We start from the raw sequence: 72,089 nt of genomic DNA, 5'->3' as shown, positions 1-72,089 counted from the left end.
AAAGTGTTAGGTTGTGGAATTTAATTCAATATGATGACTAAACCCAGCTCTTCACCCTGTCTTACTTTTCCAAATCCTCATCAAGGACTGCTGTGATGATGACTTCCATTTCCATAGTAGGTCAAATAATTTTTCTTAAACTTTGTCCATGCAATCTCTAGACAGTAAATTTAATTATTTTTCTTTTTAAAAAAGAATAGTTCTGATAGTTCCGCTTACAGCTGGTAATAGTCACAGAGCCTTGCTTCCTCTGTTTACTGAGGAATTAAATTGGTGGTTTATTTTCAAATTGTGCTTACCCTTTAACTCTGAGTTTTTCATCCCCATTGCTGCAGTGTGAAGTCTGCAGAATGTCAGGCATTGAGGAAAAATACTGAGAACTTTAGTGTGGTGACTCCTTAGGAGTATTCTAAGAAACTTACCACATTCCTAGTCCTAGAAATGCTAGCCAACATGTATAATAACAGCAAGCATAGCAGATTGCTGAGGCATGTAGGCAGACATTCAAACTGAAAGGGATGCCTAAGACTACACTAACTGTTTTGCAGAACAGACCACAGAATCTCACCTAAATTTCAACTAATAATCTAAAAATTGGAAGTATTTCCAAGAAGATTTTGATTAATAAATTTCAGGGTTGAGAGTGTACATATATGATTTTTTTAACAAAAAAATGTACACTTTCTGTCATGAGACCTGGCCTGTATGTACTTTCTCTAGAAAACCTAAGGGGCGTCTGAACAAACAAGCAGATTTTTGTTTTAAGCAAAGGGTCTTTATTCCTTTTTTTTTTTTTTAAGCAGCGATGATAACTTATGTGTTTTCAGAAAAATGCCTTGACAATTCTTACAATTCTGCCACTTGATTCATCAATTTGAATAAAGATGAATCCACATGAAGTTATAATTTTTACTTAGCCTGTTGTTATTATTACAGGATATCAGAAACCATTCTCTATGGCTTTAATAGTTATTTTATTGCTGTACCTGTTACCTTCTTCATAATGTCTAATTTCTTGTTATTAAATTTACAATACAGTACACTTTCTTAATCATACTTGGAATTCTGAATTTGATCCAAATTTCTTTGACTTTAAAATTTATTTTCCTCTCTATATAAAGTTATAGAGTAATAAAAATAATTTTCAGATATTGCAGGTACAGAAAGTCCTTTTCAATTTCCCGAACTGAGGACAATGATGGCCGTTAATTTTACCTATTTCTATTTTAATTTCTCTTTTTGAAATTGTAGTACAGGTTAGTTTCCATTAAACTTTGTACAATGACTACTTTTTTCTCTTACATTTCAGTAAGATTCTCACTACCAATGATCAGGTTCCATCTAATGAATGTAAGAAGCATCTTAAATGTCATTTAAGATGTCCTAGCCTATTCTGTCTGCCGAGAGAGGGGTCAAGTGTCCTTGTATTACTTATGTCATGTCTGCTACCTCTGTGCATACATATCAGATGTGCTGGGCAGGAGTCAAACAGCACCAGAAAATTGTGTGTAGAAAACTGAATTGAGACCAGGGGGAATCCGTAATATGTGATTCATAATATCCAACATTACCCTGCTAATTATGCTCAAAGTAGGAGCTAAGAGCCAAGTAAAGTTTGTGAAGTAAGAACTATACAGGAAATTCAGTCCAGTCCAATATGGTGCACAAATCCTTGCCTAAGTGTAAATATTCAGTGACCCTTGTGACACCCTGTAATAATTTCCCAAGACTGAGTCTGCTTTAAGTCCTTTGTCAAAACTCCAGTATCCTTGTACCTTGGGTACTTTAGGGCATAAATTTTTATATGTAAGCAATTCCTGGTGGTTGATTCCTTGCCTGTATTCTAGGGTCAACTGCTTGTCTTGATCCAGATGTAAAGTCCAACAGACTCACCTGAACTTAGGTCTATGATGTCAGCTGAGAGGCCACAGAGAATCAGAAATGTGTGACAAGTATGACAGCATGACACAAGAACTGCAGGATATCCAGTATCCTGTATCCTTCTGGATCATCATGCAGAAGCCAAGTGCGATACTGTGGGTCTTCTCCGACAATCACAGTTACTAAAAACATCAAATCAAGTTTTGTGGCTGTAATGGTAATCCAGACCCTTATGTGCCTTCTTGCATCCCTTCAGATATCTAGATACCTCAAACTGAATTGTACTACCAGACTGATTTGTCTTTTTCCTCTAATATTTTGGAGTAAAAGAAATCATCCTTAATTCCCCATTCATCTCTTGGTTTTGAAGTTCATAGTTTCTTTTTAACCTTAAGGTAAAACTCATGAAAGATTCCTTAGCAATACACCTGAATGAACCTCATCATTGGTAGTGAGCATCTTATTGAAATGAAAGAGCAAAAAGCAATAATTGTACAAGGCTGCAACAGAAACTAACCTGTATTACAGTTTTAAAAAGATAAATTTATATGGCTAAGGTGAAGCATTGGTGCCCTCTTTAATGCTGAAGGACTATATAAATCAAGTGTAAATTAAACATCAGAATGTAGAAAAAATGCAGTTCTTCCCTTGAATTCATTAGTTTTAGGAAAGCAAAGCAAACATTGTGAGCTACAGTGGCAGAAGCATAATACAATTCTCTCTTTAAATCATTTAGGTAGAAAATCCCCAATAAAATATTATAAATTCTGTAGCATACCTGTTTGAGACAAAGAAAATATACTCCAGTCCGATCAACAAAATTACATTATGGTGGCTACTAAGAATAATAAAATACTTTTAAGTTGGGAAAAGTAAAGTAGGACAAAGAGTACATAAAGACAAATTACTAACACAGGGGGAGAAGGAGCTATAAAGATTCCTTAGTTTGAGTTCATAATTACACATGGGGTAACGCACAGCTCTTGGAATAGCGGACTTGGAAGATTTTCTGTGTCTGTCAGCAAGATGAAATTAATTAGGGATAAAGCCCAGGCAATCCACTTCTCTTCCTTAGGAAGAATGGCTGACTACACTTTTGAGGTGGCGTATCATTGGAACAATTTTGCTGTGGGGTATCCCCAATATTATTCATATTCAGGGAGAATTCATCAAGAAACACACTGATATTTCTCATATCTCTGTAGTTCCCTCACTGCACTGATTCCACAGCATCCCTGACTCATCCTTACGTTGTCAATTGAAGGTTAAGTTCCATTTTTATTGCTGTCAGTGTTGCATTGCTCATTTAGGGCTTATAAAAAAAGCTGGAAGTTATCTGAATAAAGGATATGTAGTGGGTGGATATACTGTTAGCTCCCACTCAGGCGTGGCCACTGTCCCTAGAAATTTAATTGATTCTCTTTCAACACTTGATGAGGTGAAAGTAGTGAAATTTCTATTTGACATTTTTCCAAGCTATGGGTAAATACGCTTATAAGAAGGTAAAATGAAGTTAAGCTACAGAATACCAGCAGCAAAAAAGTGATTGTGAAGAAACTGAAAAAAAAAAGTATCTTGTATCAACATATTAAAAAAGGAGGATTTGCAAAATAAATGAACATTTGGTTTAATAGATTATAATTTTATTTTTCTAAATGTCTTACAAATCACAAACACATAATGCAGTTTGCATATCCTATTAGAAAGAGAGAAATCTTGCTCAGGAAGAGTCCAGGACATTCTTGTACAAAGGAATATAAAATTATCTAAGAGTTATGAAACATGTAAATACGCAGATTCAAATGGCTGAAATGGGTGATTTTTTTTCCCCCCAAAGATACCTATATGCATCTTTGTCCTTATTCCTTCCCTATGCCCTGTTTTAGATTTTCATATATATCTACTCCCACTGTTAATAGATTATGGCATTAAACATTGCTATATTATTCTAAAGTCATCCATTTTCTTTCGTTGGAACATTGAATTGTATCATGAGGTTCACAGGATAGAATAAAGAATATTCATTATCCCTGCATTTCTTTAGTGTTTTATGTTTTAGCAAGGAAAATATTTTTGCAGAAAATTCACTCCCAAAGCAACTTCTCTCAGTAATATGATTATTTTCTCAAAGTGTTTATGCTTTATATCACCAAAAAATGCAATTTGTGTGAACTTCCAAGCCATATTAAAATACATATATTTAATATTGTATGGGATGTTATTGAATTCCTGTCTCATGCAACAATACAGTTTCTGATGATATGGAAGAAGAGAATATTATTCCAGTTTTTGTTCAGATTATCTTCACAGTACAGTTAAATTTATTGTGTTTACACTTCACTGCAGGATGACAAGTATCATCAAAAGGCTATTACTGATATAAAACATGAAAAAGAAGCCCTATTTTTTATTTCATCACTTTAATAGGAAAGGGAAACATATAAACTGATTTGCTCATCCAGATGGAATTCAAGACGAAGGTACCATGTATAGTTCAGTTTGATACAAGACCGTGGTGAAATTGTTTTGGGAGCTGGTCCTTGCCTCCTGAAATGAAATGCTTGTTGCTCGGATAATTACAACATCAGTCTGTACAGTCCTAGCAAAACAGTGGATGAGAAGTTTAGGTATGAGCTTGGACTTGATATTCTTAGGTCCATCTATTAAGGATTCATAAGACTCTGATTTCTTTCTCATTGGAAACCATACTTTTCTTTATCATAGAGGAACTTCTTCTGAAGAAGACAAGTTACTCAAATGCTTCTCTATGATTTCCATGATCTGGTAAGTAAGAATGGCCTGACAATTTCCACCATTCCCTGAGACCATTTTCCAATACACTGTGTTAACAAAATCTGCTTTCAGACCACAAAATTTGTTTTTAAACCAATGATTTCCCAGATTCTGAAGTGAATTGTTCATACTGATAAATTGTTTGTTTGAGGTTGTTTTTGTTTTGTTTGATTTTGGTTTTTTGGCTGAAGACAACTATTATTCTCACTGGCAGACCCTGGAACACCTTGAGGGTTACTGTGAGCCAGGAACAATTGCCAATTGTTGCCTGACTAATGCCATAATATTTTGAACCGTGATAGGTCTTATCTGTATGGATGCAAGCCCTGCAGAGCCAAATCACTTCAAGACAGGAAAACTGCTGCCTCTGGCCCAGTGTTTTTACCTTTTTCTGTTAGATGGATGTAATATAGCTCACACCTCTGTAATCATACTTTTCTAGATTCAGCAGTAATTTAAGCATTCTTTCATATATATATATATGCAAAAAAAAAAGACAGAAGGAAAAAAGCAAACTCAAATCTTTATCTCAGTCCATTATATGATTTATGATTTTCCCTTTAAGATCCATTAAGAGCATGTGCTGTGTTTGGCAAATAAAGCTGCTGAATATTTTCCATCTCTCATGGAAACCCATAGTTTGTGTTGCTTTGCAACTCTAGGGAATATTGTTGTGACTGCATTGTCAGAAAAAGTCTGAAACATGGATTCACTGGAGCCCTATAAAATCTCATAACTTCTCTCTGACATCCTAAAGAGAAATTTGAAAAGGAATAAACTTGCGAAACCAGTAATTTCCTAATGGAATGGAGAAATTTGTATGGCTAAGATGCACCTAGCTGAAAACAGAGGTTTAGATCAGATTTTGTTTTTTCTTTTTGTTACTAGAAGCAATTACCTTTCCATTCTCATTCGTTCCAAGAGGTTAGGAAGAATTATTGAGACGTCAGAAGAAGTTCAGAAGCAATTTGATGAACTTGCTATTGATTTGCAGAATGTTTTTAGTATATTCAGATCTTTTTAAAACTCAGACTTCACATTCCCTTCCTGAAGAGTTTGCACATTGATAAGAATCACAGGCTAAGTTTCTCTGTTGCTGTATATAATTGTTTCCTATATTTTTAGTTGATCTCCATAATATTCTATTCAAAGATATATTTAGAATCAAGTCTTTTACACAAAAAAACCCCCCAAACACTAAAGGCATATAGAAGAGCATAAAAATGTCATGGTGATTATTTAAATTTACAATTTTAATTTCCTACCTGTTCTTTGGTCTGGTATGTCTTAAACTCTTTCTCTTTAAAGAAAAGAATTATTACATATGAAGTGTGTGCAGAAAGCACCAGTCATTTCAGTTTATTGTATGTCAATACATAGGCTGTTGGAAAATCTTTGACCTTGCAAGTGGTAACGAGATTTTTGTATTACACTGAACTTTAGCCAGTCCTGCAACATATTTGTGTGCTGAAAAGGGTAAAATATGGGTGAAACTCTATTTTTATTCTTTTACAATGACCTTTATGGTTTTGTTTCTTAAACACTTATTTGGAAAAAAAATCCAAACAAAACATTGGCTGTATCTCAATTAGTAAATTAAAGGTGAATAGACAATTCTTTGTCATTAAACTTATATTTTCTGTTATCAAATGTTTTTAGCCTTAAAAGAGGTTGAGCTTTATGTAAACCAAGTAATGGGAATGGTTATACACTGTTCTTTTCTTCTTGAATTCTGCCTGGAGAGTGTTTGTACAAGGTGGCCTAGACAGTACCACATTCATCCTGAAGAACTCATGATATATAAGAGGGATTTTCCAGTGCCTGTGCACACTCCCAGGCACAGTTAAAATAGCAGTATAGACATAATCACTGATGCTATATGACAGGTTCTGGCTCCTCAGGCAAATAGGAAGGCCAGGAGTTCATATAAACAGCCAAATTTATTTTTATAATGCTCTTTTCTCTCTGTATTTATACCTCTGAATTGTAGTTTAGAGAAAATAATACAAGATAATATATTGTATAAGAAGAAATTGTGGCTGCTGTCTTTGAGAAGGGCAAGAAGAAAGATCCAGGGAACTTCAGGCTGGTCAGCCCCACATCAGGCCCTAGGAAGGTGGAATGCAGACAGCAGTTTGAGGAAGGTGATTTTTGCACTCTGCTCAGCACTGGTGAGTTCTGGGTCCAGTTCTTGGCTCCCCAGCACAAGTATGATATGTTCTTTTTCCACTGAAGTGGTTCCAGTGCAGGACCACAAAGGTTAAGAAGGTATGAGAGCATCTCTCCTATAAGGAAAGGCTGAGAGAACTGTGACAGTTTAACCTGAATCAGAGAAGGCTAAAAAAATAATCAGCAGAAGAGAAAGAAGATGCAGAAATCAGGCTCTTCTCAGTGCTACCCACGGACTGGACCAGACATAATAGGCACAAATTTAAAAAAAAAAACCCACTTGACATTTAACCAAATCACAGTCATTTTTTCCTATGGGAGTGACTGAGCACTGGAAAAGGTTTTCCCAAGAGGTTGTGGAGTCTCTATCCTTGGAGATATTCAAAGCCCACTGGGAAGTCTTGAGTGACCTCCTCTAAGTGATCCTCATGGAGTAAGGGGGTTGGACTAGAAAGTCTCCTCAAGTCTGTTTCATCCTCAACAATCCTGTGAAACACTGGAAGGGCATAGATGCAGCAGTTTCAAAATGTATTTAAAGGAACAATTCTGTACTTTAGCAAACAGACGAGAAACCAATCCTTCTAGATTTAATGCAGTTTTCAGTGAATGCAGAGCTTAATAAAACAAAAATCTGAATAGAAGGGATGATCCTGCAGACTTTGAAAGAGCAGACAAACAAGCAGAGAGCGTAAGCTTTTAACATCTGATCTTTAGAAACAGTTTCCTCATACAGTTCTTGATCCTGGAACATGAATACAATAGCATTATACAGTGCATTGCCATCCTGACCTTCACGGTACTCTTTGTGGTATTAGCTTTGTCATTTTCCCTTCTGTCAAAAAATAAAAATAAAAATAAACAATGAAATGAACCATACCAATAATACAGGAAGAAAAACCTACAGCTGTGGTCTGTCATATACCTTCTGAAATTTTTGCTCACTAAGCTATAGAAATCACTGTCATTTGTCCCATGTCACCAACCCTCTGACTCTTACAGTTGTCATTCTAAAATAAGTCAGCAGTAGCTGGAGAAATAAGACACAGCAGGTAACACTTTTCCTTCCCCGTTCTGTTCCTCATGCTGTAGTTTACAGGTCAGAGTATTCTTTTGACAAACAAGAGGTGAGATCTCACTCCTGAGGTAAACCACATTTTCTGCTTTCTGAGTGAAAATCTTAACCACTGGGCTTTAATGCACTGTCACTGTTCTGAATAGAACAAATCCAACTAACTTATGTCTTCTCCCTAAGGAAAGGACTCTTTGATAGAAAGAAAAACTAACAGTACTTAAGGATATATTCTAGATTTTTCCTCATGGAAAATGTCATACTGCCTCTGTTATATCCCACCATTTGGATTTTTGCCTCTGAAGAAAATCACTGAATAAAGATCATACTACATATTAAAGAAGAGAGAAAAATCTGCAGAGGAGCTGGTTAATTATAGCAATTTATCTTTTTGTTCAATGTGTAAAGAGAATTTTTTGAAGGAAGAACCATGTGGGAAGAGGAGCTGGAAAGAAAGAAAAATAAAATCTTTCATCTGCCCACATATCTCTAATGGGATGTAGGCAAGCTAAGAGGAATTCAGATAAATGACCTTACATTCTGAGTACAACAGAATATTTACTCTTTCCTACAAGATTAAGAAATATGTGTAGTAAACTACTACTCTGTTGTGGCAGTATCTTGCCTAACAAAAATGAAAGAGTCTCTGGCTTAGAAGGCAGAGGAAAATTCTAGCAGAGTGTCAGGAGCTGAACATCAGACTCTGATTTATTCCATTTTCCCTAGTGTTTGAAGTGAGAAAAAGAACAGTGCAGGAGAGACAGAATGGTGTTTATTTGTATTTGCTGCTCTCTCTGATTGGTGTTAGGGGCCATTTCTAAGACTGAACAAAGATATCTGATTTAATTACTTTGTTATAACAGAATGAATTTGCCACTTTTTTTTTTTTCCAGTGGACTATACTAATTGTGTGTTTTTGTGGAGATTTGAGAACTGTAAGGTAAATCTAGGACACCAGCAATGTCCTCTATCTGCCCTGAAAGCAAACAATGAGTTTTGTTTACTTGAAAGTACTGGAAGCTCTTACTCCTGGAAAATGCAGTCCTGGTGTATGCCTGTTCATCAAAACACTATGTAGACAAATACTACATGCACTTCATACAAAAATAATATAAAATAAATGTCAAAATTGTTTAGCAATATTATAGTCACACTGAGAGATCAATATTATAATATTTGATTATTTATATGAAGAATATGTAAAAAGTACATGCTTGTGCATGTGTTTGTATATGAGACTCACAGAACAGTCAAGGCTTGAAAAGACTCTGGAGATCATCTAATTAAACCATGCTGTTTAGAGTAGGGTCAGCTACAGCAAGTTGTTCATGGGCATTGGTTATTCCTAAGACACTGATATCTCTCTGGGTAATTCATTCCAGTGTCTGACCACAACCTCATGAATACTTTCTTCTTGTGTTTAAATAGAATTTTGTGTATGCTAGTTTTTGTCCACTGCCATTTGTCCTGTCACTGCATACTACTGAGAGCCTGACTCCCATCTTATCTTCCTCCTTAAGTATTTATGCACACTGATCCTTCTCTTCTCCTGGTTGAACAATCCCAGCTCTATCAGCCTCTCATATGTCAGATGCTCCTTGGTCATCTCCATGAGATTTTGCTGGACATACTCCAGGATGTTTGTGTCACTACTGAGCTGGAAGACCAGGAACTGAGCACAGCACTCCACATATATTTCACCACAGCTGAGTAGAGGGGAAGAATCAGTCCTCTTGGACTGCTGGCAACCCTCTGCCTAATGTAGCCCAGGATGCTGATGGCCTTCATGGCTGTAATAGCACATTGCTGCTTATCATCACCTTGTTATCTGACAGGGCTCGTATTTTTTTTGGTTTCTTTTTTTTTTTTCTTTGCAATGCTGCTTTCCAGCATGAGCATAAGGTGAAAATGGTTGTGTACAGTTATCAGTCATTAGTCAGACTGCTAACATTGCTATGTGCACCTGGAGATGGAGACAGTCAGTACAGAGCACAAGTCATAATTGCATCTGTACTAAGACACACAAAAACTAGTCACCTTTTCTCTTCTGATTGTGAAATTCATATGGCTAAACTCTTCTAACCTCCAAAAGAGGGTGTTGGTGTTTCGTTAGTTATTGGGAAAGGGGTATTTCCTGTGTTAAATAACAAACAAGGGATCCTTCCATTTTAAAAGCATAGATGACTTCATTGGTACTGTGTCATATGTATGTGTGTGTATATATATATATATATATATATATATATATATATATATATGTATATGTATATATATGTATATATACACACACACACATATAATATAATGTTTAAAGGCTTTAATGAGAATATCTTGCCTGGTAAGTGCTGAGTCACGCTAGTAAAGCATCACTAAATCAGTCATCTGTCATGTTTTCCTGATAGACTTCTATATAAAGAAAACTTATTAGCTCTGGGCTTAGGAACAGCATGGCTATGTCATCAAATGCTGCACATAGGCAAATTGAGTCTACTGGCAGGGATTATAGGATGCAAGCAGACAATATTCAGTCCTCCATGAGGTTGTTACCAGCTCTCTGTGCCTGCACATGCATAAACATTTCCCCATACTGAAGGAAAATCCAGCTCCAGAATATGTCAGATAGGCTGATAACTTAATGGAATGCAGAATGTGTTTGTGTGGTTAGAATATATGCATTAGTAATATATACAGATTGAAATGGACATTATATCAGACAATAACACTGCAGAGGCTTGATTCAATATTATTTGTGCTATATGAAATAGAAAAGAAAAAGAGGAAGGCAAGAAGGAAGGAAGAAAACCTGCTGTTTTGGAGAGAGATCCTCATTGCAGTGCTTATGATGCAGTAAAAACCAGTCATTTCCCAGCAGAAATAACAGATGTCTAAAGTCTAGACTGTAAAATAAATAAATAAATTCAATCATGCACTAATTTAGTAGAAAGGTTGCTTAGGAAGTTATCTATTCTATCCTTTGCTCAAAGTGCAATTAGATCCGTATGCTCAGCCTTAGACAAATTTTGGTCACCTTCAAAGATCCTAACTAAAAGGGAACTTGACAGACAGTTACTGCAGAAATGACTCAAAGTCCCATCTAATCAAGGAGGATCTGTCTACATCAATAAAATCAGAATCACATCCTTACCGGGGAATAGGAAACAACTGTTATATCAAGTTTGTAAGGATTTCTGCTTATTGAAGAGTCAACATCAAAAAAAAAAAAAAAAAAAGACAAAAAAAAAGACCAAAAAACATTAAAGAAAAGTAATAAATAAAATCCTCATGGATGGAGATAACAGAAGATAAGAAAGCTGAAATGGTTTGTGTTGCTGAATTCTTGGCTATTGGGGAGCACATTCATTCATAGATAGGCTAGATGACATTCAACCTTCAGTTTGTAGTTCATAAGACAAGTGAAACAAGATGTTCGTGGGTCTTATTGGGTGGTATCCTCATATTATGGGGTATTTAAGAGGCCATATGGAGTTATGTAAAACATATTATGGGATTTTTAGTGAAGGGGCCAAAGACAAGGAAAGGGAAGTACAAACCTGAATGACTAGAGAGAATGGCTACAGAAGAGTTCTTCTGGGTGCAAGCCAGCAGCTGGTCAGATTGTCCTGCACACTACTTTATAGTCTGTCCTCTCTTCTTAATAAATTCTATTCCAAACTGTTAGCTGTCCAATGCTAATGTGTAATCTGTATGAATGTGCACCAGAGATTCAATGAAAAACTTTAGCCTGCAGCAGCTGAGAAGTAGGTTAAATCAGCACCTGAAATGATCAATTTTCAAGTACTCAAAAGATACTTAAATTGTGAGATCAATACAAAATAGTGAATAAGGTGAGCAGAAATAACTCTTTCAGGGTCTTTCAAGGGGGAGAGGAGGGGAGGAGGATGGGGGGAAAAGAGAGAGAAAGAGAGAGAGAGAGAGAGAGAGAGAGTCCTGGTTTGAAAGGAAGTGAGTTTTTTGGGAGGTGGTGGTGGTCAAACCAATAGGTGCCCAGATGTGAATATTGGCACCTGGTTTGGCCACTGAGGATATGGATACGTCTCTGAGAACACAGGGGTTAAAAGCAAAGAACTCCCAGGGGAACACTCTCTCTGGGTTCCAGTGGATGGAGAGGTCAGATCTCCCCTGCCCAGCTGCGGGCTGGGCGGGGGAGGAGAAGCCACGAGGCTGGAGGGAGGTAGGCCGGAGCCTTGGGCAGAGAAGGGAGGTGAAGGCCCCTGGCCCCGGCAGGACAAGAGTGAGCTCCCTAAAGAGGTGGAAGGGTGGAAGAACTCTGAGAGACATCGGGAGGCCCCCTTTCCCAGGAGGGAGAGATAGAGAGAGAGAGAGAGCATGCCAGTGCTACCTTGGAATTTGATAGCACTGGCCTGGCCGAGAAGGAGAAGGGGGGGCAGCAAGAAGAGTTGGCAGGGCCAGCATGGGAATTCTGGACAAGTAGAGACTGTGATTTTAACCCTTCTATGGGATGATGGAAACCTTGCAAATGCTGATCCTCCGGGAGCTGAATGAGAAGAGAGACAGGGATGAAATAGGAGGAAATGCGCAAGTGTGATGCAAAGTTATGCAAGTGAAGAATGACCGAGAGAAGTTGAGACGAATCCTAGGTGAGAGGAGATGATGGAGTGGCCTTTGGCTGGACTTTCCTTGTACAGCCATGGACAGAACCATTTTTCCTGTAATACAGAGACTGCATTTTTGGGGGAGGTGATGGCTTGGTGCCAAAGGAGTGATGTGAGCAGAGACGACGGGTGAGGAGGGTGGTGGTGCCCTCGATTTTCAGTGGAGAGGAAGAGCTTTGCTCTTGAGACCCCTCGGCCCCAAGGGGTGAAATTTTTGGGGGGACTAGTGTCCCAAAAAAGTGAGAGACTGTCGTTTTTCTCCTGGAACTGGGCAAAGCATCCTTGAAAAGAGAACCCTAAAAGCAGCTCTGGTCCATGTGCAGTGGTGAGAGCACTGGACATGGAAGGAAGAAGTCACGAAGGTGGTGCTGAGTGACGTGGAAACGCAACTGGACTCGGCTGTGTTTCCAGGGGAAGCCTGTGGCGCAAGAGGGACTCCTCTCTCCTTGATGAAAAGAGAAGTTATTGTCTGAAGGGTGGAGACTGACTGAGAGCTGATTATCTGAAGGGTGATTATTGGGTAAAAATCTAAGGGTTGATTTTATGTTGTGGGAAATTGACTGGGGGGAGGAGAAATGTTTTTGAAAGGTTTCCATTTTTCTCTGTGTGTTCATTTTATTATAGTTGTAAGATAATAAAGGTTTTTTTTTTCCTTCTTTGTTCACAAGTAGAGGCCTGCTTTGCTCTGTTTCTGATTGCATCTCACAGAAGATACCAGGGAGAATATGTTTTCATGGGGGCACTGGCATTGCACCAGTGCCAAACCATGACAGAGAGAGAGAAAGAAGAGTAAAAACTTTATTTTATGTGTCTTACGTGAAACACCAATTCATCCATCCGAGTGTGACCTTTATTTTTCTACCATAATATTCTGCTACTGCAGTGTAGAATCTGAAACACAAAAATTCTCAGTCTTTTTCTACTGCTGCTTCCTAACCAGGTCTTCCCATTTGACATTGCCTAACTAAAATATATACTTGTCAGTGATTAATTTCACCATATTTTTTCCCAGGTCCTAATTCCTGTTTTTCAAAATAATTTTAATTCTAGCCCTGTTTTTTGCTCTTAAATTTCAATAACTATACTCACTCTTCCATCATACTGCTCATTAATATCAATATTCAACTATATTCAGCTCTGAACAGATGTCATCAAAACCTCTTTGATGTCTCCAGTTCTAAAAACAAATACTGTTTGGGGTTTAACAAAGTTGGAGACTGGCAGAGCTAGCTATCTCAACAAATACTGTTGTTGCAGAAGAAGAAAGCAAGCTTATTGACAATATACCACAACAGAGGTTTTATATATTATCAATTGTTCTAGCTTCTGAAATTGCATTGTTTATGTTCTATACTTTGTCACTTCTGTAGTACAGTTTTTCACCTATGTGTTTTGCTCAGGAATGAGAAAGAATGGTGTATTCCTTTGTAATAGTGGTAAAACTAAGCACTCCAGGTTTCAAAATGGGAGATTGGGATTGTAACAATGCAATTATTTTTCTAAGTGTAATTATTAGACCTCCTACTTTTTCCTATCAATTGCCACTTGAAGAAAGCATGATAAATATGTATCTGTGCTGAATGGGTATATGTTCAAAAAACATCTGCTTGACTTTATCAAATCGTCAGTTTTCAGGATGAATAAATATATCTGGAGAAGATCCTAGATATAAAGGTGCAACACCTATTTAAAATAGTTGAACAATTTAGATGCTGCATGAGACTTGCTGTGTTCTGGCAAGTTTTGAAACTCTGGTGCCCTCTTTTGGATTTCCCAAAGAGATAATGACTTCTTTTGAAAAAGTCCTCTTTGTCATAGGTGTAGGAGAGTAGAGTACCATTCCTAGGCAGTTTAAAAAGCCCAGACTCACAGGATGCCTTGCTCAAGGTGATCTGACATTTGGAAGACAAAAATAGAATACTGCTGTTTAGCTCCTGCTAAGCACCAGTACATTTATTTTATTGATTCTCTGTCATATTGCTTGCTTTCTAGAAAGCTCATTTTGACATCTTACAAACGAGATATCATGATGCTTTATTGTTGCACCCATCAATTCCATCTACCTCTGAGATATTTTTTGAACTGTGATTGTAACTATGATATTACTTATTAAGAAAAGCAAATGATATCTCTATATTCTTCTCCAGTGTAAAAACCTGCTGAAATTATAGGATAGGACAAGATCTAATAACCTTCCAGTCAACTGTAGACCTTGGACTTCTTGGATGCAAGGACAGCACTCCTGAGAGATTCATTCTATCTCATCTCGCATTTGGTGGTCCTCCTTCCTGACTCTGGAGTTTTCAATGGTTTCTTTTTTTTTTTTTTTTTAACCCTAATGACAAAAAAAGGTGTGAATATGCTTGCAATTGTTGCCTTTCCTTTTCAGACTGACTTTAGAGTATTACTTTCTTAGAAATAAGCTTGAAGAGCTTACAAGATTATTCTAACACTTTAAAGATAAACATGAAGTGTAGAACAACCTAAATCAATCTTTATTTCCAAAGTATGAAAAGTTTTCCAAAGAAGTTTGACAAATAGAATCAAAAATCATAAAAATTTTTAAGTTGGAAAAGACCTGTAAGATCATCAAGTCCAAAAAATTAACCCAGCACTGCCAAGTCCACAACTAAACTATGTCCTCAAATGCTACGTCTGCAGGTCTTTTAAATACCTCTGGGCATGATGACTCAACCACTCACCTGGGCAGCCTGGTCCAATCCCTGACAGCCCTTTCCATGAAGAAATTTTTCCTAATATCCAATGTACTCTGGCACAACTTGAGGTCATTTACTCTTGTCCTATCACTTTTCACTTGAGAGGAGAGACTGACCCCCATCTGGTTACAACCTCCTTTCAGACAGTTTAAGAGAGTGATAAGGGCTCCCCTGAGCCTCCTTTTCTCCAGGATAAACACTCCCAGCTGCCCCAGCTGCTCCTTATCAGAATTGTGTCCCAGACCTTTTGCCAGCTCCATTGCCCTTCTCTGGACTCACTCCAGCACCTCAAAGTTTTTCTTGCAGAAGGGGGCCCAGAACTGGGCACAGCACTCGAAGCACACCCTCAACAGTGCCGAGTACAGGGTGATAATCACAGTCCTGGTCCTGCTGCCCCACTATTGCTGATACAAGCCAGGATGCCATTGGCCTTTTTGGCCACCTGAACATGCCCTGGCTCATGTTCAGGTAGCTGCTATTGACTAGCACCTCCAAGTCCTTTTCTGATGAGCAGCTTTCCAGACACTTTTCAACCTGTAGCGCTGCAGGGGTTGTTTTGATCCAAGCACAGGACTCAGCACTTGGCCTTGTTGAACCTCACATGACTGGCCTTGGCTCTTCCAGCCTGTCCAGATCCCTCTGCAGAGTATTTTAATTATTTTAAATGGAATAGAAAGAAAGAAAAAAAAAAAAAAGATGCTCTTCTCCTTCTGGAGAAAAAAAAACATAGTTTCAGTCAACTCAAGAACTCTTAAGAGTCCTCACAGAACAAGCTAATACTATTTTAGGAGAACCTGTAAGGTTCTGCTATGTTGGTGTCATACATGATGGAATGCTAAATAATCTAATGCCTAAACAAATCCACTAAACTAATGTACTGGTGGGAAGGAAACACAGCTGATTAAACATGACACATAAATAACAGTATGGAGGTAGAAATTTAGCTAAGCAGATAAAACACAAAATGATTACTGTAATGTGCTACTGAAAGATAACAGCACTAAATAACAAAGTGGAAAAACTTAAAAATAAATCTTAGTTTTATAATATGGTCATCCTGGGGATTTCAGAAAGAAAAAATGTAATATAAGCTTTCAAAGTCACACTCAATGGACTTTGGAATGTAAACACAAGGGAGGTATCCTGTACAGAAACCCACTTCAGAAACAAATAAAGGAGCTCAAGTGTGGACAAGGTTATGAATCTGTGCTTAAATGTATCATGAAGCTGATAAGGTTATCCTAACAATCACAGCAAGGGTTTCTCTTTGAAAGACAGACATGTCTCTTCCTCATAAAAATGACAGAGGGCAAGATCTGTGCACCTTGAGGTTCTGAGAGATCCTGTCTATAAAACAGGAGGCTTGTGACTCTTCTGCCTGGGTTGCATAGTCACACTTAACCTATTTGGATAGATAAGAATTAAGATGTCTCCAAGTACGTGGGATACAATGAAGTAGGTGTGAATCAATTACTGTTGTGCTCTCAATAAGAAATAGATATGCACTGCAACTCAGATCTCTGATCTGCCATGTGATTACTGCACCTCTCGGGACTGTCCAATGATACTTGTAGGTATTGTTAAGTTTCTCATATATTCCATGACTGGCCATCAGATTGTCCTGGGTTTGCCTGAGATTTAGGTGAGGCTAGGTTCAAATCCATATTTTTCCTCTAGTTTATAGATTTTTGGGGTTTTTAGGTAAATTCATGTCTGGATAAAAAATAAATACATAAAAAATAAATAAAAAGCCGTAAAACACACAAACTTAAGAAAATATAAATAGATGAATAGTGTTGACTTTAGATTAAATAGTTTTATTTCATTTTTTTGTCTAGTGATGATAAAAGATAAGTGACATTATGCAGATTATTCATAGGAACATATATTGGAATGTGTCTGGAAGGGCTAACAGACTAATATTTATAAAGAGGTCTATGCTAACTGATATTTAATACTGAATTCTGTAAACTATGGTTAGTTTTATCTAACCTTTTCTCTAAGAACGGTTGCTTTATCTTGGGAAATATTTTTTAGCATTATAAAACCTTTAATAATATCTTTGTGTTGTTTATTACTAATATACTTAACATGAAAGAAACACTAGACATTTTTGTGGTCTTATTCTATAAGTAAAATGTCAAAATTTTACATATATATATATATATATATATATATATATATATGTAACAAATCTGACTATAGGTTAAGTTTCCACAGAATTGCTTTCATGCTTTGAAAAGACAAAAATAAAACCACTGAATTTTTTTCCCTGATGTGCAGGTAGTGTTACTTACTTATTTGTTTTGAAGCCTTTGTATGGCTACTGGGAATTCATGAAAAAATAGAAAATCGAAACAGTTCATAAAATTTTGCATGAAAAGTCATCCCACTGGTGCATTATTTGGCTTTGGTTTTCATCATTCTCCCATTTAAAAATGTTTATTTACTCATAAGCTATTTCATTTAGGTTAATAACCAAACTATAGAAATTGCAAAAATGAATATAGAACAGTTAAAGAACAGTCAGAATAAATACTTTAATTATAAACCAAAATATAAATTATAAATTTATATTTTTATAAAAATATAAATTATAAATTATAGTCTGGAATTATTTATGCAGCTCTTCAGCTAATACTAACAAACTACAAAAGCAAAGTAAAAGAAAAAAAGGTAGGATCTGTTTTTAAACTATTCATCATGCAAAAAACAGGCAAAGCAACATGTATTACTTGAAATTAATTTCTCAGTTGTAAAAGTAATTATAAATAGTCCAGGTTGAAAAATAATGATTGCAAAACCATAATGTTTACAGAGAAAAAACTTTGACAAGGTCAACACTCAAAGTGGAAATTAATTGGAGAAGGGACACCAGAAACAGTGTTTATTGTTAATCTTCTATTCTCTTTCCTTGAAGAAAAGTCTATTCTGCAGTGGTTTCCATGATACAGAATTTATTCTCTCTTGTACAAAAGAAAAAGATTTTTTTTTTCAATGTCTTTGAAATATTCTTGGTAGTTAGTAATGGGCATATATGTAAGCTGATGATAAACCATGTGTCAGAGTTTGGAAGTCTTGATGTCTCAAGACATTTTGGGGTGTGGGAGAGGGGGCAGGTTGGGCCTTGCCCGGTGAGACAGTGAACTGCCCCACACCCCCATCCCAGAGCCAGTACCCCAGCCTGGCAGAGCTGCAGTCATGGCACACCAGAGGCAGGGCTCCACTCTCACCTAGCCCAGCTCCTGAGTGGCCAAGTGATGGGAATTCCTGCCTAGGAGAGGTGCCCATGAGGGCCAAGGGGTATTTAAGGCCAAGCAGGAGGACAGCATGTGTCCTGGCTCTACCTTCCTCTTGGAGCTGCTATCTGAACACAGCTGGAACCCATGAGCTGTAGCTGTATGTGCGCTTTTCTGTATCTTTACTGTCTGCCTGTCTTTCTTCTAATTCCCTCTTCTTGGAACATTTTGGGTAACTTAACATCAAATGGGTTTAAAGCTTGCTAAGTTGAATGGGCCAAATTACTGCTGAGGTAAGTGTTTTGTGTGGATTGGATGTTTTACTAAATCTTTTGCCAAAATTCCCTGATTTTTCTACAGGTTGGCAGTAAACTTTTGTCTTGTTTTGACCTCCTGAGAATACTTGGTTGGTATTTCTCCCGTGCACTTTTACCCAGAGTATAAGGACCATTGTAGAGCCTTTCAAAACCTTCTTAGGGAATTGACTGGGGCCTTACACCATATGCATGAGTTAAATCCTATCTCTCTGGTTCAGTGTAGCTTTGCTTCAGAGAATTTTGGCAAGGACAAAAAAATTCAACCAAGACCCCCAGTGGATTGAGAAAACTACTAAAATTTTTTAACTTGCCTTTTGCCTTCTATTCTTTATCGGATCCCTATAAAATCACATCAGGAGCACAACTCGAGTGGTATTAGTACATTTTTGTTAAAAATTGTAACTTCTGTCTGTAATAATGTATCACTTCAACAAACACAACTGCAGTTAATGAGAAAGTCTTGCCATTATGAAAGGTCCTGACTCCAGGTAGGCTCACTTTTTCCACAAAACCTCAGGAGACACCCAGTAGAGTGTCTTTCTTTGAGTCCTGCATGGGAATTGTGGTAATGATTCTATGAAGAGTTTCAAATGAATGGTATTATTCACAAACCCATGTGGTTCACGACCTCACCATAAATTTGTCTGTTTTCCTGGGGACTCTGAGACCAGTCCAGCTTCTAAACAGAGGACAGATGACAACTGCTAACACAGCTGAGTAGTAATGACACATTTTATTGCCATCTCTTTTTTAAAAGCTTCATCTGTAAATCTAGTGTTTGCCACTCTGGGCTTAATAACTTTGGCATTACTTCTTCCCCAGCTGTTTATTTTTGCTGCTAATATTTTGATGTTCAGTATAATGAAACTGTGTTACTACATTCTTTAACCTTTGACTCTGCCTATAATCTCAGGCATTATGCATGCACTGTATAACAGGCTGTTTGAAAAGATATGTTCTGCCTTAATGTAATACCCAGCACAGCATCCTATAAAGATTAACGCCCTAGGAGGACCATTCTTGCCTTTTACCTTTTCCATGAACATATAGTGCTTGTTCTGAACTAAGAATTAGGGATATCATTTCTAAAATGAGTTTTTTAAAATGAATTTTTAAAAAACTGAGCCTCTGCATGGATCAGCTGTTTTGTGAACTGCTCACATGGGTTGTGACCTCCAGACATTCGATATCACAGTCTATTTACATCTTCCTGTAACTGGGCATTACCTCTGAAAATACATATCCCCATTTGTATATGTAAGGGCTTTCATTGTCCTGTTGGAGATAACTATGGTATTCACATGGTCAGTTTAACCTGTGTGTGTTCTCAAGCCACTGGCAGAACTGCTTAAGGTTTGTAAGATGATTTTTCCAGGTTGTGTTGCACTTGAAGACATGCAATGAAAGAAAAAAGAAAACCATAAAAATAAAAATGAGATCAAATTATTTTAATAGTTGTAACCCTTAGCTATGATGTGCACTGAAAGTAAAAATAACACAATTTAAAAGAAAAAATGTTTACAAAGTTAAATTGACTCTCATGTCTAATGTTCATTGCCACAAGTTTCCAATCCCAAAATCTTCAGAAGAATGTAAAATTAAACTTTATACAGTTAGCTGCATTTGGAGGAACTGTTATTAATGTCATTATCATCTTCATCACTATTATTACATTGATTGTTTTGCCCCGACCTGTAGCATTGCCTAACCTCATTAACTGAATATTGGATAGTGGAAACCAAAGAGATCTTTAAGAAAATGTTATCTTTTCTCTACACTGATATTTCTTGGAATGTACATGCTGATCCTTGGAGCAGAGCACTCTCCATTTCATGTGGGAGAGGCCAGAAGTGAAATACTCTGATTTTAATTTAGAAAGTAAATAGCAGCAAAGACAACCCCCTCACAGTGCAATAAGAGAATAGATATATAAGCTATTTATAAATTAAATTGTAGCTGTGATATATTAGCCAAATGTCACTGCATGAAAAGTTTGAAGTATAAAACTTTATAGCCAGTGTCTGTTACTTCAGCAGAGGAGCTTAACCAGGACAAAAGATTAATTATAGACTGCCACTATGTTAATTTTTATTTTAAAATATACTAGAAAAAAATAAAACCAAGCCACTAACTACTCTGATTTAATTTTATGAAAAAACTATATTTATTAAGTAAATATTTTGAAAATAACAAGACTTTTTGGTACTCCCAAGTATTACCAGCAGTGAAGAATTTAGTTCAATAGTAACTTCTTTGTAACAGGAATAGTTTACACATCAGTGAGATTTTAAAATGGTTTTCTGTCTCAGTTCAGTAATGCCCATTTTCACTGTTTTGAGACTTACTATAGAATGTCACCAACACTGTCTTTATCTATAATTTGAATAATACAACAAAGGGATCTTGCACTGGTTAAGGCAGAAACAATTCTATGAATTGCTGTGGGATTTGCCAAGAGGTGATGTGCCTAATCAAGTACCTTGTATTTTGTATCTGACAAAAACACCCATCACCCAAGGTTAAAATAAAGATGCACATGCTGTTGACATCTTTTCTTAGTTGCCACCTCTTGTTCTTGCAAATGAGAGCCTTGAGGTTATAAAATGGAGGAATGTCTGTGATTTCAGTTGCTGAGAGATTTGTGAGCTGTTGATTCTCATGTTAAGGAAGTGTTTATATCTGATGTTCAGTGAAGACAGCTATCATATTGACATTTAAATTATTTAACTTTTCAGAATAAGTGGTTGTTCTTTTTTCTTGATGTGTTTAAATAAAAGCTTAAAATACTTCAAGGATCCACTTTATTAATATTTCCATGCAATATCTCAGTGACATTAATGCTTAATTCTTATTTCACTAGAGTATAATTAGCAAAAAATAAGAATAATTACTTTCACAAAGTGATGATGGCAGTCAATTTGGCTTACAGAAGCCCATTTTTTGTCCATTACACCAGCAGTCATTGATGCGGTTCTGAACATGAATACATTTTAGGCAAATTATCAGCCAAATGGATAACTTTGTGTTTGGGTTTAACTGTAGTATCTTTTTTTTTTTTTTTTTTTTTTTTTTGTAAATATGTATTTATGGATATCTGCAGATATACTGAAAGTGAGGGCATGTTTCTGAAGGAATACCAATTAAAGGGAAAACCTTTTATGTTCCTTCAGAATCAATCAGGGTCAGTGCTTAGGGGGTTTCTAATTAGAAATTTGTGAGAACAATCAGTATTTGTGTCAAAATGGTGAAAATATAGTAAAAAGGGCACAGTATTTAATTTTTCCGTTCAAGTCTTCAAACATTAAATTCTAAAGTGAAAAGCATTGCAATGAAATATTATATAATATATTATATTTCTGTCCATATCAAATTTAATGGACACAAGTGAATTGACTTATTTGAGCATTAAAGAAAATAACCATTTTATAAATGCTTTTGCTTTAACATTAAAGTGGAGCAAATATTAAGTGGCAGAGTACATAGCAATCCTTCCCCCCTAAAGTTATGCCAGGATTAATCTGAAGTTGTTCAAATAAAGAAAATTTGCTTATCCAGCCCTTATGTTATCAATTCAGATCCTTAGTGAACACATTCATCCTTAAAACATAAGAACTGGAAGTCTTGTTTGCAGATTCTTATGTGAAATTTATCGTGATCAGACTTTGGTCTTGAACATTAGTATTCCCTGTTCTTTTTGTACCAAATATGCAAAATTCAGTTTCAAGCACACAAGAGACTTTTCTGCTGATTCAGTTCACAGGTATTTTTTGTGCAAAGGCTTCTTCTGTCCAAGAACAAACCTTACAGGAAATTTTCTGCCACATGTTTCTTGTTCTTCAAATAAATCTGAGCAGAAAAATCATAATGTGGTGGAAAACAGACAAGAAACCACTGATAAGAAAATTTATCATTTGTATTTCAAAATAAAAGCTTGAAACTCATATGTTAGCTGCCACATCTTGTTCATGTGCTAAAGTAAAAGTACAGTAAAAACATGTGCAAAAAGTAGTTAAATTTACCCTGTGAATAGATATTCTTAGTCAGTTCCTTATTTTATTTTCATTACTTTTACACAAAACTTTGGTTTAATTAATCTCCATTTTTGATTTTTGACTCACTCTTGGGTGTAACAAAATGCAGCTGATGCTGTCATTTACTTTGCTCTCTGAAAAGTTTCTTTTCAGTATGAGACATAATTAGTATTATCTACCTTTTCCCCTTAATTGTAGGGGGTCTATAAAGCAATCGCTGTATATGCCACGTGGCAAGGTACTCTTTTTAGTTAGAGTTTTTCAGGTTCCAGAGGAAAACCTACTTCTGTGGAATTAATGGCTTCTGCTATTAAGGTTCACTGAGAATCGTATCTTAGTTTAGCATTCCAAGTGGGCAGATTGCTAGCCAAGACACCTTTATTCCTCATATCTGCCTCCCACTGAAATGATCAATGCCTCATTTGGAGTTGGAATGAAACTTCATATGGGCTTTCTAAAGAATTATAGAACTGTGCATGTTGTGCACAGCCCTATCAGTTGCCAAATAAATGAAGACCAGAAAGCAAAGTTTGCAAGCAAACAAAAATTATATCCTTTACCACATGAATACTGCTATCTTCCTTGTCCAAAAGTGTGCTTCTGTTCTTGTTATATTGACAAATACCTTTTTTTCTCAATCAGATTAGCAAATAAGTAATTCAATCCATATCCTGTGCATTGGCTAAATGTTAACCACCTGTCTTATATCCCCACCTCCCACATAAAATGACTAAATAATTTCTATGTAAGGATTTAATATTATCAATTCACAGAACAAACCAGATGGTAGGTTTCTTTAAGTTTTAAATAAATATAAAGTAATAGTTTGGTTCCCACCAATTCACTAGGCAGAACCACGCACATAGGATGTATTAATGGATGAATAAATAATTGAAAACAGAGTGGAATGTTACATGAAAAGACATGAGGCATCTCAAGAAATCCATATGGGAATAGAAGTTCCACAAGTTCTTTAAATACTATTGTATATAAGGGATTTTCTTTCATGTATACCTACTTGAGGAAAGTGTATTTTATTTCTAAATTTTTATATACATAGACACTGTTGAAATGCCAGTACAAGAGTTAATGTATTGTGGTTTAGTCCCACATGGGCAGCAATTATTTTACCAATGTATGTCTGATTAAGAGGACTTTGCTCTAGTATAACTGTTTTTTTGCCTGAACTTCATAATTCACAGAGACTGAAATGCCCAAAATCTTATTGAAGAGGAATATACCACATTAATTTTATAATCTTTTTACTGCAGTCTGAATAGATTCCTGCCAGCAGTGTGAGTATGGGAGTTTTTCTGATCTGCTTGGTGGTATCAGATGATTTATCCACATCAGAAGAAATAAGTGACTGATTCAAACTTTTCTGTTCTGTTCCTACAGACACGCAGCCCAGCTGGTGCTGCTTTTTTCTTTTGAAGTAATTTTCAAGGGGAAACCTAAAAGTTTAATGACTGTACTGTCCAAATTTGGTTAGGATTGTGACTGACAGTGAGACCCCACCTGGAGTACTGAGTTCAGCTCTGGGGTCCCCAGCTCAGGAAGGGCATGGACTTGCTGAAGCAAGTCCAGAGGAGGCCACCAACATGATCAGAGGGTAGGACCCCCTCTCCTATGAAAGCAAGACTGAGAGAGTTGTGTTTGCTTATCCTGGAGAAGACAAGGCTTTAGAGTGACCTAATTGCAGTCTCCAGTACCTGAAGACAGCCTAAAAGGAAGATGGAAAGAGACTATTTACAAGAGCATGTAGTGGCAGGACAAAGGCCAATGGCTCCAAACTGAAAGAGAGTAGGATTAGATCAGATATTGGAAAAAATTCTTTACTGATTGTGACTGTGCAGTGGAACAGGCTGCCCAGAGAAGCTGAGGATGACCTATCCCTGGAAGCGTTCAAGATCAACCTGGTCTAGTGAAAGATGTCCCTCTCCCCAGGCCATTCTATGGTTCTATCATTGTTAATTATCTTTGTGTTGCACTTCCTGCAGTACATCTGGATTCAATGATTCTTGCTTTCCTTTATTCTTTCAATACTTATTCCAATAAACTACATGATTTCATATGGTTAAGTGAAAACAGCCTGAGAAGAAGAGACCAACTTCGGTTCTCTCAGTTTCTATTAAGTGAGTGCCTTGGTTCTGACCCAGACAGGGTTGATTTTTTGCAGTACCCTGAGAGACTTTGGCTGGAACCTGATGGTTTTTCAGTACCACCTCATGGTCACTACCAGGTGTGGGGAAAAGGGACTCTCTTCCAAGGATCAGGGGCTCCTTTCAGTCAAGAAAAAGTTTTTGGAGGGGAGGGGGGAGGCATTTATTGCGTGTTCTGCCATGAGCATTTTTGCATGTGAATAATTTGCTCCTTTAGTTATTAATATTGTGGCTGTTATTGGTTGTTTTCTAATTGTATTGCTGTTTCTAATTCCATTGCTGTTATTGTCTCAACCCATGATCTTTGCCCCTTGTGCTTGCAGTTCCTGCCACAGCAAGAAGAGGAAGGAGAAGGGAAAGGGAAAGGAAAGGGAAAGAGGGAGTGAGTGAGAGCAGCGTGTGGTCTGAGAGAGTCTTGGTGGGGTACTGAGTTGGGGAGTACCATTTCTTAACCACTACAGTGATCTCATCAACAGACTTGAGAAACACGTTCACCCATTTCCTTGATATATTAAGTTTTCTGTTATTCTAATCAGAGGGAAACAGCTTCAGTAGAAGTGGTGCAGAGAAGCCTGTCTCTACTTTTCCCTCAAGTCTATAAACTAGGATTTAGGGTGCTTTTGGAAGGTGTGCGGAGCAGATTAGAAAGTCTCAGACACAGCTGGGAGTAAACCTTAGTCACCTTAGTCTTCCAGCTCTTGGTTCCAACTTGTATTTAATGGTGCAGCAACTGGTCTTTCAATCACTTGTGGCACAGGGGTTTAGGTAAATCTTGCTTTGGCAGGCAGCATTCATAGGGCTGTCACCCATGAGAATCCCACTGAAAACTTGTGATTTGTGAATCCAGAAAAGTCTTTAATGCAAAGAATCTGTTGAGCAGCCAGCCCATACAGGACTGAAATGCTTCTGGGTATTTGAAAAACCCCGAATTTAAGTACTAAGGGAACTCACACGAAACTCAATGAAGTTCTTGGATTGTGCATGATCTTGCAAAACCTATAATGTCAACATTGTCCAAGTGATTTGGCCATCATGTCCCAAGTTTTATTAAATGAAGCTGATGAACTAACTGAAAGGCCTTTTTTGTGTTTCTTTGTGGCCATACTTTATGACTGTTTAAAGTAGTAAATTTCTCCTTTTGAAGCAGGATTCAAATTTAATCATAACACCATGATGATATAATAGCATTTGTCATCAATTTCTCATCAAAAGTAGTGATTTCCACTCAAGTTTGACAGGGGAAAAATATAATTAAAAATATTTGCTCTTAATAAGGCAAAAGTCATTGTTTATATCTCTGAATCTGGTTATACAAGCAAATTATAAAAAAGCAACAAAAATAAATTCTTGGAGGTTTAAAGTCCGTCTTTCTTCTGTGAGTGACAGAAGAGTGCAAAAAGTTCTCTGATGCACGGGGGTTTGCCTCTTTTAGCAGTTCAGTTACTAGATAGGAGACAGTGCTTACAGCAGCAGAAGAGAGGAAATGCATGGTATTTATAACACACATAAAACATTCAAGTGTTTAAAGGGATGCTTAAAAAAAAAAAAGGAAAGAAATAAAAAAAAAGAACATTTTATCTTCTTGCTTTCTTGTGCTGGAGACAAACAACCTGTTTACTAACAGAGAAACATAAATCTCCCTCAGCAGTAAATGATTGTTTTTGTTTTCCAATCAAATCCAAATAAACATAAAACCTATTTTTTAACAGAAACACTTTGTGGAGGCATTATTTTATTTGTAATGCTTACTTAGCCTATAGAAAGATTTCTTCTGTTTTACCAAGATACATTGATGCTTATATTATTTTTCCTAGAAGACTGATACTTCACTGGTGATATATTATCTCTTAGAATGACATCTCTACTATCCTTTCCATGAAATTAGAATAAGAATGCATTTTTATTCATTTTAACCAGAAATATGCTGGGAGAACATGCTGAAAATTCCACAAAATTAAAGTAGTTTACTCTGTTCATTCATAAGTGTCTGAAGAGATGTTAGTATATAAGCAATACACTAATGTATAACATTTTTTCAACATAGTTTTCAAATACGTTGTGTTGCATAAAAGAGCCAAGACTTTATAGTAGTTCATATTCATATTAATGGCCAATGTGTTCCTGATGGTCCAATTGATGTTAAATGTCCCATGTGCTTTTCTTAGACATTCCTTTTTTGCCTTCATGTAAGGCCATTTTAAAAGGTTTTCAGTATTTCAACCCATGCTAGAGGAAGACTGGAATAGACACTGGTTGCAAGGGTGCTGGGGATTTTCTGCATAATGCATGCATCATCCAGCAAATTTTGCCCTGGGATATACTTGTACTACAGCATTTGTTTAAAGGGCAATTTCCATTCTAGTGTTTTTAACTTTCTACAAAAACTGACTTAAATATAAGTATTTCATGAAGTAATGCCTGGAGGTTCCTGTCAGTCTTTATTGTATTACCTTTTAAGCCTGAAATAATTTTCTGAGTTAAGACTTAGTGCTCTTTTTGATAAGCCTCATCTTCTATTTTGAAACAGTCAGACTGAGAATAAATAGTCACAGTTGATGAATTTTCAGATCTCTCACAATTTAATAATGCAAAATAATAAAGAATATTCAAATCCATGCTTCTCTTATTTATTCATTACCTTTTCTACACTAATGAATGATTTAATTATGAAGTTTTAAAATATTTTCTGACCTATACCAAGAACATAACTGATCAGTGATTGCATAAGTTCTTAACATACTTTCACAAAGCCTGTTTTCTACCTAAAATATTTTGTGATGAGATTTGTCAAATGATCCCTTTACTGTCATGTGTTATGGCTTTTGGGATAAGAAAATTAATATTTACTTTTAGTCTTACTACTTAATTGCTTTTAATTGTAATTTTTTGCATGTTTTGCAACAATGTTTAACTTTTAAAAGATAATTAATATGACAGTTTTAATAATCCCAGTTAATAATAATCCCAGTTTTACCCTGGGATTTACTGGTGACACAAATAATGTTGTGTAAAACTGTAATTATTTTATCATCTAGTTAAAAATAGAAGTACAAAAAAGTATTCAAGGCTAACTCAGATGGGGCTTTGAGCATCCTATTCTACTGAAAGGTGTTTCTGCCCATGGCAGGGGGTTTTGGAACTAGATGATCCTTAGGGTCCCTTCCAATTCAAACCATTCCGGGATTCAATGGTACACAGAATCTATCTAAGAAACAATTTTTTACAGTTTTTCTGGAAAGAAAAGTCTACCAGCTGTATTGACAGCAAACTCAAATTTGTGCTAAAGTCACATTCTTTTGCCCAGAAGAGATTTGTTCCTGAATGTCTTTTGCAATTAGGTAGCAAGTACAAATTTATAAAACATAAATCTCCTTTTGAGTTTCTTTCTCACAGACAGCTTTCTGTAATCGTCTTCTCTGCATTGTTTCCTCTTAAAATCCTCCAAGGGTTCCTCAGCTCTGTTGTCACAGAGATTACTATCTTTACAGATGTATTAAACATGCAGTAGTGAAATTGACATTGTAATCCACATTTTTATGTGATTGGATGGAAGTGTTCGAGAGTACATCTTTTAGAGAGAGATAAGTGATAAATCTCACATATTCAATCTTGATATTTAGCCTGGGAAATTGACTCTGTTTCTTCTGTACCCAAGGGTACATTTTAAAACTTGGTTTGAGTTTTGAAGAAATCTTCTTAATCACTTTGGGCTCCTCCTGTGAGTACTGTTATAGGAGGCTTTCGGATTTCAAGGTTTTACTTGATTTGTTGTGTTAACTATGTACAAAAAGCGAATAGTAATTTGCATTATCGTCACTATTAAAAAAAAAAAATCATGCTTTACTCCTTTATTCCTTGCAACAGGACAAATCTAACCAGATTTTAAATACATCAGCAAGATGTATTAGTGTCAGGGATGACTACAGTGTGTCCTACACTTATATGTGTTAGAAACTTCTTCCCCACACACCTTGGTGATAATGGGTAGTATAGATGGCTTAATACAGTAAATAAATTACCCTATTTTATGGTATGAAAATATTTGAAATAAAATAAAGTTTTTCCAACCAGAAAGGCTTACATTTTGTAGGAAGATAAAGAAGATATACAACAAAAACATGCCAAATTCTGCATCTGGAAAACAGTAATGTTTGGAACAAGTATAAGTTGGAAGTGGAGTGCTGGAGAGCAGCCTTGCAGAAAGGGATCTGAAGCTGCTGGTCAGCAACAAGCTCAGTATGAAAAGTGTGTCCCTGGGAGCTGAGAGGGCAAATCACATCCTGGGATGCACCAAACAGCATCACCACCTTATTAACAGATATTATTTTCCTGCTGTATTCAGTGTTAATGAAGCTTCACCTTGAATCCTGTGTCAAGTTCTGGACACCGCAATTTAAGGGTGTTAAGGTACTCAGATGTGTCCAGAGTAGGGCAAGAAAGCTGGATTAGAAAGGATGTGTTATAAGAAGTGGCTGAGGACTCTGCCTAGCCTTGAAAAATGAGGCTGAGGTGTGACCTGATTGCTCTCTGCAGTTTCCTGAGGAGGGGAATTGGAGAGGGAAGTGCTGAGCATTTCTCCCTGGTATCCAGTGATAGAACACAAGGGAATGGTTCAAGGTTGCATCAGGGCAGGTTTAGACTGGACATTAGGAAGCATTTCTCTACAAAGAGGTTGGCCAAATACTGGAGCAGGCTTCCTGTAGAGGTGGTGGGTGCCCTAAGCCTGTCAATGTTTAAGAAGCATTTATAAAATGACCTTAATAACATGCTTTGACTTTTGGTCAGCCCCACAAGGGGTTAGGCAGTTGGGTTGGATGTTCCTTGAGTCCCTTTCAGCTGAAAAATTCTGCTCTGTTCTATTCTAGTTGTAATGGGTTTTTTGTTAGGGTGGTGAGGTTTTTTTTTTGTTTTTTTTTTTTTTTTTTTTCCTTGAGGGCAGCCACTGGCTTGGATAGTGAATAAATCCAGGCTTTATAGCCTTGAAGTTTAAGTTGGGTAAACTAAAGCTAGAGAACATGTATACCATGTAAACCAGAGAACATGTATATGTACCCAAATGTGTAGTACCCCCTTCAGTTGAAGAATAGTTGAAAAAATAATCTAAAAATAAACATAAACCTGGAAAAATGTGTCTTAAGTAAGTCCAATCCATGCTTACATTGACCCTTCTAATGTCTATCTTCATTTACTTTACATCAATGCAAATGACCCTATATCATGCTCAGTTATGGCTGATTTAGGATCAATTATTTTATAATGTATCCTTTAAATCATATTTTACACAAGTACTCTCATCTAAAATCATGTAAATATGAAACCTCATACAGACAGTGGTAGAAAATGGGAATGATTTTTATGCTGCTGACCTTACTGCTTCCATTACACATTCAAGAGTGCTCAGAAGTCTTATGAGTCTTTTAAGTGTAAATGTCACAATTGCTGCAGGCATTTTAAGTGAGTTAATCCTGTTGTAATATTCATAATGATTCCTGTAGCCAAGTGGTTGCTCAGAAAGGAGAAAGATACCAGAGCTGTGTAAATTATAGCAGACACAGAACAGACTAATGGGTGTCTTTCAAGCTTGCCAGGCGATACTGCTGATTAGGCAATCATTTTGCAATGCCTTTACCAATTTTCTGAAGCTGTAACTTACCACAGTGGTGTTGATTTTCAGGTGTATTTTTTGGTGTCTGAAGTCAGGTATCCCATTTCCAGCTGTGATTGGTTCTTTATGGTTCAAAAGAAGGTGAACTACTACAATTTAAACAGCTTTGATATCTCTTGCCTGCTCGAGCAGCAACACTGAGTAGTCCAGAAAACTGAGTGGGAGCAGCTGGACCAAAATCACCAGCAAAGAAAGGAGGTTTTTAAAGGAAGTGCAAACTCTTAAATGAATGGAAATGCTTTGACCTGGAGATTTTGCTATTTTCCTCAAGCAGTGACAATTAAATGAAAGTAGAATAATATTGAGAAGACAAGTATTTAATTAAAAAGTTATGTTAAGCTTTAGTTACCATTAACATTAATTTTTATAGACAGATATAGAAGCACATAAGCTTTATGTGTTTAAGTTTAATATAGCTCAGATGGAGTGAAATCTCTAGGCTTTCAGTTCTGCAAACATTGTTATATGTCCTGATAGATAGACTTCTTTTCTCAAAGAAATTCTTGGTATTCATAACTTCAATGAGCAGTAATTTCTTTCTCTTTTTTTTTTTTTTTTAATTTGGATACTAGTATACCAAGAAGATCCCAAAAGAGGCCAAAAGGCCAAAGTCTGCTTTTCCTGAAGCAGAGTAGCAATCTTGCTGTGTACAATCTTCACTGACCGAAGGACCTCAATCTCCACCATTTCATTGTCCCTGCAGCCCCAGCTGCCTCGAGTTTCACAGTTGCCACCAGCCCCTCCTTGGTGGTGAAAAAGTCCAGCCTCTTCTCATTGCTACTCAATCAGAAGGAAGATGTCAGCAGTGTGTGCCAGGATCCTCTTTGCTTGCCTGTGCCCTGCTGAGCTGTCCCTCCAACAGATATCAGGGTGGTTGAAGACCCCATGAGGACAAGGTCTCGTGATTTGAGGCTGTTCCATCTAAAGAGGCTTCATCTTCTTTAAACTTCCTGGCTGGGCAGCCTATAAAAGACCCCTCTATAATATCACTATTCCCTGTCCTCCCTTTAATCCTGACCCACAAGCTCTCTATCAGGTTCTCATCCATGTCCAGGAGGAGCTTCGTTATCTCCAGCTGGCTGTTGACATACGGGGCAGCACGGCTGCTTCATCTCTCCGGCCTGTCCTTCCCAAAAGGCCAGTGCCCTTCCATTCTAGCATTCCAGTCATAGTAGCCGTTTCACCACATCTGGGGGGCCGATAATATCACAGCCCTTCAGGGGAACATAGGTCTCTAACTCCTCCTGTTTATTCCCCATGCTCTGTTCATTTGCAGAGATGCATTTAGGTTTGGCCTCCAGCAAAGCTGACTTACTGGCTGGAATGGCTGGAAATCCTTTGTGATTCTCTTCAGGTGCTCCCCTGCACACCTGCCATACCACTCCAGGCTCTGGCACTGGCACCAGACTGATAGGAGTGGGATGGATTGAGTTGGCTCTCCCCTGGCAACTTTATTTTAAAGCCCTCTTGACAACCTTGGCAAGCCTATGACTAAAGATGTCAGAGACAATAGTGGAAGATAATATTAAGAAGGTAATAGTGATGTGAACGAAGAAGATAACACTCTCACAAATAAGCAAAGAGTTCATATTCCCAGACTGTTGATATGACTTTACATATAGGTTACAGTACCTTTGGTCCGGTGTGCTGGCTGTTAGGCTTTTCAGCCTTAAATTGCAAATTCTGTGCCTGGTGTGATTTTATCACAACACACTGTTTTAACTAGGCCCACTGGACTCATGGAATTGGCTTACTTTGAAGGCTGGGCATATCACAATATTTTACAGCATAGGAGTTAGGAAATTACAGTGCTCTCATTTAAACTCAATTTTTTTTTTTTTTTTGTACAGCAGACGAGCATTAGTAGCCTCTATATTCATTCTTTTTCTCAGCTATACAATTTGCTAAAGGCCTTGGGGAGTTAGCTGTAGTAACTATCAAGCTCTTTCTAGTCAGTATTCTGCAAACCAGTTATACCCTATTTAAGCTCCTTTTTCATCATTTTTTGCTAAACTACATGTTTTCTTAGACTCATTTGTTTGTATTTAATTGTTGATTTCTGCAAATGCTCCACAAATAATTCATCTCACCTCCTCCAGAGCTGTTCATTAGAGCTACCCCTTCCTACAACTTCTAAATTAATTGCAGCACACTTACTAATTGTCCCTGTGCCAGTAGTTACATTTTGTTTCAGCAACTGCTGGGTTGTTCTCAAATATCCAGCAATTGTTAAAAACACATGAATCAAAGTATGTGTTTTCCCCAGTGTGGCATTGTTATTAACTCAATTCTTCCATGCTGATGAAACTCTACCTCAAGGACAGCATATTAGCCTAGGGGAGCAGTTCTGCCTCTGTACTGTTCATCCATGGGAATATTTATGAATATGAGCAGAGCCGAACTGAAACTTTCTAAGGTCAAAACATTTTTGCATCTCCCTTCAATGGCAATTCACTATGATGCTTTTCCCTAAGCATCATTTCTTAGCATTTTTTCATTGCCTCAACACTGTTTAGTAAAAATTCCTTTTTGTTTTGTACTTTTTTTTCTGTGCCTCCATTTTTGTGATATCATTAACAATGTGCAATAAAAGTGTAAAAGGCTGTCACTGCCATACAGAGACCAGAAGGAGTACACATCTGTTCTTGCAGTCTCTACAAGTGCTGAATTTTCCTGGACGCTTGTTTTCAGTATTTATTTGCTGCTGCACTTTCCTTTAAACTCAGCTCTTTCAATGAGATTTTATGATTGAACACATTGTGTCTCTGGCACTCTGCTTTATACAAAAGCCTGTATTTTCTTTCAAAAAATGTATTCAGTGACACTAAATGCCTTTACCTTCGTGTTCTTCACTAGCTCTGTGAATAGCTTACATCTTTTCAGCCCGTCGTCCTGATTACCACATTTTTGCCACATAACATCTGAGACAAAGCTGATCAATAGGATAATGGTAACTGCACTGCAGCCTGTGAGGAGGATTTGCAGCTTGGCCTCCATAAGGTTGTCATCATCAATAGCGAGGGAATGGTTGCACAGCTGATTTGCGGCAGTTCTCAACGTCTGTTAATTAAATCTGTAATATAGCTGCTAGGCAGCCAGATTTTCAACCCTCCTGGACAGTGCTCATGTAGCAGTTCAAAATATTGTAATTAAATCGAGATGCAATGACTAACACATATATAAAAATTTAACATTATTCCACATTCTGTTTTTAGTTTATTCAAGCCATCTGAATGCCAAACTACTGTTCCAAAATCCTTCCTTCTTCTCTTATTCTGTGTAGTTCTATTTGGCATTTCACAATCATGTTTCAAGAGGCAGACCCTCATATCAGTCAGTCATCCTCAAAAAAAAATTACATTGGAGTTACAATTTTCAGCGTAGACCTTCAAAAGTTGTAACTTATAAAGAATAATAATTTTAAAAAACCCAAACTGTTGCAAATAGTTTTAGTGAAAAAACTACTGATGAAACACCCTGATTCAGAAATGGGTATAAATATAATTAGGAATAGAATCATATGAAGACATTTATATAATTGCATAATAATATAAATCTTAAACCACTTTGGCTACATTTAAACTGTTACTTATGAATTTGCTTATGATTACTTCTTTCTGATTGGAAATTTTTACTTTTATATATACTGATATTTGGATAAGTCTATATCCAGACGTGTGTTTTATAGCTGCTTACCAAACCATAAACATGAATTACAAGGAACAGAAAACTTCAGAAGTAATTAAATCCAGTAAGTAGCAGCACTAAGAAACAGAGGTTGGATGGGGTGTTTGAGAGTTCAGGTTACCAATAGCCCATCATCTGAAAAGCTTATGCAAATTATTTTGAGTATTATGTATGTTTGGGTGGAGGAAAATCCAGCCCCAGGAATTAGAAAAAATCCAGCTCAGGAATGTCTGAAACATGCAATTATGGTCCTGTTGGATGTAAAAGAGAAAAGTGGTGACATTTGGTTTTCCCTAGAGAAAACAGCAGTAGAAGAAGTGAGGCACAATACCTTGAGAAGAAAAAAATAGATCATTCCTTTACAAGGGAGGGAGGAATGATCTATTGTTTTCCCTTCCCTACCTTTCGGGAAGGGAAATGGAATCTTGCGATTTCAATGGGGACCAATTGGGCTATCTTTGCTCCATGTCCCTGCACTTGATGCCATCCCATGCCTTTCGATGGCTTTCACTTTGGCCATGAAATTTTTTGCCTTTTTTTTTTTTTTCCTTCAGTATCCATGCCATGTCTCTCACATCCTCCCATCAAAGTTGTGTCTTCTTTCTTGATTTTTTCTCCTGATTTTGCCCCCTCTGTGAGCTTAGTTTTGCCATGTTTTGGCCCTTTGCACTGCACCGCAAGGAATCCTGGTCCATTTTCTTGTAGTCACCCCATCTCCCAATTTTTTTTTTTTTCCCCTTCAATTGCATTTCCTTTGATGGTCTCTCCATTCCCGAGTGTTTGTGAGTCCTTCTTTGCTGTTTCCAGGATTTCAATGGCGATCAATCTTGGCAAGCTTTGCTCCATATCTCTTCAGCTGATGCCATTCCATGCTTTTTGATGGCTTTCACTTCTGCCACGATTTTTTTATTTTTTTTTAGTATCCTTACCTTGTCTCAGATATCTTCCCCACAAAGTTGTGTCCTCCTCTTTGATTTTTCTCCTGATGTTGCAAGATCTGTGAGCTTCATTTTGGCATCTTTTGCTCCTTTGCACGGCACCTCATTGCCTCCCAGACCATTTTCTGGTAGGCTTTCACTTCAGCCATGAAATTTTTTACTTTCGCTTTGAAATCCTGGAAACAGCAAAGAAGGACTCACAAACACTCGGGAATGGAGAGACCATCAAAGGAAATGCAATTGAAGGGAAAAAAAAAAAAAAATTGGGAGATGGGGTGACTACAAGAAAATGGACCAGGATTCCTTGCGGTGCAGTGCAAAGGGCCAAAACATGGCAAAACTAAGCTCACAGAGGGGGCAAAATCAGGAGAAAAAATCAAGAAGGAAGACACAACTTTGATGGGAGGATGTGAGAGACATGGCATGGATACTGAAGGAAAAAAAACAAAAAGCAAAAAATTTCATGGCCGAAGTGAAAGCCATCGAAAGGCATGGGATGGCAACAAGTGCAGGGACATGGAGCAAAGATAGCCCAATTGGTCCCCATTGAAATCGCAAGATTCTGTTTCCCTTCCCGAAAGAATGAAGGGAAACAATAGATCATTCCTTTACAAGCAGATCCTGTTTTGCTGAAGCAAGCCTGGCAAAAGGATTCAAGGAAAAAGTTTTCCAACAGCTGGTCAAGGACTGTTCGAGATGACCAGAAATAAAAGTAGGTCTCCCCACTCTGTTACAGAGTTTAGGCCTAAAAGATGTGGCTATCATGTCTTATGTGCCTGAGTGGAAACTTTGCATACTGTGACTGAGCTCTCTCAGATTCCTATTCATTGTATTCATAAAGCATTTCTGTTGCCTCTCTACAACAGAACAGATCAGGAAACAGATATTGCATATATTGCACTGTATAAATAAGCTCACCAATCAAACCTTGATTGGCATTTTCTCTACTGAATAGTTGAACTACTGCTGGCAATAAGTTATGAGTAAGAAATTATTCTAAATTTGTTTATGAAAAGTATTTGTTATTCAATTGAAATAATGTAAAAACTTCTAGACACCATTAAGAGGCTAAATTAGTGTACGATCTGATTGATGTCAATAATTTGATTTGCTTTAGTTGTTGAGATGTATATGCTAAAGTATTAAACATTACACACACTGTTATAATGAGCTTATATCTATGCTTATAAAGAGGAGAGTCTTCATTTTTGGGCTAGTTTTACAGACCAACAGGCAGTTAAATCAGGTATTACATGGTACTTTAACATATAATATAATTAGGATAGTATTTATAGGACATTATTAACTCCACAGCTGATAGATTTTATGATTAATATTCTACCATATAGCAATTATACTATTACAGAGTAATTATATTATTTAATTTATTTGTGCACCTAAAAAAACAGACTTTCTTTTACTTTGGATTTACACAGTGGACAAAACCTAACTCAGTTTTTTAACTGTTTCAAACTATGCTGTTTATTAGCTGAGATCTCATCCCTATTATTGACCACAACAGAAAGATATAGATACAGATAATCTATAAATATAGATTATAGAAATTTTTGACAAATTTATATAGATTCCTAACATACGTGTGCATAAATTCCTAAAATATGTCTGTCTTCTCACATGTATGTGAAGCGCTAACCTTTAGAACTCTGAGCTGACGACTCACATAGTAACTGAAATAATTTAACAGCAATTTTTTTTTCTATTATGGTACCATGAATCTAATGACATGTAAATTTGAAAGTGTTTTGCAAAAGTTTTAAAAGGTGATCAAAAATTCAGAGTCCAAAAATTAAGAGTAATTTGCCTTTGTTTTCTCCCCAGATATTCTATGTCTCCTCCCTCTGCATTGTACTTTGTTTCTCCGTGAAAGGTTGTTGAAATACAGCTCAGAAGAATTAAATTAGCTGTTTCTTCAGGTTAGTTTGCTTGCTTCGTTCTTCGGCACAACTCAAAAAAAAAACCCCACAAACCTGTGCATGTGTAACACAGGAATTGGATACAGAAGATGGAGAAACAGACGGATGGGGCAGAATAGGAGGACTCGCCATTTCTTAACCTTCTAATTTTTGAAGTAATGCATTGGCAGTTCTGACTACTCTGATTAACTCACATATCTCTTGCTTCTCATAGTTTGTTAATTCTGTTTCATATTTAAATCTTCCCTTCTACATTTTGAGCTATGGGTTAGAAGGCTGGGCACATGATAAAGTACTAGCGCACCACACTGTGTCCTCAGCTCCATCAACACCCCCCCAGCTGCATGCACAGAGGGAATCGTGTGCTGGGGTGCAGCCCTTCAGTCCTGAGAATGTTCTGAATGGGTGGGGTGAACGCTATGACATTTGACAATTGATGGTTCGTACCACAGACTCTTTCCCATCCCTTCATACTATTTAAATCCAAATTTAAGGAATAATTTGCTGTTTCTGAAAATAGTCAAATCAATGGATTTGAAAACTTAAGGAAAGGAAACATCTATTAAGTTTTTCACTTCTTGATAATCACTTGGATACTCCTCTGGGAAAGCAGTGACCAAAAGTTAATGCTGTTTGTGAGTTCTTCGAGGACCTGTGTGGAATGAGTTAGTGTTCATTTGTGCCTGTTCCCAGTGGGCATCCTTAATCATCACTACTGCTGTTTGCTTGTATATTTTTAGCAAGAATGTGAAAATTGAAGTAAAAATTTAGAAAGGAGTGAAATTTTGAACTAAAATTTCATGGTGAAACCTCATACCACTTTTGAACAGAATTTTTTTTAGAGTAAACCACAAAGGCAATAACTCTTCTCTGGACTCTTAGGTCATGAAGAGACAACTTTTGCCCATTTCTCTGAAAAAGAATGGTTTATCTCTTCAATACTGATCTGAGGGAGCATCTCAAGGGCTGAGAGTGTAATTGAGATTCCAAGCTCACTCAAGCTTCTACCTTTGGGGACAGGAGCATAATTTTCCTTCCTTCTTTTCTTCCCACACTCCAGTTGCTACAGAAACTTCTACTAATGCAGTTTCTAGTCCATTCCAAACACTGCTTTTGCTTTCAAAGTGCACTTGTTTCTTGATTTCACTCAGTGCTCATGGTCCTGTCAGCTTCTCAGTTTCAATTTTTATCTTGAGAGAATTTTGCCTTTCCAGTAGCTGATGATACAAACTGTCTCTATATACTACAAAATATTATACAAGCTCATCATTTTATCTTAGTTCTTTGTAATGACAATATATCTGAATTTTCTAGCCTCTTTTCAAGTGGTAGTTATAGCCTCCAAAATGATTAATCATCCTTTTCTCATGCAGTTTCCAAGTATTTGGTCTAATTTCTTTAACAAAGTGTCCAGATTAATGTACAATGCTCCAGGTAAGGTCTCAGAAGTATTGTGTACACATTGCCATTGTCTAAAATGATTTCTTCAGGTACGTGCTTTTCTCCTGTATTTCTGCTGCAGACTTTTCGGGTATTCTGCTTATTTTCTTTAATTGCTTCTAAATTTGTATCTGATGGCTTTACAAATTACATCATCAATCCTGCCAACACCGGCAAATCCCAAAATGATACAACAAGCCAGACACTTCCCATTCCTGACATACTTATTAATCACTGTAGATCAACTCTGCTTTGCACTGACAAGAGACTTGTTTTTGTGTGCACTGTGTTGGTGCTGTGTGGTGTTTCCTGATGTCCAGCATCCTGGGCTGATGTCTGTGGACATTCATTACTGCAGCTTAAAAAAACCCAAAACATAGTGATTTTATGGTAAAAATTATATTCCAATGAGATTTGTTAGCTCACCATCAAACGTTCATTTTTTCTAGCCGATATATTAAAATTATTCAGTAGATCTGATTGTTCTTAGGACAGGAAGAAGGGAGAACCTTATCAAACTTATATGGCTGTATAGCAGATGCTGACAATTGGACCTCACCACAGTTTTTCCTTTGCGTGTTGTTTGATTGTTTAAGAGAACTGCAGCTGTGTGGTATCACAGACGATAATCACACTTCTAAATTAAAATTTTAATATTTTGCTGTCGGTATTTTAGGAGGCAAGAAACTTTTAACATCCAATTCAACCCCAAGGAGCAGAAATTGCCAACAAAGAAGGCCATCAAAAATCAAGATGATGTTTTTAAACACAATTGTGTTCCTAAAGCACTTAACAGGACCTTGTGTTCTAAATCACAGAAGAAGATACTCAAAATGGATTTTCTTTTCCCAGAAAAATACTTTGGTCTCCATTGTCTTGTTTTGCATGGACCATTGTTGTGATATTGTTCCACACTTTCATTCCCCTTTTTCTCACTGCACTTCAAAACAGATCCTTAATTATAAAAACACCTTTTTTTAATTTTTATTTTATTTTCAGATGTATAACACAGTCTTATGTTGAGATATTTTATTTGAATGTGTAAACTTGGGTATTTCACCTCATTAATATAACCAATTAATCAAAATTTCCTAGTTTGAAAGCTAACTCATTCAAATAATTCCTTCTAACCTAAGCTTTCAGGTCTGTTGCAGTTTTGTATCCACTGACAATATCCCTGGCGTCCATCTGCAGATTGTGTTCCCTGAATGTACCAGCTGATTCTCAAGAGACTTCTCAAAGTTAATTCAAATGACAGTGATAAAAAAAAATTCCTAGAGACTATTGATTATTAACTACCTTATTTCAGGCTCTCACATGAGCAATTATTTATGCCTATAGATGTGTCCTCTGTGAAACCACTTCAAAGAAGTTTACTTTCTACCCAACCTCAAATACCTCAAATATGATGGCACTACTGATGCATTGAATGAGTATGTTGTTCTGGAAAAGATACAATAAAGCTGAAATTCTTTTATTTCTACAAGTTGGAGATGATTTTTTTCTTTTCCTTCGGTGACTATTGAATATTTTTACTTTGATAATGGAATGCCATATTTTGCTTAAAGATTTTTTATTTGATGTATTTTTGTACATTTCATATGTAATATATGCATTCAATTTTGACTTGAGTGGGATTGATGCAATATTCCAGGCTACAAGCGTGCAAAAACTTATGTTACAATGCTGTTATACAATACTTTTGCAAAATTTTCTTCATTGCAGGAAGGCTAAGTTTTATGATAATATTTTATATGTCTAAGAATGTGGTTTGGCTTGATTGAGTAACTTTGTCAAACTCCAGCTGATCATTTGAAATTGTTTTATGTCAGAAAACAAAGATTAGAAAGTTTTGTAGCTGAAAACTGATGAACCAAATAAAAAAAAAAATTAAAAAGCCCTAGAATAATGTACACTGGAAATATTAAAGGAATTGACTACTTTCTCATGGTAAAGGAATAAATCAAATACATCAGAACTTGTCAGTTAATCAAATTAAATTGAGCATAGAGACATACAGGGAAAGATAGTTGCAGAGTGGAATGACTGAGACCTAGGAACTGGAGTCATATATCTTTGGATAATCCAAAATGCAACGCTATCACATTACCAGTGAATAGTAGTTATTGCCAACTGTACGTACATGCCAACTGTCTTCTTAAATTTAAAGGGAATATAATGAATGTCCTGCATTTCACCTTAAAAAAGAGGAAAAAAACCCTGTATTACACTAACAATAGATTGCAAGAGTGCTGAGAGGGATTTGGTTTTCAGTAAATGTTTAGTCAATACTAAACTGATCGTTTGCAATATTTATTGTGAGACATATGTAATGGATGCCAAAGAGACCTGCAAATTTCTTTTATTAGTTTATTCTGCTGGCAAATCTGGCAGGTACCTCGGAGATGTATCATTTTACTCCTTCCTAATTGGTGTTTTTCATTCATCACATTATACAGCTGTGCAGTTGTGTCCCTATTGACGCCAGGAAACTGATTAAACCAGCTGGTTTATGGTTCCTCCTGGCTGTAGCTGAGAATATTCTGCTCTGTAACATATGGCACCTTAGGGTAGGGAGTTTGCATGGAGCTTGGGAAGCAGGGCTGGGTTCATGGTGTGTTCGTTTGCTGAAGCATATATTTGTCCTCCCTTCTAAACTGACTGGCTGTGAAACCCTTGTTTAAGGCTCTTATTTACAAAGATTTTCTGCATTGTTTGCTAAAGATATTTAGCATCCAGTTGATATTTGTTTGATGACATCCTTTGACTTACACTTCCACTAAAGTAAGCCAGTGGTGGATAATTCTCATACATGTTCTGTTCTTCTTGCACTTCATCTTTTTGCTATGAGAATGATTATTAAAAAACAGATCTGGTCTGTGGTCCTTTCCCTTTAACCCAGATCTGATCTGTGGTCCCTTCCCTTTTCTTAATTAAATAGGAAAAACAAGAATATTTTTGTGTTTCTTTTTCTCAGTGTGACAGAAAACTTATGCTCATATCTTGGACTTTCTCCCTCAATCCATTCTTCTTGGCTTTCTCTTTTAAACAGGATTCTACAACACTGTCTTCTCTATCATGACATATTCATTAGAATTCTATGATTTTTGTCATATTTGATTTCCTTTAGTTTATATATTAATAAGGACTTGATAGCTTGCTACTTGATATCTTAGATGTCTATTGCAATATCTAGTGAAGACAATAATCTTATTCATACATCTGCATTTTAAGAACATCCAGATTGTTTCAGTGATTTTTTGGTTCTACATCTACACTCTCAGATTTGAAATAATCCTTGGCTATTTTCTCTCTCATATGTCAAAGAAATTATATCTCATTTTGTTACTATAAGTAGCAGCATATGACTCATGTATTTCATTGTCTTTTGCATTATGACTAGCAGATTAAATAATATTTTTTTTCTTCTGTAATATATATTTTATTATACAGTAATGCTTGTTCTTTGGGTTCTTTTGCCTTACAGCTAATTCCTAACATGACAGATTCTACAGCTTAGATATATATAGGTATAGTTAAGAATATTCATAAACGACCCTTCATTTGTGGTTCCTCTAAGGGTTCTCATCTTAGTGATTTACCTTCTCTAGGCTATAAAGCTATTACCTTATTTCCTCTTCTCAACAATTCCTTCTACAGGACAATATATTCTTCAACATTTGTCTGTATTTATTTTTATTTCCCCATTATATTTCAGTTAAATAGTTTTACACTCCCCTTCTATTCATGAGTTTAGTTTTAAACAATTCCTTAGCACTGTCATGATCACTTTATCAGACTGGACAGAATTGCTTTTGTCTGGGAGTGCCAACTTTGGTCTCAGCTGCAGGCTTAAATATCTATCAGCTGGAAAAATCATACAAGCAACAAAACTCCACTAGGTGTTCCTTAGAGAATTCTCTTTTACTTCATTCAAAATTAAGTTTACATCATTGATTGAATTTGGAAAACTAATTTTTTGTCTCTTAAATGTCTTCTGATAGCAGACATAACTATGCAGAGGCCCAAAATACCTATGCCACTTTCTATCTCAGTAACACTGATGTCCTTCCTCACAGAGAACAGAATTTTTTTCTTTTGAACTTGCAAAAGCTGTTGAATTTTTCCTCTCGGAAACCCTAACAGGCTAACAAAGTGGTAAATCTCCTTGCAACTTCCTGTACTTACCCTTATGAACAGTTTTACAAAACCCTGTTAGTTTCTGTGTCTGAGGAAAGTTATCTACTGCTGTGTATTTTGGATTTGACAAGTTCCCTTTCCCGAAGTATTTCCCTTTGTACCCAAACATTTACTGGTATTTAGGTCCTTGTTCTGTGTACTTTGGGTGATGTATGAGTTTTCTTCCCTAAGAAGGACATACATGTTTTTGGAAATATTCTGCTTTGAGCATGGGGAATTTCTCTGATCTGAGGGAGTCAGTAAAATGCTTGTTTAAAATACTTTGTTTTTATAGAATGAATTTGTTCACTGTTACTGATGTTACTGAAAGACAAAGTCACTGCTATCTTACAAGACTGAAAAAAATTTAATCTCAGTGATTCAATAGGAGTTAATGGTTGCCCTTTCTTCACATTTTATATCTTTGTACTGAAAATAGATCTTATGCTGTTCACCAGCAAAGATGAAATGGCTTTCCTTAAAGCAAAAGAAGATATGAGATATTATCAGATGTCTGTTAGCTTTTCTACTGGCCTCTTTTTGTTTTGTAGCAATGGGATGGGAATACTTTCCAAGAGAGAACAATAATTGTTAATAATAGTTCACAATTCTGCAGGCTGACTATCCATTTCTTTGAACGAAATGTTTGAAATTCTTTTCACTAATGATTGAGTCACTCTTAGTACCTTGCAGGTAAAACTGTTTTTTGATTCATGTAACTAAGAAAAGCCAACAGAATTAGCCTTTAGGAGTTGTTCCAGGGCTATTACTCATTCAGGTGGTCATGCTGACTTCAAAAGGGCTACAGCAGCTTCTGCATTATTCAGCAAGGTCTGCAAGACTGAGCCTTTCAACTTATGCTGCCACGCACTCAAGAGGTTTTTAAAAGGTGTTTTAATTGTAAGATTGAACAGAAGTGTCTGTATCAGACATTTGATTCCAAAGTATCTTTATGGGGTAGACAAAAATGAAACATAGTAGCTGTAATCTCTTACTGTCGGGAAAAAAGGGACTTGCCCAGAGCAGAATGGGTGACCAATTTGGAGTAATAATTAAAACAAAGTAATTACTTCACATTCCTGCATTCTTTTTGGTTTTTTGATTTTAATGTATATGTATCATTTAAAGACCGACTTAAGCTTTTCACAATGAATTCCGTTAGTAGTATCCCTCACTACTTCTATCTTCTCTGTCATTTTTCTATTCAGTCACAGGTTTTCATTCTGAGAGGAAATTGATTTCTATTGTGGCTATATCAAATGGTGAATTCTTTAGAAATTTTTTTTCTGTGATGAATTCTGCTGAAATCATGCAGATGAAAATTTGCTTTTCAGTCTGGAATATTTATCTTTACAGAATCTGATATAAGATAGATTTTTGCACCACTCTATTTGAAATAATCTTTGTCATTCTTGTTCTGTATAAAATATTTGTTTTCATTGTATTCTGTTTACTGAATGAATATTGATGATCATTAATTAATAGAAAAATATTTTTATTATTCTTGTAAACTTTGTTGTCAGCAGCTTATCAATTTGTTGAAGGCATTATGAATTTTATTTTATTCATCTAAGTAAATGAGCTTGCTAAGTATTTGTTGGTTGGTTTGGGGGATATAGACAGGGTTGTAAATACTGCCTTGTCACAAAACCTTTCATAAAATACCTGTGTGTTTAAAGTGTAATACTCATGTGTGCACAGCAGCACCTGACTTTTACCCTGATCCATTGGGAGTTTTGCTTCCATCAACTTTGGATGGGGCAAAAGAAGAATTTCTGCCAAGTAGAGTCATGGCACCATCATCTGTGATCAAACCAGCTGTGCTCTCTTTCCAGCCAAACAGCAGAAACCTTCAGTGAATCCTGGTTCTTTCCAACTTCAAATTAACTGAATAAATTCAGTGAATTTTTGAAAGCATCACTAGCAATATTGGCAACCACAGACTTTATACAGCTGCATATATTTTTCTCTCTAACATGAGATGGAAGAAATATTTTCTAACACTTTCTTTCCTCTGTACCTGTGATGTAGTGGCAGTATAAAATGCTTTCTTTCTTTTTCTTTTTCTTTCTTTTCTTTCTTTCTTTCTTTCTTTCTTTCTTTCTTTCTTTCTTTCTTTCTTTCTTTCTTTCTTTCTTTCTTTCTTTCTTTCTTTCTGTACTTAATAGAACTTTAGGTAATTTAAATAATTTTTATTATTATATTCTGTAAATAACAAGTATATTTATTGCATAAAAGGTAAGAACAAGAAAATTCTATTTTCCATTTTGTAGAGCCTTTGGGTCAAGTCCCACCTGGTGTGAGAGTGTGGCACAGCTCTGACAAATAAGCTCTTATGCTTATACCATCGAGTGGCTCTTTTCATTATATATCAGAGTTTCATTTTACACTTCTTGTAGTGATATTTGGTACCAAATTAATCAAATGTCAGTTCCCAACTTGAAAGCTTTAGACAGTGCATCTTCAGCATTAGAGAAAGTGCTTTTTGCTCAATCCCATCTGTACCTGTTGGAGCATTCAGACAGAAAGCTAACTAAATGACAGGGGTTTTTAGCTGTAATGGACTCACAAAGTAGTGCAAATTGAATGTTTGCTTCTAGCAGATAGCCTCTCATTGCTCTGTATTCTCTGACTTTTTTGTGTAGGATAATCCAAAAGTCAATTTCTACTATATCTCATCCACATCTTCATTCTAGATTCAAATGGATTTGATTGGTAGACTAAATTTTGAGTTTGAAAAAAGTACTTGTATTTTTTCTTAGAGCCATTGTAAATTTAGCTAGATCTGTTCAAAGATTTTATGTTCATTACATGGAGCGTTATCTCTTCACTGACGTAGTTCATAGTTCGTTCTGAAGCAATGTTTCTATGTTATGCGTGCTCCTTTTTTACCCTTTGAATAAATGTATAATTACACCAAGACTACATTCAAAAGGAAATTCTATTTCACCTTATGAAGACTGTAAGGAACCATATGTTCTCCTGTGACCTAGAAATGGAAGAGAGTTATTATAGCAGGTCAAACATCATAGCAAAAATTATCATGCTACAGATATTGGAAAAGTTTTTTTAACAAGTGAAGATAATTCATAACAAATACTTTTTTTTTCTGGTTAGGGAAATTTTCAACACATTTGAACTGCCCTAAATCAACATCTCAATAAGAAAAATTATAAGAAGAATTACTACTGATAATCAAATCATTTATTATTATTAAACAAATTAGTCTTGAGGGGATAAAAAAAAAGCTTTTGAAGATAAATGAGGAGGTTATAAGAATGTATTTGAAGAAGAAATAAAATTTTCAAATACACAGCTTGTCATCAGTCAAATAAGTGTTAATTCTTCAAATTAGTTAGCTGATGCTCATATCTATTACTCAGTCTGAAACAACAGCACATTTCACTATATTTCCCAATACTGCAATCTGTTCAGTTAGTTTTTCTTCTGTTATGTAATGGACAACCTAGTCAATGTCAATACAGGTAAGTTAATTGGAATTTTCTTGGTAAGAACAACATTATCAGACTTTTATCAGTGTTTATTGAGAAAATATGGAAATGGATTATTTATTAAGAAACATTTGTAATGGTCACTCAATTTTCTAACAGTAAGTTTCCATGTTTATCTTAGAGTGATTGTCTGCATAAATGTTTCATTTGCACAAAAGTTTCAGATTATTTATGTTGTTTCAGATTATTTATGTTTATTGATGCTGTGGAATGGCCAGTCATCATCAAGGTTTGGATTCAATTTGTGCAACATGAGCTTTCTGCAATGTCTTTCTATGCAATCAAAGCCTGTCATCCTAGATTCCCTTTTTAGTTGATAAACAGAGTCAGGGCCTTTTATGGAATGCTTTGACACATTTCCAGCATCTTTGGTAAGATGAGATTCATTTCACATCCTAAGTTCCTCTGTCAACATTTACTAAAGATTCACTGGTTTTAGAGTAAACTGATAAAGGTGTAATCAACTACTATGTGAATATTCACACTTGATAGGAAGTATTCCACCAAAGAAATTAGTAACTTTGCCACTGTCTTTCTCAGTCAGGGGACACTCCCTTTTCTGAGGGTGTTCAATGATTTTTCTTTAGAGAACTTCATGTAGCCTAGTGACCTTGACAAGCCAACAGGCTGTGAAATGTCACCCAGTAAGTGATGGAGAAGTTCTGGGCTGTGAAATAGTTGGGACACTTGAAAACTTGTCTGGTCACAGTGTTCTGTGTTGCCGCATTTAATTTGTCACAGATATTAGCTGTAACATTCAGAAGTGCCAGACCTAAAAGGAACCTAATCTTCGTCCTCTACCCCTGCACTATAGTCTTCTAAACAGGCAAAGAAAGGGTATATCTTCTACTTCTGTCACATTCCCTAGTCATTCATCTAAGTCATCAGAAGGAAAAAAAAAACCCAGTACAATATCTTACAGGAAAAAAAAAATGGAGATGATCTTGTCTAATAACCCTAGCTACCTGAAAGTAAAAATCTGTTCAAAGATACTTAACTAAGCTCTGTTCAGGATCATATTAATCTTAGAATGCTATCTAAAAGAGGGTTAAATCCTCCTGTAAACATTCTTCTTTTTTTACTAATGAGAAAATATTAATTCCATGTTTAACTTTTATGGTGTGAATGGCAGGCAGATATATTCCAGCAAGGGAGTATTTTTCTGGGATTCATCAGATAAGAGATGCAAACTGCACTAGAATGGTCCATCCTGAAACTTAGGAAAACAAGTGAACTATGCAAAAACTGTCTTAGCTAAATGGGTAAACAATGAAATTCCAATACAAAGAAAAATCCATGGAAACAGGAACAGAGTTCAAAGGAAGAATTTAGAATCCCTGTCTGAGTGTGAGAACGTGTTGCTTGGAAAGCCAGAGCTCATGCAGAGTTGTCATTTGCAGCTTCAGTTGCATCAAGGGTTTGATCTTCTATTACTATATTAATAGACAAATTCTTAATGTGTGAAATATGAGCCTGGTGCTGAAAGGGACAGGAGATATAGTAAAGATGGACACTGCCTTATACCAGACTGAATATAAGGTAAATTTTCCTCTGTGAGGACAGTTGAGCAATGCAAAATGTTGAATGGAAAGATTATGCAGGCCTCCTCCTTGGAGATTTTCATGACCAACTCAAAAGCCCTGAGAAACTTGTTCTGACTTTAGATTGATTAGGCTTTGAGAAGGAAGCTGGAGTTAAGACCTGTAGAAATCCCTATCAACCTGGATGATCCTGTAATTATTGTAATTATTTTTTTTCGTAGGAAAGAAATTTTCATAATCTCTCCTTGGTGAATAGCTCTCTAAGGTGTTCAGTAAGATGCAAAAGATACTATAAAGAAAAAGGTAAATATGAGTGAAGACCAGACTCTGGTCTTACATCCAGTAGTAAAAATTCATGCTTCTGAGGAATAGATAGGATTCCGTCTTTGGCTGTCTTTCATTTTAAATATCTGTCAAAAAAGCTCAATTTTGACCTCAATATCAAGATTTTGTTCAATTCCCAAGTGGGTTCTTCCTACTTGCTTGCCTTCCAATATAGTTCAGAAATTCTTTCCATTCACTTGGCTGTTTTTTGGCCCAAACAGACATCTTTCATAACTGATCTGCTCCTCTCAGGCAAACCTTGACAGATGCCTAAATAGATGAAGGGTTACAGGGGAATGGATGCAGCACTGGAAAAAAATTTAGCGACGAGCTGATGCCCTAATGAAATTTGAAGCAGGTGAGAAACAGAAGTGACCTCTGTTATGCTTAGTCATTAGATTACTTTAGAAAACTACTAACTAATAGGAATAAGGCAAAGTGCCTTATCTGACACACACTGTACAAACAGAACAAAGATAAATATGTACCAATGCTTATCTTTGAAGCAAGCACCAAGATACTGTATGTCCTCATTTTAATAATGTATCCTTTCTACCTGTTTTATTGTTTTCAAAAGTAGGGTAAGTGTATTTCATTCCAATTTCCCAAATTGTCAATAGATGGTAATCAGTGAGATTATGAGTCTGAAAATTTACATATTTATAGGGAAAGTGATGGTAATTAACGTGGAGAGCCTTCTTTTATTGATCACATACTGCTGTCCTTTAACAATGAAAGTAAATAATATAGACAGCATTTTAAAGTGAAAACATGGCAAAAGTAAGCGAGGGCTGACAGGGATTTGTGTTAAAAGCACATCTAACCAGAAATCAGACAGCACTTAACAGGATAGCTTGGTTTTCAGATGTACAGACCTTGAGCAACTCTATCTGAAGCCAATAAAAACTACCCGCACTTTCCACCCTTCAGACAGTATGTATTTAAAAGGCTGGAATACCTCTAAGAAGTTTAGTTTACCTACTTCTTAACACTTATATAGGGGATTAACATGATCTTAATATCATACTGTCTATGGACATCCCAGTCATTAATTGCATTTATTAATCTTTATAGCACTCCTGAGAAGTATGAATGTACTTTTATGCCTCCATTAAGGAGAGTGAACTGAGGTGCACACAGATTGAATTTCACCATTACAGTAAAACTCAGTGGTGAAGAAAGGAATTGAATCTATGCTATACAAACTTGAGACTACCATTTTCTCCAGGTCTACTTCCCCAAGTGATCAGTTATTTCCTTTTATTTCTTCTGATTATTTGAAACTGCAAATGTGTTTAGAAATGAAAACACAACATAATATCATGGCAATATTTCTTAACTTTCAGAGTTTTAGGACAGATCTCAACTATTTAATCTTTCACTGTAGGTCTTGGGTCTTTTATTATAGTAAGCTTGTTTTATGTCCTGATAATTTATTTTTTTTTTTTGTTATTTGGTTCATCTTAGTTATTTTGCTTTCTTGGTTCATATGCCACTCTCATTTGACAAACTTGCATGTGGTTTAAACTTCCTCTGTAAATATTTCTCTGTTCAAAGGTAGGCAGAGATTGGCAAAGTTAAAATTTAAAACATAAATTTGGAGTCTACAATTATCTATTAATCTAGGTTTTGGACTAACAGTGCCTTACTAAACAAAAAAGAACCAAAACTTTCAAGAAGCACAAATCTTTGCACTTACAGCTTTATTCTTTATCTCTCTTTCTTATTTCTTTTTTGTGGTTGTTTTTGACAGGAATTACAGTGAGTGTTGTACAACATTATAACTGATTTAGATCTGTTTCATATTTCCCATGCTTTTGCTTTTTTCTGTGTTCACATACTTCACTCGTTACTGTGTGTCACTGAAAATGGAATGCAAAAGATTTCCTGAAAATTTGGGAGTTTATTTGAGAAGCAAAAGGTAAGGGAGAAGAGCAGCACCCCAAAATTAGTTCAACATCCTTCTATGTTTGTGCAGTTCCCTGTCTTTAAGCACCAATTTTGACTTTCACATAATTACACATACACATTGGAATGAAACTTTCTGGCCTTGTTTTACACTTGCCCACTTTGTTCTGTTCTTTCATTAGAACCTACCCTCCCTTTCCTTTATACTCTTTGATGTTCCATTCAGTTTTGTTATGAATCCTGTTGTCTCTTCCCCTGAGCCATGTACTTTATTTACATTATGGGACTCAGTAGGAGAAGTGTAGCAATTGATTGATAGTCAGTCAATAGTTCAGCATTTGGTAGGGAACTGCTGAGCGCCAAATCATTGATTTCCTCCCCACTGATGCCTTCACAGCTGGTTACCTTTTAGCATGTCATTACAGCTAATGGGAGATAAAAACTGAAACATAAGTATATCTATATGTATATTACATATAGATAAAATATCATACATTTATATGTTTATCAACTTTCCATTCCTAGGAAAAAACAGATAAAAATTTGTTTTGGCAGCACGATCACAGTCAACAAGACAGAACACAAATCACAGGGAGGAAGTACATCAGATAATGAAATCCATTACCTTTAATATTGAAAAATGTTGTGAATTTTTTGCAGAGGTGTTATTCATCAAATGCCAAGTAACTTAAATAATGAACCTGAATCAATTCTATTGATTCTGCTATAGTTTAATTATTTTTTAGGTCTAGAATAGGAAGAATTCAAGCAAGTTTTCACTTCCATGATTATTGTTGATTTGGTCTGCATGATAAAACCTTCCTTGATTCCTTGATCCTAGGTTTAGAATTTTATGAGAGTCATGTCTTTCAGAAGTTTACCTGACCTACTGAGCAATCTGGCTTTGGCTGGCTGGCTACAGCGTAAGTGAACAAGGTAGAATGAAATGCAGAATCCAACACTTTCCCCTGTTGAACTTAATACAGTTTGTGCTTGCCCAGTGTTCTGATTTGTTGGGGTCCCTCTGCAGGGCGTCTCTGCCTTGGAGAGAGTCAACAGCTCCTCTCAGTTTTGTATTATCTCCAAATTTGCTGAATATCCCTTCCAGTCCTGCATCCAGGTTATTTAGAAGATGCTAAAGAGCACAAGGCTGAGTATGAACCCCATTAGTGACAGGTGACCAGTCTGATGTCACCCCATTCATTCCATTGTGCCCGACCAGTGGGCCAGTTGTTCACCCATTGCAACCTGACCTAGTGTCATGGAAGGTGTCCCTGCACGTGGCAGGGGAATTGGAGTTAAAGGAGCTTTAAAGTCTCTTCCAACACAAACCATTCTATCAATCTATGTTTATATATTGAAAAGCCATGAAAAACTAAATCATGATTTTTAAGTAATAAAAAATGCATCATTTTTACATGCAGAACTTGCCTTTATATTTTTTTAAAACATTTTTAAACTTTTTTTCCTAATTCTACTGTCCTTCATGTGTTTTTGGCTTGTGTAATCATTTAGTCCCATTGAACAGTATTGTAATTGCAGGTAACATGGTGCAGACTTTTCAACATACATGCAAGGCTTCAAAAAAAAGGCTTGTAAAGTTTGTCTTCTCTGAACTAGACCTACCTGAACCTCTGCTTTATTTTGTTTAGCTGTGACAGCTGCCTTTCAAATAAACTAATTGGAAATGGCTTCTTGGTTTCAGTTTTGTTTTGCTCTGTGGAGTTATTATAACACCACCATAATCATAGACTCATAGGCTCATAGAATCCTAGAATGGAAGAATGGGTTGGGTTGGAAGGGACCTTAAAAATTATCAACTTGCATAATGATTTATTATGAATAAAGCAGGCCAGGTGTGATAACAGAGGCATTGAGAAGTGGAGATCCAGGAGGCTACTTAGAAAAGTTCAGGAATGTAGGAATGGTGAGAAAAGGAGCACAGGCCTAAAACTGGTAACCCCATGGCTATAATCTGTGTACCAACGGTCAATTAAAGAAATAGAGACCTGGAGCTAGACAAAGCTAGCTTTGGCAGTAACAAGGAAAAAAAAGAAATAATCTCCAACACCCTCAAAAGACAATTTTAAATTCTATTGTTACATGGCAGCGCAGACCAGCTAGAAACAAAGAGAGAAAATCATGCTAACAAAATGACCATAAGAGGATTGAGATGTGAAGTGAGGAAATCATCAACTCCATCATCATATTGTTCTCAGCATAAGACCACAGATGTGGACCCCTTGTTATGAAACATCCCATCTCCATTGCCAGAAGAAAATTCTTTCAGTACCTAGGAGAGCACTCGACGGGTGAGCAGAATATCAGAAAGAGAGGTAGAAAACACGTGTGTATTTAAAAATTTAAATTGTATTATTACTGCTATTGAACTTCTGTATAGAAGCAGTGTTTCTTTTTTGTGAAATTGTATTGCAACTAATAAAGATGCTTTGATCAGACTGATAAGATTTCAATTATGCTAACAATAGATTCTTGTCTTAATGTATAAGATTTCCTCTTTTCCCTTAAAAGATATTTTGAGAAAAAAGTTTTAATTTCAAGATGGTTAATGCTGTCAGAGCTCCCTTTTAAACTTCACTGAGTCAAAACTAAAATGGCTGAGGCTAGAGTTCACTCCAAATCTTTCTGCCTGTCCAGATAAATCCATTATATCATTGGCATGGTAAAAATATCTAACAGTGATTACAAACAATTCTAAGAATCTGCAGACAAGTTTATTTTATTGCCATAGTCTACCATATTTAAATGTATACAAACACAGATGTACTTACCTTTGTCCATCTATCTTACATTTTATTTAGTATCTCTTTTAAATTGTCATTGAAAGGAAAATAAAACAAAAACAATCAAATAAACAAAAAAAACTAATCTGAAGAAATAAACAAACAAAAAAAAAAGAAAAGAAGACAATTTAATTTGCATACTAGAGTTAATTTTACTGAATTTATTTTCAGTGAAGACAAAAGAGAACCCTCTTTGACATTGAGATATTTGATCTGCTCATTAAATGATCTTTGAGGACATTTCATTATGTCTTTTTATTGCTGTAAGATCTAGTAGTTGATGTCAGCAAAGCTTTGTGTGAATCTGAATATATTCTTGACTACTGATGTGCTCATCTTTCAAAGCTGACTTCCCTATGGAAAGGATTCAAGTAGTGTTTATATTTACGATTACCACTCAGGGCAGGAACTAATATTCATCCAGTTCATGAAGAGGCATCTGAATGCTGCTGCAAAAGCCCAGGATATTAAATATAATGCTGGGGATGATTGTAATATCATAGTGTGCAATTTGAAAAGCTGCCACATTCCACTAAGGCTCACCTAGAGTGTACCAGGAAGATGTCATCGGTGAAATCTCAACAGGCTTTAGAGGTCAGGTTTGAAAATAAAATTTCTTGGCAGGTAGAGTCCTCTGTGTTTAATAATGTTGAAGATATTAATTTTCCCATAAATCTACCTATGACTCTTCAGTTACCAAGTATTCTGTAAAGTCTATGATCTCTCTTTTACACAGACAGTCCAGTTGCATTTGAAAAAATTGTGGTTTTTTTTATCATCTACAGTCTATTGACTTATCTTTTTACACATATGTTTCATTATTCTTCTCTTTTTCTTGCCACATTACCAAAGAAAAATTGTGATGATTCTGATTTTTTTTATATATAACATACCCTTGAGAGTCCATTAATAAATTTATTTGTTAGTTGAAACACTGGTGACAAATTATTGAAGAAATAGTTTAAAGGATTATTTGTTCCCAGTGCAATAATTGCTCATAAGTTTTAGTTCGGTAATGTTGCAAAAATAAAACTTTGAAATGTTTTTTGAAGGGCATGTTTTCCAAACTTTTTGTAATTTTGATTGGTTTAATTAATTGATTTCACCAATTTAATTGATTAATCCAATTGATTAGGCTTAAGTCTCATCAAAGTGTCTGTATTTTTTTATGTGTCTATCCAAATTCAGATACAAGTAGTTGATGTCTTAATATCAAATAAGTCAGTATTTATGACTTTAGATTTATAGGCTGAATTCTTGTTTAAATATGCAGTGTATCATATTTTCTGGAATGATAGTGCTAATACTAAGCTTCATGTCTCTTCTCATTGGCCTTAAGAACTACAATTTTTTATAAATAATTTTTTTCCCACTCTGTTCTTATAAATGCTAAGAAGTTTTCAGTAATAATAAATATTATTTTTTCTCTTACTAGAGTGTTTCTTACATGTTATTTTTTCCTGGCCTTTTAAAATACATTAGTTTTACCTTTCTATAATGAATTTTCTTTTTCCATGTTTCCAATATAGGGTGTGAAGTTAGCTCCACAGGTGTAGAAGACATTAAATCACAGACCAATGAGATGTTCAGTCAGAGCTGCATTGTTAATGGCTTAATAATAGTTCTTTTTTCAAGTGTGCTAATGGATTTCTTTCTTTGACACACATTAAGTTCCAAAAAATATTTAAAAAGTCAGGCTGTTGATTTACAGGATAAGAGACTGGCTTTTAGACTTTCACTATCTTTCAGATTCACAACCCAATTATTAATTAAAGCTCAAAGATTTTTGGCTGGGTTTTCATTGTAACTGCTGTCAGAAAAGGAGTCCTTGGTGAAGAGTAACAAAGATATATTACCTTGGACTTAATTACTGTTTGATGAGATTTTTGTTAGTTTTGATAATGAATTAACACTTTGTTTATAAATGGCCATTTACTATCCTTGAACAGCTCTGATGATATTATAAAGAAATAAAATATTCTCACACTTTTAAGACATTATCAAAGCTACTCAGGCTTTGAATCTACCAATCATGAATGCTGCAAAGAGGTGATACCAGTGTCAAAGTAGGGAGAACATGCTCACAAGAAGTCAGTGAACACTGGACAACAGTGGGGTCTTGTTCTTACAGCATTTGTCCACGAGAAATCCAGGCAGTAATCAAATGAGACAGCTGAATTTAAAGAAGCTTTAAACCACACATTTCGGTGTGGGAAATGAAAGAAAAAAAATCACAGAACCTTCTGATGTCATATGCCCTTAAAAGTATCCTGTTTTCTTGAAGGACACTTATGATTATAAATGAAAAATATTTTTAAAGAAATTAGGTAATTAAAAATAGAATGAAAGGAAGTAAGAGTTGGTGGATCAATTGATATTAAACTTAATTGGTATGAAATTATATACGTATACATAAATCAAAAAAATTATAAAGATTGTTAAAAGTAATAAAGGGCACATATTAAGATTAGAACTTGAGGCTGTCTTGGAAAACATCTTTGCAGGTTGGAAGAGATGAAAACTACTTCAGTGACAAAAAAAGTGAGATGTAAATTGTTTGGTAGGTAAGGATGTAAGAAAAATATGAAAAAAAAGTAATTCTTACAAATGGGAACATACTGTTTTGGTATTTGGTTGGTGCGGATTTTTGGGGGGGAGGTGTGTTTTTTGGTCCCTTCCCTTCCCTATTGACAAGCAGTATCATCATCTGACTCAGTCTCTCTCCCTCTTATATTTTTTATTAGAACTGAGAACCTTTTAGAAGAAAAAGGACATTCAGTCCTTGAAGAATATTAGTTTTAAAATCAGTCTTCTGTTAACAATAGTTTCAGAGGTTTGGGGTTTTTTTCCATTTGCAAGTTCTGACTACAGAAACAGACAAATCCATCCTAACTTGATTATTCATTCAGTGCTTCACTCACTTAAAAATATTATTTTCCTTAAATTTTTTATACGTCTTATTCAGGTAAAAGGTTAAAAGAAGGCCTTCGTACATTGTAGTTTTAAACCCAGGATAATATAATGAAGTTCCAGAATAGCCAATGTCACTGTTAGGAAGTAGCAGAAATGAAACAGAAGTGTGGTAACTTGGAGAGTGCAGAGCACTGATAGGAGATTTTAAAGGCCAGAGGCAAAACACTGAGCATGCCTGAATCTTGATTCTGGTCTTTCTGTACTTTGGACAAATGCTCAAGGGAATGCTGTGGGCCATTCTGAGCATCTTTTTATTTGTTTGGGGCATATTTCAGTAGTGCTAAAGGTATAGTTATACATTTAAAAAGACAAAAATTTCAACATGTGAACAGATATTTCAAAATAGTGTTCTCACCTCTTTGGGCCTGTTTCAAACAGTAGCATTCAGACAAGGCAATGTGTGCATCCTATTTGCCATCTGTCAGACGTGTGGCAGTTATCTTCTGTTAATTGGGCAGTTTTCTTTATCTGTTCCACAAATCAATCCTCCATCTATTTGGAGACATCTGCTGTTAATGCACCATTGAACGTCACTGCATGACTGCTAAAATTACAGCATTCCATTGTAGATGCTCCACCCAGGAGGAGGAGCCAAGCATTCTTTCCTGGATATAATCTGAGATTTGGGACACCAGAACAGCCTTTCCACTGGATTCCCAGAGGAGCAGCTGCCTTTTCCACTGGATCTTCAGAGGAAAACTTCACTCTTCTACAGGATCACTGCTTCAACAGAACCACATCTGCCACTCCAGGAGGCCCGCAGCCACCATTCCAATTGGACTGCTACCAACACCCTGACCAACAGGGTGTCAGGTGATATTCTGACTGTCAATATTGCTTTGTGTTACTACATTATTTATTTCATTTTAATTTTCTTCCCTAATAAAGAACTGTTATTCCTGCTCCCATATCTTTGCCTGAGAGCCCCCCTAAATTTCAGATCTATAGCAATTCAGAGGGAGGAGGTTTACATTTTCCATTTCAGGGGAGTCTCCTGCCTTCCTTAGCCGACACCTGTTTTTTCAAACCAAGACTACTGTATATACTCAAATATAATTCTACAACAGCTAAAAGTCATTCATAATCATCTCACTAAAGATGACATAAATTTTATAGATTAAATCACTGACTACTTTTTTTGTTAAAAGCCATACTGGCTATCAAGATGAAAACAGTTACCAGAACACATAGAACACTTTTAGCCTCACTAGGTGATAAGCAATCTCTTCCCTCAAGTATGCCAAATAAGAGGGTTTTTTTCTCTCTGCTCTAAGTTAAAATGTTCTCACAGATAGGGTTTTTTTGCCATATAGAAAATTAAACTTATATTTCTTAAAATACATTAGAGAGTAACAGAAAATGAGCATTTTATTCACATAATCTAGGAAAGTCATTTCCCCTCTCATTTCCAGTGCCCAAAGTTCAGTTTCAATTAGCTCTATACATGCAGAAGAACATCAGGGTTGTTCTTGTAATAGCTATAAAAATTTAAATACATGTATTGATAATACAAATTCTAGATCGAAACTGGTAATTTTATTCATTGTCAAGGCCTAGAACTCCACCTGCATGTGCATGAAAGTTGAACTTTTACATTTATTCTCGAAGTTATATAACCATCTGAGTTCTAACTAAACCATAAGAAAATAATTCAGGACATACTGATTTCTATATAGTAAATGTGGAGATTGCAAGCAACAAAATCTTTTGAAGAACTAATTTTCTGTGTTGGCACTACACTGTAGTTTTTCGTGGTACACAGGTGTAACGTACCTTCCATCTGCAGATAAAAGGTTTGTGTATTCTCTTTATGAAGGTGCCTTGTCCTTGCCTACTGTCACTACTATGAGGTCGATACTGATTTGCTGAAACAAACAAACTCCACAACTTTGTGAAAATTGTAAAGCTGGTATGTTTACTACAGCGCAGGACTCATGTGGGAATCGTTCCCCTAAAATGACATGAGTGCCTCTGGGAACTCCAGATCCTTTTTTAGCTCACTCTCAAATACATATGCATGCAATTTCACAAAAGGTTAATACATATTCATTCTACTGATTTTGTGTGACATTTGTCACTAATTTTTTCTTTATCAGAAAGAATTCCTGGGTCATTTTGACCCTGCTTTCCATAGCAGCCTCTCTGTTTCAGAGTTCAAGGCCCCCCCGCCCCCCCAAACCCCTTATCTCTGTCCTTCGGCTGAAGCAGTTTCTCCGAGCATAGGTTTTCTGCGAGAACAGACAGTCAGACTAAACAGCTATGTTTGCAAGCTACAGACTTAATTCAAAGATGTACATTTCACCTAAATCAAAATGGATTTCTACTCTGAAAAATTTCCACTCTGTTTCATTAATCAACATAAAGTTATGTTTACCAAGGAACAACAAAGAATGTGCAGAGAGATTTATTTTCTGCGTTATACATCTTTCTCTTTCAGGTTTAGGTTGAAGACAGAAGATGACCTCAGAAGTTTTTAATAACTTAGTCCTATCTTACTGTTACATTATGAGATAAAAAGCCAAGTATAAAATGCTACTATTAAAAGTATTTATGTGAGAAATGAGTTTAGGCACGTAAGACTGAAATAATATTTACAACAACTTGCATTAACTTGACAAATAAACCAGTAATAACAGTTATTATAGATGACAACAAAATCATTCAGGGATGCCTTTGAAGGTTGCTATTGTTCCCAAAGGTCTCCTGGAAGTAAAGACTATTTTTTGTAATTCAATATTAAACTTTAGATATATCATGTATCTGAACAAAACAAGCATTCGTGTGCAAGGGGGTCATTAATCACAGGCCAAGACTTTTTCAGAAAACACTGTCAGTCTGTTTTCATGCCTCAGAGTGTTTGCCTAATCTCTACAGGTTTCTCTTATTTAATAGAACTTGAAATTAGATGTGATGTCCATCTCTTAAAGTGTAGCAAAACTTACGAAAACAATTTTTTAAGAAAAACTAACTTCATATCATAACTTACATTAGCATTTGATAGCATAGCATAGAAGACAGTAAACTTTTTACAGAACTCCAACTGGGTATGAAAACCAGAGGAAATGATTGTTATAAACAATATAAAAAAACCCTGGTAACCAATTCTATATAGTATACATGTACGTATACCTATTTATGTACACATACATAAGGTGATGTATGTGTGTACACATACACACACACACACACACACACACAAACCATTTTAAAAGCACATTAAACAGAAATCCTTTACTTGTTATGTTTTTGGTAGGAACCTCTATGGAAGCTTAAAATATCTGTGAAAAATTTTTGAGATCATCAAAACCAGTATTTGTTGGGGTTTTTTCTATACACGGTGATTAGATATGCTTTGGGAAGAATTTTTAAAATACAAATGATTACTTTTTTTTCGCAAAAGATAAATATAAAATTACTGATTGTAGGAATGCATTACTGCTGCCAGAAAGCCTTGTGACAGCTGTAGCATGCTGTTTGTGGTTTTGTTATTTTAGGTCTATTCTTTATACAGGTATTTGCATCTGAAGTGAGATATATGACAAAAAGGGAAAAGGAATTTTGGGGTTTTTTAAGCTGAAAGCCACTACTGGCTCAGCAACAAGTAGGAAACCTCAATTCAGGTAAAATCATCATTGATATACTTACCCTGGAACTTGGAAAGAGGGGAAGCTTCTTTCCAGATGTATGTTTTATAAGCAATGGCTGACTTCCTTCCGACACACCTTGGTTTTCTTGTTCCTCTCATACCTTTCTGTAAGTGAAGGTGATGTACAGAAGAGATTTGGGCTGTAATTTTAAATGGAAGTTCATCGGTACAGAAATGAACTATAATTCATATGAGTTGTTTTTTTTTTCCTTAAAGTTTCTGGAGTCCTTTATTGTTGTCTAGGAGTTTCTTACATTTCTCACAGCTAAGGAATATGTAATTTAAGTTTTTGTTGTTGAACTCTGACTTTTTTGTTCAGTCTTCACCCTTTTAACAACAAGGTCTGATCAGCATGTAAACCATCTCAGCAGCACAGGGCAAATTTTAAAAGGAATTAAACACAAGCTATTTTAGTGTCATGAAGAAAGTCTTAATAAGAATAAGGTTATCGACAGAACTTTTCCAAGTAGTGTTTTGATGCTTAAAATATATGTATAAAAACTTCACAAACCCTCACCTAAATACTTTTATTTTTCAATAGTTAGATAATATTCCAAGCAAAGATCACGGGGCTTAAATTTTTCTTCAAAACTCTTACTCTTTGAAAAGTAAAACAGCCCACGCTTAGCACAAAAATTTAAGATCAAATTTATGCTAGCTTTGTTGTTAATAAAGTGAAATATGAAATTGCTGGAATAGGAACCCTCACAAAATGAATAAAACTGTAAATGTTTTCAGTATTTTTTAAATCCATCCTGTGCCAAATGACATGGAAATGAACAATTGAGAAAATAATAATAATGAAATTTGAGTCTGTGTAGTTCTTATGACAGATGAGTTCAAGAACACTGAAATAGCAGCTACAAGCACAACAGAATTTCTAACACCTAGGGATCCTCTGTGTCTTGTGCTAATATTTGCTTGCAAGTGATTTTTGCCCCTGCAGAAAATGCTGGATTATGAGCTTTGTGTCTTAAACAGAATGTCAGTGCGATGCACTAATTTTGTTATATATATGGGTTCATTTTCTTTATAATGGCATATTTAGCTTCTTGATAGAATATACAGACAGCAGTGAACTAATAACCTGACTTCCTGAGGTGGTAGAAAAAATGTGCTAGAAACATACAAAATATATGGCTAAAAAGAAGAAAAGACAGCTGAAAATAGCCTTAAAGCTGTAGATTAAATGATGACATAATTTCCTGCAGACAAATGCAAAAAAAATCTACTCATAATGCTCAATGAGAAGCTGTGAATGGAAATGGTATGTAAGATTAGATTCATCTTTTCAGACTTGCAATCCACATCAGAGGAAGATTAACAGGGAGCATACTGTTGAGAAATATAATATTTCTAATTCATTCAATTTACTGAAGGGAGACTTCTATGTTTAACCTCAAAAATGTAGCTTCCTATTGTAGTGGAGGAAAAAAATAGTACTTGAGGAGATTACTTTTATCCTAATTTCAGGAGTCTCTCTGAAGAAAATGAGACTTAGATGACCTGAGTCTGGATGTGCTCATTCCTGAAACTCTAACCTATTTGTGAAGCTGCTTAATTCCATAATAATTTTAATAATGTTTTCTAAATCCCCCCAGTCACCTTAGCTGCAGCATTAACCATTAAATTGCTGTGTATAGTATATACAAGTCTACTGCTGGTGCTCATAATTGGAGTTAGGTGTTTCATGGCCTAAATCCCGCTGTTAAAGCCTCTTGGACTTTGAAAGAGGAAAACTTAAAAAAATGGTTGTTAGAAGTAGGAATTGTCCCAAGTCCCAGCTTTATTAGGGATGACACTGAAAACTGAACACTTCAGATGATTAGATCACAGGAATGATCCCTGACACTTTGTAATCTACTAGAATAGATGTAGCTTAAATTTATGCTTCTAGGTAGAATCATAATAGCACAAATGTGCTCGGTGTCGGAAAGTTGAAACTACCTGGAGCAGCAGTTCTCAGAGAACAGATATCATTTAAACCTCATTAAAACACAGAAACAGCTCATTAGTGAGGGACTAAACCTAAATTTGGGGAAATAGGGCTTCCAACACTTATTTTAGTTCATCTGGGCTGAGATTAGAGTTTATATTTCCCACCAGTGTGGCTTTATCTGCGTATTACTTTAGGCTTCAGAACTGTAAGCCTCTTTTTTCAATATAAATACATTTTCAATGTAATATATTCTGCACTGTTCTTGTGCCTTCCAGTTCCTAATCGGTGCTTTTTTTTTTTTTTTTTTGAGTTTGCCTGAGACTGGATTACTCTGTACTGTTAGAATACATTAAAACAAAAAGGACTGGAAAAGCTATAGCCCTTAATAAATTATATCTCTACTGGTGAAGTAGAGGATTAATAATTGCTGTTGATGAGAGGAGAAGCAGGGAACAGAATGCAGGACACCAAGCTCTAACAGGGAGAGATACTACTCATAATAGTGGAGGCCCCTGTAAGTCCCCTCATGTTTTGACTAACCCAGTTCAAGTATTCTAAACCAAAGCAATTTAAAGATTAGGATCTTCAAGTGAAAGAAAATATCCAATTTCCCCCCAGGAAGTGTAATTTACATTTGTTCTTTCAATGGCAGCTTCCACTTTCCAGTTTTGGTGTCTTCTCACTTTGTGAGATACTGAACTTTCCTTGTACATCATACAAAGAGTGAGTTGTGATTAAGATTTACAATGATGATCCATCTCTTTTGCACCTAGACAGTCTTTTAAGCCAAATGACCTAGAAAGGCAATAACTTTTGTTACAAGGGTTATAAAGCAAAAACTAGGTGAATCATGCATTAAGGTTGTTTATTTCTCTATAAGAAAGAAAAAAACTTTTTAAACTTATGATCCTAATATGGCAAAAATTTAAAAGTCTCAGATGAAAAACATTGTTAAAAAAACTCTACAAATTACAGAATCAAACATAATTTAGAAGCTTATTAAAGAAGTCAAACTTTAATTTATATATATGCACTTCATATTTGCACAAAGCTAGTGAAAATGGACCCTGCTTCATCACTCTGACTTCTCAGTGCTAGGACTATACAAAATAAATTTTAAAAATAGTAATTTATACTTTTAAATTTCTTACTGTTGCTTTAATAAATGTACAAAAAATATCATCAGCATCCTCAAGAGCTATTAAGACTTTTTTGTAACTTTCTTCAGCACAACAGCTCATGCACAAAGCTGGAACACCTAGATTATAAGTAAGATAAATTCTCCTTGCTTTTAATTCAGGGTAGTCCAACTTATATCAGCTGGAGTTGTATAAAAAAGAGCTGGATATCTTTACAAGGGCTGTGTACAGAGTTTACAACTTTTCACAGACTAGCTCATGCTGTTAAAAGTTGTCAATTTTTCAGAAATACAGACACTTTTGAATGAATTAATTGCTAAAGTGAGAATAATTTACCCTTAAAGCCTACAGATATGCAAATGCAATTAGCAGATGAATATTCTGTATTACTTTAAATACCCTTTATTTGACATTCACATGAATTGTTCATTGTACTGAATGAGTTTGAGCTCTCCAGGTCTGCAAATAGTTGTGCTAGTTGACCAAATATTGTTGGTCATGTACAGTTGTGGTCTGAAAAAAGAAAACATCAGTCAAAATGAATGATGCATTAAATAAACTCAATACAGTTTACAGAACCTGAGAACAGTAAAGAATGGGTGTTATGATGTGCAAATAAAGACAATTTCAACTTCATTATGTGAAACCAAATGTAATAAGAGTTGGTTTTCCTTTGATTTTTTTTTAATTTTCTGTTAGAGATCATGTTTTAAATGCTGATGACTTTAATTTTCTATTAATTAATACTGAACATAAAAAATATACTCTGATATATTTATGTGTGTTTAGAATTTGCTAATCAAATTACAAATTTAAGTGATTTTGAAGAGTGTTTTACTCATCACATTTCATAGTAATCTGATTTACATGCTTTACGAAATAAGTGTTAAACTTCATTTTACAACGTGGGTATTTAATTAGCTTTGTCTTTATGCACCAGTCAATGACTGAAGACCATCTTTTCGTGGTTTTTCTGTGAACTAACCTCCTTTCAGGTAAATTTCTGCACTCAAGATCATTTCAGTATATTTAAAATTATTCATTTAAAATTATTCATGTTTTCTAAGAGTTTCTAAAATGCCATCCAGAATTTAATGAAGTACATATGTGAACTGAAAATAGAAGTATTTTATGCAATTATGCAAAATATATGGTTAGTCTGAGGTGAAGATAAAAGATATTCTGAAACAATCCCCATATTACTGCAATCCCTACAACATAAATAACTGAAAGTGTAACTGATGCAAATATTTACTAAGTCTCCTGCTAGGTAAAATACTATTTTGTTTTTCATAATTCATTGATTCCAGCCAAAATTTTAATCTGAAAACATTGTCAAAAGTTCTGTGAACATATAAGTGTGGAAAATTCCTTTATAGTGTTGTAAGTACCTGAGGCATAAAACCTGCTATTCTGATTCTGCTATTCCACCCTGTGAGGTAGAAGCCTACAGCTGCATAAAATGGACAATGTGAGTATCCCTTTCACTGTGTTGTAAAAATCTTTCAGCTTTGCAGTCAAATACCCGTATGGATACTAAATTTAAATAAGCACGTTAAATATCACACTAATTTTCAAAGACTTTATGACAATGTGTATTTTCACAATATCACCATGTAAGAAAAAGACTGATCTTAGAATGGGCCTAATTTTCAGATAATGTGACATATTCAGCCTCTGCAAATAAAGTTCCTCTACAGGATTATCAAAATGAGCACCCAGACAATTAAGCTTTTAAATAATGAATAATTTTTTAAAAGGGAGGGATATTCAATTCCTTGGACTACACATGAAATATGTAAGAAATTGTCCTAAAAAAATGAAGGAAATACAACATAGCATTGACTGTAATAACGCTAATCTTTAATTCTTCTAAAGGTAATTGTATACTGCAAATAATGGCACTATATTTCAAGATAATTCACATTTAAATCATAAACAATTGAGAGAGTAATTTTGTGCAGAAAACCTATTTGGAAAAATGTCTTTTACCATAAGACATCATACTGGTAAACAGATGTGGAGCCAGTAGCTATGAAAAAGAAGGTGAATAAAAAGTTAGGAATATAAATATGCCAATTAAATGATATGAAATTATACTTTATTAACTATTATATGTCTACTTGCTGTGTCTAAAAACACACAAAGAGGTATGAAAAACATATTTTTAAACCTATATATATGTTTACAAGCACACATATCCTATATATGCATAACCTGTTATATGAAGTTTTGACCCCTAAGAAGTAGTGTGTTTTCAGCAGATAAAAATTAGCTAGATTCCAAGTACAGTATCTCAGTCTTTGCAGGTATTCCCAGTAGAAAGAAGAGGAAGGCTTAGATAGCAACACAAGTTGATAAGCTTATCTATAAGAAGTCTCTTTTAAGGCTCACTGCTTAATATACCCAGTTCCTTTCCAAAATAACTTTTACTATCATATTTCTTATATTTGCAACATTTAATATTGCAATATTATGCTTAAAATTTATTAGCTTTGTCATACTCTATAGAAAAGCTTGCTTTGTCAGTTTCTTGTGTGTTTTATGGTGCTTGCTTGTTTGCTTGTTTTTTATTTAAAGCATCAAATTTGGTGTAAATGAGCTGAAATGTATTTCTTCTCATTGTAGTCAAGGACACATAGATTAGTAGCTGTTGTGGCCGACTAAGTCATCAGAATCTTTACAATGATCCATTATTTTTCCCCTTCCCAGCCATCCAAGCAAAGAAAAAGAATTCAACCTGGTTAAAAGTGACATCTATTTACATGGCCAGACTGAGAGGAATCCCAGAGAAGGAGGTAATAGCGGTTGTAACAATCCCTGCAGTGCATTTTGATTCAATATATGCTCTGCAAGCCAGCTGGAATGTGAGATGTTGTTCATGTGTGCTGTGGGAATCCCTGAGACAGAAGTGCTGGCGGAAGCTGAGGGATTTAGTAGCACCCTGGCCCTTTCAATTTGTAGTGTCATACAGAGATGCTGTACGTTGCTTGAGAGAAATATTCCTGGTGTGGGCATTAGCATTCACTTCCACTGATGCCTTAATTTTTAGCTTTTAGCTTATTTAGCTTCCATATTATCATAACTCTGAACTTCATATAAAGTGCTAGCAAGTTCTCCTCACAGTTTAGTTAGACAAAACAATCCTTTTCCATCCCAAGAACCACTTGGTGGACACTGATGCAGCTTCAGGCCCAAAAAGTGTAAACAGTGACTTGAGGAGAGCAAACTGGGAGGATGTGACTTCATAACCTGAAGCTGTAATTGACAATTAGCCCCAATGTGTAAATGGGGCAAAACTTATAAAGTGTGGAAACATGAGATCTGTCATCCATCTTGGGTGTAGCCTCAGCCAGGCTCTTGTACTGCCCAGGGTGTATCCTTTGAAGGCCTTCTAATAAATACCTACTTTATTCCTTTAATACTGTCTAGCCTCTGTTCTAGGCAGCCTCTCAAGGCATCACCACCTTCATGTGTTTTCTTTCTCCTCTCACAAACAGCTATTTGTTCTTCCTGGCCATCCTGATAATTCCTTTTTCTTCTCTTTCAGTGCTGATATATTGGTTTTGATGGTACATCATGAAGAATGTACAGCAATTCAGATTCATCAGCACCTTCCACAACTGCATTACTACTTTCAAACTGGAGGTTTCTTTTATAATGTGTATGTCATGTGACATGATTCGCCTTGCCTTCCTTACTGTTCTATCATTCTGGAAACAACATCATGCTAGCCTTATAGTCAATTACAGGTCTTTCTCCCATTCAAATAAAGATAGGGAGGCATGTACAAAAAATAATTCTATGTAGGATTTCCTATTATCTTTTGAAGCCATTTCTGCCATTTTAAATTTAAAATGTATTTGGCTACTTCTTTTAAAGCTATGAGTGTGGGTTTTATTTTGTCTAAATTTGGCTAATAGTTTTATTTGGCTAAATTTTAGATGTCTGGATGTAACTTGTGGGGCAGTTTATCTCACCTGTTGTTGATCCTGTCTGTCTTATTTCCAAATGTATATTTAATTGCTTGCATAGGTAATGTTTCACAGCAGATATTATATGTTGTCAGATGACTCTACTATAAAACAACTTTTTCAAAAGAAATTGAAATACCCAAGTCCTTATTATTTTCAGTGACACCTGTGGTAAGCGGCCAACCCTATAGCTTTAAATAAAACATTTTATGGGCTGCTGTCAGGTTCAGAAGCATTGGGAGGCATGGAGCAAAGTTCCCTAACATATGGTCCAGCTGACAAGCATTTACATCACAGAGCAATGATGAATTATACTAACGTGCATCAAGAAGTAATATTATTATCTTTGAAAGAATAATTTCCAAAGATTGTGTATTTTGTGTCCTGAAATATTTTGTTTCCACGGAAAAATACTACATGATATGATCTATCCACCTCAGAAAGGCATACCACAGTAAACCATTTTGCACTTTATGGTGTAGACATGCCATTATTATCAGGCACAATTTCAATGACAACTTCCAAAGTTAGAATTAAGAACATAAATAGGAATTGGATCCAGTGAAGAGTTAAGCATTTCCAGAAGGTTTTTCATCCTGTCCAAATGTATATGCCTAAGATAGGTGTGATGAATTGCCATCTGTCTCTACTCAGAGCAGATGTACGAGTTCAAAGTATGTGCCAGCCTGTTACATAAACAAAGAAACATTAAAACAGTTACAGGACAAGTTTAAGCTTTTGGTTTCAAAATTCTCCATACATCTAAGCTTCAGCTTCTAGACATTTTGAGAGGAGATTCAGTTTCACTGCACTTAATGTTATCCAAATCTTCAAGCTAGCAACCCTTTCCTTTTTTCAACTGATGGGTTTGTGATGGTGGTGGAAGTGGAGGGAAAATTTCATGCGAGAGGCACTGAAGGGATGCTGTACATAACTGCTGTTGAAGCTCTGGAGCACTTATTTACTTGGTATCCTCCTTAAATAGTCATCTCATTTTAATAGGCATCTCTTTGGAAATCAGACTAGGCTTTCTTTCTGTTTCAAGTAGTTATGCAGCCCAGGAAAATGGATATGAAAAAGTAGAATTGCATCATTTTGCTGTCCAAAAATGTCCTCAGACCAAACAAAAAAAAAAAAACAAAAAACCCCAAACCAAACCAAAACAAACAAACAAAAAACCAAAACAAAAACAAAACAAAACAAAACCCACCAAAAATCAAAAATAAAATCTGGGGAAATCCCTGCTATTTTTTAGCTCTCATAATCAGCTAAAGAAAGCTTCATGCATCATGGATTAGGAAACCCAGAAGCACCAGTGAGTAACAAAAATCATCTGTGAAACTTGTCTAGTACCTCTCAGCTATAAAGGAGTGGGGAAAATTGCCAGGAAGTTGTTTGTTTTTTTTTACAAGCTCAGATCTTAAGATTGCAGGATTCTGAAGCCCATCATAAGCTGCTTTTTATTGCATACACTATGCTGGTTTGTCTACTTTGTAATGCTTCAAAGACTTCTACTTCATCTTGCATTTATGCATACAGTCACCTACAATATACACAAATACATCGAAGCTACTTTCCTTAGTGACCTTTTATGGGAAATTAATGGATACAATTCCTTTTTATCTTTTTAAATATTAACTTTAGGGTGTGCAAATGAGACCCTCACAGGGCTTATGTCTCTCTATTGCCTGCAAAGAGAGCTTATTTCATTCTACACATCTGCATGTTATCTGATGAAGCACATAAGCAGTAGAGAAAAAAGATTTATTAAAAATATATTTTATTTAATTTTAATACCTGAAGACTCTTAACTGGTGTTTTGTTCTTTCATTAAACTGCTTTGAACTGCCATGGACTTCCTTTGCACAAACACATTTATTAGAAGTCCTATTAAAAGCTTCATTTCAATACAAATATTAAATTGATCATTTGCTACAAGGCATGGGTAGTCCACAGTATAGGCTGTTCCCTTTGATAATAGTATCCTATTAAGGAAAACTCAACATTGCTGATTCAGACATAACAGCTGTGAAGAAGTATCATGCCATTTTTTAATGCTGTGAAAGGGGCTATCTTGAAGATGAAACGGAGAAGTTCAGCACTGATCACACAGAAGTACTAAAACTCCAGTCACACTCAGTTACCCAGCTAAGTCATGACTGCCTGTGTCCACCCTGCTAACAAACTGCTGGAACATGACCTGCCCAAGCAGTGTCATTCAAAGCAGCTGTCAAAGGTCACAGAACCACAGAACTGCTGGTTGTAAAGGATTGATGCAGGTCATACAGTTCAGCTCCCACATGAAGCAAGACCATTGACAATAATAGATCAGGGCACCTGCAAATTTATCCTACTGAGCTTTAAATACCACTCAAAGGATGAAAGCTTTCTTCAATTGCTCTGGCAACCCTGCTGCAGTGCTACACTACTTTTCTAATGCTGAATATTTTCCTAAATGTCTAATCTGAACCATCTAATCCACATTTTTTTTCTCATTCCCTTTATTCTTCTCATAATTTATTTACTGACAGGAGTGACACTCTAGTCTGTACATGCTTTTCAGGTAGTTGCAGCACACCTTTTGAGTCTCCTCCAGGACACAAGCTCAGCCTTTAACCTCCTTGTTTTCAGACAGAACAAGTCCAGCTCTGAATAGCTGTTTTTATTTCCAATAGTGTGAATAATGGTCTAAGTGATGGAGATTAATGAGATCATAAGGCTGGAAGTGACCTCATTTAGCTTGTCCATTCTGGCCCAAGTAAGATCAATTGCATCTATACAATTCTTGACAGATATTTCTCTAATCTAAACATCTCCAGTGATGAGGGCTCTCTAGCTTATCTGGCTCAGAGACTGAGATTTCTAGTAAAATATTTTGAGACAGATAAATTTGGGCCCAGGCTCTTTTCTCCTGTCACAGCTCATATTTTCAGGGCCATTGAATTTTCATGCTCTCAGCTCCAGCCAGCAGTGAGGGTGAGCACATCCCCTCTACAAGCACACACACTAGAAATAGCACAGAGCCACTTCTGTGCTGCCCCACACACACAAACACAGTGAACTGCACCAGTGGCTGGATCCTGTTCCTTCTCTCCTGCAGAGCAGGGTTAAAGCTTGCTAGTGGAATACACTAGCACGTACACATACACACAAACACACATACATACACACATACATATACATATACACATACATATACATATACATATACATGCACACATAGACCTCTTCCTGTAGTGTAAGGCTTATATGGTCAAGCCAGTTGCTGGCTCCTAGACCCCAGTCTCCCCTAGCTGCTGTCATCCAGAGCTGGGCCCTTCATGCATCAACTTTCCACTCCAGGAGCTTGTTAAATAGAACTCTTCTCCTAAGACTCAGCTTATTTGGCTGTGAGTTCTCTAGCATATACACAAGCCTCAGATAGGAAATTCAGTCAACTCCAAGATAGAGAAAGGATTAAAGGATAAAATATAGGCAACAGTGAACAGGTGCAGAGCTTTCCAGATCAGTGTACTGACCAATCTCTTTCCCTTTTTGTCCTTTCCCCAAACATTTCACGTTCTACCAGTTCCCTTAAGACAGCTTGGAAGTTTTAAACAATCTGCATGTTGTCTTTCCACTGGACTCCAAGATAACTCCTACAACTCCTTAGGCAGCATCCCTCTAGGTTTGATGGCTTTCCAGAAACAGTCCCTTTTTGATTCATCTTAGTGTCTTTCACTGATTCATCTTAGTGTCTTTCACTGAATAATCAGTGATCTGATTATTCTCTTCTGATGTTTGTTTATGGAGGAGCTTATTCAGACTATTTTGGAGGTGCAATTCTTCTTAGGTCACTATAGTTTTTTCACCTGATATTGTCCTCTGCTCCTTGAAAAGTGTTTGTGATTAGCCTTTACTCACATAGCCTAGGAGAATTCACAAACCATGGAGCAGCATTCAAACAAAATCACAAGACAAATCACAGTGAATTGCTGCCACTACAAAAGAACGATGATGAATGATACAATGAAAGGTTTTGCAGTCTTGTTGTAGTTGGTATGCCTAGAAACTATTTTATCCCAAAGACAATAATCAATAATTTTTCAGCCACTGATACCTGAAAAAATCAAACATTTTTAGAGATTTTTTTTTCCAAAAACAGTGCTAAAATATCTCCAAAATTTATCCTAAAAGTATAAATCCTTATATAGAAAAAGAGTGTAGAATGCGCTGAACTGAATTTAGTGCCAGATGAATAATAAGCTGAAGGTCATAAAAGCAGAGCTTTATCCTCACATTAGATTTGCTTTCATTCCTGTGCAAACCTTGAGTAGCTAGCCAAATGATTTAACTGCTCTAATCCTTGCCTTCATTCTACTTTTCTTAATGTGCTTTCTTATTTTCCTGATGATCATTTAGGTTGCTTGCATTCCATGCAAAATGATTATATTGGAGTATCTCCAGGGCATTGAAACTTGCATTTATACATTTTTGCACAGTATTCACCACATACTTGAGTACATTTTGGCATTGTTTTAAGTAAAACTAAATGTAAATACCCAGGCATAAATTTACTAGGTTCTCTTCTAAACTAATATTAGAAATAATGTGGTGGTGTTTGTTTTGTTGGTTTTTTTTTAAATTGACATCCTGTTCCTACTGTTCAAAATTGTTTTTCAATCAAGCACAAAGATTGCAGAGGAAAATGGATTGGGAGAATATTCTGAAATGGAGCTCCATTTAGAGGATTCAGCAATAAACTCAAGGGTTTTTTTTATTTAGATATGGCAGACTCAATTAGCATCTCATTAGCAATAAGCTGTATAAATAGGCATGTTCAGCAAAGAGGGAAAAAAGTCAATAGTCTGCTGGCAGTCACTCAGTATCCCAGCACCAAGCTTTCAACACACAGAGAAACTCTAATTAGAAGCTTGTCCATGTGCATGCATCACTCATTAACTGCCTCTTTACTGAAACGGAATAATGAATTGAGCCCTTTAATGTGACATTAATAAATTACCACCATTTTGAGAGTATTTGAATGTAAAATGGTGATGTTCATTATCAAAATTATGTTTGATGAGTTGGGTTTGTTCTGGCTCATTGAGAAGGATAATTTTCCTACTGTTAGGAAAAAAACAACATCCAAAAAACGAGTCTGGATGCTTTTGGCTAACTCCACAGAACTTTAAGTGAGCATCTGGATCTCTGGAAAGCAACACTATAAATTATAGATATGATAGATGATGTAATGTAATGTAATGGCATGTTTCCTGCATCTTGTAGCTACATGTGCAAGGGCCGTTGAACATGGCTTGAAAGTGTTTCTTAGGCAGAAATTCACTAATCTCCCATTTATAGCATTTCTCCTGTTCTACCTGAGTCTATCAGAAGGAATTCGGCTCTATATATATATATATATGGAACATATCTGACAAATATTTGGGCCTAGTCAAATCACCTGCCTCTTGTTCTGAGTCAATTTCCTCTCT

This window comes from Motacilla alba, chromosome 3, assembly GCF_015832195.1.
Source record: "Motacilla alba alba isolate MOTALB_02 chromosome 3, Motacilla_alba_V1.0_pri, whole genome shotgun sequence".
Classification (NCBI taxonomy): Eukaryota; Metazoa; Chordata; class Aves; order Passeriformes; family Motacillidae; genus Motacilla; species Motacilla alba.
The sequence above is the reverse complement of the archived record's forward strand: the minus strand, read 5'-3'. Positions refer to the sequence as shown.